Source organism: Manacus vitellinus, unplaced genomic scaffold (assembly GCF_001715985.3).
Source record: "Manacus vitellinus isolate BGI_N305 unplaced genomic scaffold, ASM171598v3 scaffold_1_pilon, whole genome shotgun sequence".
NCBI lineage: Eukaryota > Metazoa > Chordata > Aves > Passeriformes > Pipridae > Manacus > Manacus vitellinus.
In genome coordinates this window covers 54545308-54617396 of record NW_021939396.1, presented here as the reverse complement: position 1 = coordinate 54617396, position 72089 = coordinate 54545308, and the positions used below count along the sequence as shown (strand labels likewise).

At 35.0% G+C, this 72089-nt stretch overlaps 1 protein-coding gene across 1 annotated transcript; it reads left to right on the top strand.

Annotated features, from left to right (window-relative positions):
• Positions 1-16489: 16489 nt before the first annotated feature.
• Positions 16490-56134, top strand: CDH19 (cadherin 19). The gene is made up of 11 exons (XM_008925597.2): positions 16490-16713; positions 19926-20220; positions 26039-26158; positions 26796-26960; positions 27931-28115; positions 29196-29449; positions 31864-32000; positions 40304-40425; positions 48514-48631; positions 50661-50912; positions 54741-56134. Exons 1-11 carry the CDS (start codon positions 16516-16518, stop codon positions 55229-55231), a joined length of 2337 nt encoding a protein of 778 aa, XP_008923845.2. The 5' UTR covers positions 16490-16515; the 3' UTR covers positions 55232-56134.
• Positions 56135-72089: the final 15955 nt, after the last annotated feature.

Genomic DNA, 72089 nt, shown 5'->3' with positions numbered 1-72089 from the left:
TATCAGATGGATAAAGGGATTAAACTCTGAGTATTTTCTATTTTGCATTGTGATATTTATAGATCAGTTAGGATATTGTGCTAAAATATAATAAAATTATATTATCTTAAAATTATATTTTTCTTTCAGTTGTTTTCATCCCTCTGCTTCTCTCACAGAAATAAATCCTGTAGCTTTGGAGATATTGTAGAAGCATTCTAAAGAGAAATGAGCATTTGGATTTAGATGTAGTGGGGTTGGAAGTAATTCTTAGGTATTGTATTAAGTTGCTCAACATACTCAACACTATAAAAGAAAAAGCCCTGTGACATGAAGAGATTAACCGTAGGCTTCAAAAGAGACTACCTTTACTAAGGAGTTGAAACCATAAACATGCTGCAAGCATCCCAGTCACTCTCCTACCTTATCAGACATTTTCCCCCTTTCAAACCTTCTCCTCTATTGCACAAGTAGTAAATAACCTGGCAAAAAGCAAACAAACAAACAAACAAACAAACAGTTTTTTTAGTTTTGGAGTTTATTTCTGAGTGTTTTGTTTGTTTGTTTGTTTGTTTTAGTTTGTTCAACTCATAGCATACAATGTCTCCATTCAAAGAACAAGAAGGGCTGTCCGGGGCAGCAAAAGTGTCTGGTGTTAGATAGAAGAGAGGGAAAAGGCAGGCTAAAGTCACGGTGCTATTGAAAAAAGTTGTTAAATTCTAAGCGATAAATTGTAAACTATCCTTTAAGAGGATTGCAGAAGAGCAAGGTAGTCCTCTAAGGGGGTAAAAAGGGGACTCTTACAATTCATTTGCCATTAATCACAAAACTCCCCTGAATTTTCAATGCTGAACAGTGTTCTACTGAAAGCCGGTGGAAGTGCTCTTCAAGGTGAAGTGCTTTCATTACAGAGGAATTATGTGCGCTGGATATTAAATCAGTTGCTGTTTCCACAAAGATGGCGTTGTAAGACTGAACTGCAAGAATCCTGATAACAGATCATACTTTGGTTTAAGGTTGCCTTTTCAAAAACCTTGCTTGGTTTCTATTTGATCCTAGCTGCAAGTAGTTCAACATCCAGTTTGATATTAATATTTGAAAAAAAATCAAGTGCTTTGATCCACAGATAAAATTGCCTGCCATCTTTTCCTGTTTACTATGAACCAACTGGATTTGTGTGAGATAATTTCTTTCCCATTTCATTCTCTTTCACAGAGAAATATAATCCTTTTTTCTTGGAGGCTGTGTGTGAATGTTTCGTGCAATTGTTTCTTTTAGTTTTACCTAATCCTTCTTGACACTATTTCAGCAATGAGTAGAATCAACACATTAGATTTATTTGTTACTCTTCAGAGTAGAGCTTATTTTTAACATTCTACTAAAAAAACTTTAAACACTTGTATTTCTTTATTTGGAAAATGATGCTCTCTATCCAGTGGGGATTTTTTTGTTTTGTTTTCACATTGCTGTGCTAGTGTTCTTAGAATGGATAATGGCCCTGGCCCCTTCCCAGAGAAGGGGATTTCTGTGCTGTGTTTAAGATTCCATAGCACCATGCCAATACCCTATCCCTGTTTCTACTCCTTTGGTACTACACAGAGAGGGTGAAATAGTACAATAACATAATCAGCATTAGTGACTTCTATTTTGAGTCATATTTCAGTTACAGGCAAGAAGGTCACAAAAGTAATTTGAAGGAAAATGAGAGTGAAAATGTACAGAATTTACTTTCCTGGCTGACAGGTGCTGGCAATAACAGCAAGAACTCAGGACTAAAATATTTTTATTGCTCTTTTGTACATGCTTCTCTGTAGCAAAACCATGAAACCAGGGAGTAATCCCAGTTTCTCCCTTCTTGAATTTTCAACCAGTTGTCTAAGTACTTTGATTTATTTTTTTTTAAAACAAAGCACTAATGAAATTATGATGCATTATTGAATGAAGTTTCAATCCAAGTTAATAAGAACATGTCTGTATTTTGCCAATACCTTGCACAGAAAAAGGCTTTGTGAAAGCAGTTAAATATATTTCTGTAATTTAGACACTAACTTTAAGAGTGGCCTTTTAATTCTGAGTGTCCAGAGGACAGATATTTTCATTAAAATTAATGCTTATGGTTGGAGACTAAATAGACTGTAGCACACACAAAGTTCATATGCTCTATACTAGCCTTTGAGAGAAAAAAACCAAAAACACATAACCAAAAGAAAACCCAAACCCATATATATATACATATATGAATTCAGAATTGCAGGACAATCTTCTAATAAAAAAATATTTTCCATAAGAAATCTCTAAAAACTCATAGTGTGCTGAATAGCAGTGGAGGTTGGAGAAGGAAGATGAGAGGAAACCTATCATCAAGGCAACTGCCTATGTTATCTCAAAACTCATGGGAACTTCTCACACAAAGCAAAACTTATTTAAAACCACAAAAAAACCCCCAAAAAAACCCCAACCCTTCTATCATTTTATGAGACAACATAGAAATTTATGACTGTGGCATATCTGTTTCTTGTTTTCTTTCACTTTTGTTAACAATCTTTTTTTTATTTACCTGAATAGTTTACCATGTCCTGTTGCCTCTCATGCCATTTATCTACTGTTTACAAGTCCTGGACAGGAAACTATAAAAGTACCTGAACTGCCTGGAATGATCGTACATAACTGGAATGAGTCAAAACAGAAATCCAAGGATAAAATCTAATGGCATGATGAGCTCCCATCCATGGAGAAATATAGATGTCAATCTACTCCTTGAATTAAATGTGCAGGGGAAACTTACAGGTTCAATATCCTATTGAAAGCTGGAATTAGAATTAAAATACAGGAAAAGAATGAAGTAAGGCATCATAGAATAAAGCTGTAGTGGCAATTCCCATTTGAGCTGGTCTTTTCACACTTGCAGGGTTAAAATAAATAACTGATGTACTCAGGAATCTCATAAAAAAGTAATACAGAATTCATTATTTGAGGGAATTAAATGAAGTAGAATTTGTTCTCTAAGACATTTGAAGTTATAGGTAGATTTGATGATTAAAATGTCCCTATCTATTTACTAGTGCAATCTTCCCAAAGAATGTTTATTATATCTATAATATTTACCAATGCTATTTAGAGAAGCTGCACTGCAGCCTGGTTTACAATTTCAATCTGTCCAATTCCTAAATGTGGCGTAAAACAGAAGGTGTGGGGAAGGAGGGAAAAATTAAACAGAGAGAAAAAAACCTGTTACTGTTCTCAGAGTTAGTGGGTGGTCTTAAATCAATTTTAAGATTTTCAGTTTGTGATCAAGAAGCTGAGAAGCAGGGAATTGTCTGAACTAAGTAAATATATACTTATTTTTTATTACTTAATTTTTACATCCATCTTGACTCCACCCAGCAAAACTGTTGACTAGGCCATACTCTTAATCCAAAAGTATGCAGTGTTCTAAGTAAATTATGATGCCCATGACAAAATGATGTGGTTCATAACACATTGTTCCAAAGACTTCTCCTTCAGTCTTGTTGTTCCACATTTGCTTACCTCAGCACTGCTACTGCAAATTATATCTATGTAATGGGAACAATAACAATTTACTCCAGTCCCATTGTTTTCACTAGATTGTGAAAGTCTAAGTACGCCATCCTCTCTTTCTGTTAAATCCACATGGCCTTTATGGAGGTTAACAGTTAATTTGGGCATTTTTTTCAAAAAAATTCTTAATAAATTAATAACATAACTCATAACCTTTATTAGCACTACTGTTACCATACCCTGGTTTCCTGTTCCTTTTCATTCTCCTTGGCTTTTTGGGGGGTTTACTATCTAACATGCAAATACTTTTGAGACAGCTTGGGGCAATCAAAGCCCATTTTTCACTAACTAAGGAACTGACACTTATTTATTAAATATATATAATCCATCGACTTTATAGGCCTAAATAATTTAAGATCATTACTGTCTGCAGGATATGAGTTCTGGCTTATATAAACTGGTGAATTAAGTCTTTGTCCATTGAGTTACTATGGCAACTTCATGGACTTTCCAGTTTCAGTTGGCTTGCAATGAATTAAAGTCAGAAACTCAGGCAGACTCCTGAAAGAAGGGGAATTATGTGGACGAAACTGGCTTTAAAGAAGTGAGATATCCATAGAAACCTATTACAGTAATTTCTTTTGTAAAAACTTATTTGAGGGGGAAATTTAAACATTCTGATTTAGTGAATCATGGTATCTCCAAAAGTTCATGCATATGCACTGAAGTTATCCACTCGGTTGCACAGGAAGGAAAGAATGCTCTAGAGCCTGATGAAGGAAAGGAAATGTCTGTGAAGCAGGCATGTCAATGGTCAGGTCCCAGGCCAAGACGTGGTTTGAAAAGTATCCACTCCTTTCAATGAACTCTGAAGAACAATTTCTTCACTGCACATTTTCATGTGCCGCTGTGAAGGGATTAACTTTGAAAAAAGTACCCAAAGTTCTGCACATAACTTTTAGAAAATATGAAGAGGTCTCCTATACCCTACCCTGAGATTTTATTAAAACATTGCTTTCTGGAGGAAATTTGCCCCTGTCTCTCACAAACATAGTAATTAACACAGTGAAGGATGGGAATTAAAATCTGTACTTTTTTTCCTGCTCTTCTTCATGAGTTACTGGCTGAATTTGCAGAGATATATAGAAGTTACTAATATAAATTGGTTACGGTCATAGCAGAAACAGTCGTGGTCATATTTTGCCAACTAAACACCATAAATCTCTAATTTTTATAGGCAAGTTTCCAAGATCACAAATTGGTGGTTTCTATTTAAGAAAATCAATATGGATAATGATATGAAACTAGTTGTATACATTCAATTTTACCCATATTTCAAATATTTTCATATTTTCATGTATCATTTTGTTTGGTGTTACTTAGTTTCTGGACTGTGTTTTTGTTTTGTGTTTTTTTAAAGTTTGCCTTGTTATTTTGTATCTTTATTCAGAAATTTTTTCCAGGAAATTAATATTTCACCGTTACATATTCTTACTTAAAATAAACACAAACATTCTGGAGAGGTCAACTCTTTAAACATGTATCATCTGTGGATAAATTGGCTATTTGCAAAGACCTCATGTTTCTTAGATCAACTCCCAAGGAAACTTCTGTTTCCTGCTTGTCAAGAGAGTTATTCATGGATCTTTGAAATCTTCTCAGATTGCTTCTGCCTTCCATGAACTTTGCTACTTTCTTGACTGCAAAAATTCTTTTGGTATTACATGTTGGGCCACATTATCATCAAGGTCTGATAATAATAACTTCTATAGTTGTCTTAATCTTTTCTCTTACCTCTGGAGGAACTACTTTGACCATTCAACACACCACACTAATGTCACAGTATCAACACCAGCCTTTGGTGTTTTTAATATTATTTTGAAATAACTGGGAGAGTACTTCATACTTAACAGAGTGCTCAGCTACTTTCTACCAAACATGGGGCTCTTGCATTGAATTTTGGCAATTCCTACATATTTCAGATGAAAGGACACAAAACCAAGAAGAAGTAATATTTCTGAATAACAACTTTAACTGAGCTATACTGGATACATCTATAGATTTTAGTTAAGTAAGATATTAAAGCTGGGGAGAAAATTGAAACATGCAGAGGACCTGTCTGCTGGTTTCCAAAGCCCTGCTCAACATCAGTGTGCACTAACCAGAAGGCAAGTTATCCTCTGAATGCTTCCTGTGGACTGAAAGGTGCCTGGCTCAGCACAATTTGTGCCACTGTCTGATACAGGTCTGACTCCATGTACAGATTCTTCCTTTCTTTCCTAGTCACTGTGCGAAAATCAAGTCTTGCATTTGAAACATCAGACTCTTCTAGTCTCTCACTTCTTGTAACTTACTACTCACCATGATTATTACCCTATTTAAGTCATCCTAGACAGCATTTACTTTTTGTGTTAACTCCTCATGTTTCTGCCTCTTTCCTCTACTTGCTTCTTGGCTTAAGAAGCTTCTTCGATTGAAAGAAAAAGTAGGTGATGAAGCTTAAAAATGTTGAGTCTGATTGTGCATTTTAATAATTTAGTAACACATAAAAGCATTGAGGATACCTGCTCAGTTGGAGATACAAAATCTAAGGCTACAAAGTACATACGAGTTCTTGAAATAGGCAAAATTACCCTCTGAACGACTGACAGAGACTCTGGCTCAACAATATAATATAGCACAATTTATTTTTTACAATAGGCTTCTAAGAAGTAAAATATCAAAAGAAATCTGAACAGAGAGGTCTGTTTGAGAGATAACATTGAGCAGAGAAGCAAAAGAGGCTCACACAGGTAATGAGAATGACACACAAAGAGGGAAAAATCTTGTCTAAAGATGCAATAAACTGTTATTGCAGGTGACCTATAGCAGTGGGGACAGAGCTGACAGGTGAATAGGTAATTCATTAATGCTTTGTGCAAATAGGAAAAGTTTTTAAATGAAGAAAGGGAAAAAAAGTGGGGCGGGACATTCAGTGCCTCAGCTTCTCAGTGAGAAAGGTTTCAATGTAGGCTAGAAAGAGGAAGAATCATATTGTAGTAAGAGAAAAAAATGGTTGGAAAAGGAAAGAAATCAATGAAAAGTTTAAAAAATCCGAACAGAAAATATGGAGAAATAAAAAAAATATTTTGTCAGCTTCAAAGATACCTGAGCATCTGGCTTTCTTCTAGTAAGGGCATTAGTCCAGGAGATAAGTAGTCTTGATAACTATAAGAATTAACTGAATTAACATCATCTGAATTTGGGAGGTACTCTGAAGTCTTTAGCTATGTTGAATTTTTAATCCAATTTTTCCACTGCTCTCACACCTTTTTGTTTTTTCTTTTCCCCTCTAAAAGAATGTAATATACTTGAAGAATTACCAGAATGTAAGGACCCAAGATAAAAGTGTGTTGAAAGGGCAGCATGCATGGGTATTCAAGGTACCAAATAATAGCTAGGAACTTTTCAAAGGGTATTTCCTACATTGACATAATATTTTACAAAAACCACCCAACAACACAGTGCAACCTGAACTTGACTTTTAAAAAAGCAAGTTTCAACACAGATTCTAAGTGTTGTTCCTGACTTTCTTATTAATGGATTTTTAGTCAAAGTGATTTAATAATTAATAAGACTTTCCAAAGATATCTTAATTTGATTCAAGGTAAGGACTACATTGAATGATAATGAAAGTAGAAACAGTATTTTCCCCCTATTATAGGATGAAATATATTGCATGTACCAAGTAGCAAGATAAGAGAAAGCAAATTTTTTTTAACGGATAAGTATGCAAGTAATTGACAAAAATTATGCTCTGAAACATCAAAAGACAACTTGATCATGAAGAGTGTCAAGACCTAAGTCCCAGATACTATGTAATTTTGTCTTAATTTTTTTTAGCCTGATAATATTATTTTATGTTATGTTATAATACAGAAATATCAGAAAGGTCTAAAGTAACACCTATCCTTTAAAAATAGTTTTAAGTCAAGAAGGTTTAGAGAATGCAGTACCAATAGCTAGAAAAAGCATCCTATTTTAGAATTTGCTTCATTTATGACTCTTTTAAAAAATGATTCTATTAAAAAATGCAGAATTTGCAAACCTGATGGGATTTGTTGGACTATGCATGGAAAATTTTACTCCACACCTCAAAACTCAACAGAAAAGAAAAGAAACCCTTTTTGAAAATCTTTGACATGAAATTGATTATACAACACCCTTTATGTTTCCTGGATGACCTAATGCTCTGTTCCTATGCTGTTCTGGACACCTTAGTGCCTGAGAAGTGTTTACAAAATTTAATGGAATCGAATAAGAACTGCATTTTATTGATAAATTTTTTATATATGAGAGATTGAAAAAGGATATCAACCTTTAACAAAATTGATAGAATGAGTGAAGAAAAGATATGTTCCTGGTAGCATAGAACAGTGAAATATTAAAATCAGGAGTAAGGGAGAAACAAGCCTCTGATCATTGAGAAGCCTCTGAGAACTGAAACTGAGGTTATTCCATTGCACTTTTCCAACTAACTTCCACTATGGTGATGCCCATAGTACATGTATGTATGCAAGAGACTTTTTCTGTCTGTGAATTTAAATTATACCTTTAAACTGGATAACTGGATTATTTATCAGAACAGATTTTCTAGTTTATAATGAAAACTGTTATTACTGTTAAAATTAATTGTTCCCTGCTTTATTTACCTTATTGTGCTTTATGACTAAACAGAGAACAAATGGAGTTAATGAAAATTAAAAAAAAAAAGAAAAAAACTTTCCTTCCTTTTTTTTTTTTTAAGTGAAGATAGGATTTCTTTAACTGCTTTTAAGGTACTGCTTTCTTGAATATTTATTTACTTTACAAATATAAGATTCATCAAAGATAAACATTAACACTTGATTTAATGTTAATGTTTCCCATTGACATAGACTGCATGCTTTCATTTAAGGTGTTTTCTGATTTATCTGATCTTATGTGGAAAACTAATTCTAAAACCAAACCCAGCAGTTTAACAATAGGTCAAATTCTAGCAAAGAGCATCCTCTTAAATGAAATGTTGAAGCTTCCTTTTATCTCATGTTTGGAGGAATTAAATCTCCCCCAAAACCATGGCAAAGGTAAATTTGTTGCACTATTAGTTTGAATGTATGCAAAGAATAATTAAGAATGAATGCAATAAAAGGGACCTAAATCTTGAAAAGAGTTTTGTAGCATTTCATGAAGTGTCATCCTGAAAATCATTTGGCAAACAGATTCGAGTGTGAAGCACAGAATGTGGTCCTCTACATCGTTATGCTGACAAGTGGTTCTTCAGTACTGAGTGGTATCCTGCAGAGCTGAAAATGTTCCAGTAGGATTTGCCCAGTGAATCAAACACCTTGTAATTGGATTTGCTACTTTCCTATAATAAAAAGCAAATGCCAGAAGGCAAGAATTTCTGTTTTTACTGTGTACATGTGTTAGTCTTTTAATCATCAAAATATTTAACCTAAAATACAAGGGTTTAGTCATAATTTTCTGTAGTGCAAACTATCTTAAAAATAAATAATAGTCTCAGTTGAGGAAACCTACAATTAAAACTAAATGTTTGCTTATTTTTAGTGTAGAGAGTGCAGTTTACCACACCTACTGGCATAGCTGAATCTTTTAGCATCTCAGCATCTGTTTACCAAATCAATTTTTACATCAGAACATAATTCCTGAAGCTATTGAATGTCTGCAGAAAATGAACATAATTTTTCATAAAGTTAAGTCCTAAGGTAAGCATTTCAATTTTTCGTTAGCTAGGAAGCATCTGGACTGACATAGGAAACAGCTGTATGGCAAAAAGCCTGTATAAAAGGATGAAATATAATCATTAATTTACCAGTGTTTAGATAAGAGACATAGATATTTCTCCTTCATTTTTCTTCCCTACAAGAAAGTAAAGTAGGAATATCTGTGTCTAGTCTATGAAACTATTCACCAAATAACTTCATACTTTAGCTAATAACATGTGGAAAAGCTATGCTTCCAGAAGAAGAGAAGACACCACACCAATCAGGGAACAATTCCAAGGTTTAATTGTCCCTGGGGAAATCTACTGCATCTGTGTGACATTCTTGGTGATACCTGCTGGTCCCTTTGAGGGATTTCAGTAGACTCAAAAAAAAACCACAAAAAACACCTCAATTTTTCTTTATTAATTTCTGATGTTTCAGATTTAATTTTAATATTATCTGAAAAACAGTAACACAAATACTCATAGAGGAAGTTTACAAAATACCGGCTTGCCTTTGGCTCAATCCCTACACAGTATTTACCTTAGCCAGCATTTCCAAAGGTCACCTCTGCAAAGCAAAAGCTCTCTGACAGAGTCCTACCCACCAGAAGTTTATCCTTACACACACTCTGTGTTGATGCTGGGAATGGTTTGACTTTTTCTTTGTACCCAGAGACTGTTTAGGTGAGTTGGGTTGTCTTTTTCAGGTTCTGTCTGAAGTAGCAAAGAAATTACAATGAGAAGACTTAGGTCTCCTTCTGCCTTGGGCATGACTGAAATGTTTGAGGCTGCACTTTCATGTCTATATAATATGATCGATAACAGTGAGTGAAATAATGATTTCATGTTTCCATAATCATAAGAGTCTTTGTTTACAGAGTTACATCAATGGCAGCAGTCCCCTAGGGGAAATCAAACATAAGAATGCTGAACCATATACAGAAATATTGAGCTGGTCCCTGTTACATGTATCTCCAACAAACTTGAAGATCAGCAACCAATCCCTCAGTTCTAAAAATACTGGTGGAATAGGGTTGCAAAAGGCAGGAGACTGGCTACTTCATCTTGTATCCTCACAGCCATCAGGACACAGACATTGTGCAGCCAGTGTTATATGCTAAAGTTCAAATGTAATACAATAGCATCAACAGTCACTAACTTCAATTCATAAAAAGGTTTATTTCTCAGTCTTGGTTTACTCATGTGTATTGGTGATTAATATAGTTCCACTAAGGAATGAGAACTACCAATGATTGTGGAATGAGGTTGTAGAACACACAATATGCTACCATATCTTCTATACTACCTCCTTTGGGTTGTAGGCTGAACACGGAACAGATGTACTACTTGTTTTCTTTACTCACTGCAGGAAATCTCATCCTTCACCTTAGATCCTTTTCTCTTTATTTTAAAAAATCTCCTACCTTTCCCAAGAATTGCTGTATGTTTTTATTTGGAGACATAGGATTTCAAAAAATAAATATTATTATTTGATAGTGCAAAACATGTTTTGAATCTCTAGTCTGGACAGTGTTCTGTCTACCGCTTGTCATGCTTTGAAGAGTCAGGGTTTTGTCATCCAAAATGGCACCTGGGCTTCTTCTACAGGGACACAGATATTGTAGTAAAATACGGGGATCAAGATAGCATGTTAATATACTACCTAGAAATAACATCAGTAAAACACTATAAAACAATAGGAGTGACAGGATTTCTAGTTGATCTGCTCTACACTGATTAAAATCCATAGACTTAAAGGCACTAATCAACTAAAAAATTCATTTCTCTAAGCTATTTTATCCACTTGTAACTGACAGATAATTACTCTGGTAATTCTGTGTAATAGTTGGAAAACCTTCCCTAATGACACAATGGCATATTTGCAAAATGAAGAAAATAATATACCATTTACAGTGAAGTGAAATTTATCCACGTTTGTAACATCTAAGTAATTGATCTCCATGTAAGTGAAGTTCTGGGTGACTAGTGGAGACACATGCAGCCATACTGTGTTAATATGCACTACCAGTCAACATAATTTGGTCAAATGTCACATCAAGATGTGCATTACAGAAGACACTTCTCAAGGTTAAGTAGAGGCTTTTAAAATAGCTAGTTCTGCAAAAGACTAGCAAGATAATTTTTGAGTTACCTGTAATTAATCGATTGAAGACATTATTACATTTAGGTGTTAGTTCTGATGACCACAGTATAATTAAATTCAGAATACTGCAGAATTTAGCAGTCAAAATTTAAGAAAGAAAAATGTGTGAAAGACCAGAAAGTCAAAATAGACAAAATTAAAATATTTAGATTCAATAAAAATAATAGTTAAACCTAAAATAATATTAAACACTAGAAAAACCATAAAGAGAAGAAATCAGGCAGATAAGCATAAGCTGACAGGTTTGTGGTAAAGATGACCTGAGTGACAGCAGGACTGGTATCAATTTTTCCATTAAAAAAAAATTAATCAATCAGTTGATCACAAAATACTTATGTATGGCATAAGCAACTGTGATTACATTTAGTAAAAATTAAGTTCAAATAACAAAATAAATTCTTGCTAATTTTTTTCCTTTTTCTAATTGTTGCTTTTTATCAAGTTGGTCAAATATTACTGTTACAATAGTATCTTCCAGCTGGAGCTAGATATGTCATATTTATTCCATAGGAGTTTAGCATGCCTTTTTCTAGTGTCTCCAAATAAAATACTTAACATACATAAAGAATGGAAAACTTGCTTAAAAAAAAAAAACTTGGCACTGATTGCAAAAACTCAAATCACAGACAAAATCAACAAAAAAAAATGCAGAGTTTTAACACTGCAAAAATTATTACCCTAATCTATGTGAAATTCAGCAACAGTAAGAAAGAGCAAGAATAGGATTAGGTCCATTACAGTGCACACTCTGGAAGATTTTATTATTGTTCTGTACAGATTATAAAACAAATATAAACAAACAAACCTCCCCACAAAACATATGTATTAATTACATTAGTTGATATACATATTACTATATATTACTAAGTTTTTGAGAATTCCAGGAGTAATATAGCCTGGGTGTCTACCATATTGTGCAAAACCTAAACTTGTCAAAGAAAATGAGTCTACATATAGTGTTTTCTGGAAAGAAAATAGAGCAATAATACCATAATACTCTAGGATCATCAGTAATCAGCCATATAAAATGTAACCAGGACAAATAACTGGTAGCAGTACAAATGAGCAAATCTCTAGTGGAGAAATTGGAAGGTTTCTAACCATTCAAGCTTTTTATAACATGATAATTTGTAGGGGTTAGTTACAAATACCCTTTCTTCTTTATCCTATTAAGTGAAAATTAAAGATAGCAATATACAAGGGAGACAAGTTTAACTACAATCATAATAACACGGATGCATGAGACAGAACATGTAACTGAAACAACGTCATCATCTTGAGATAAGAAATGTTTCAAAAGCTGCATATTAATGAATTAGATTCGCTTACATGAATTTTTCCACTTGTTGTTTGCTTGATGTTATTAAAACAAGCAAAGACAACAACAAATTCCACAAAAGGAATATCTTTCAGTCTGGCATTTTTAGTTCTGCTGAATGCTTTCAAGGACAGAGGGACTTGTTTTCTCAGGAGTCACTGTTTCAAAATTCAGATGTAAATAGGATCAAGTACATATACAAGTTAGTCCTAATGGTCTCTAGTTAAGGAATATGTTACCACATCCCTTGTTACCATATTTCAGTGTTTTGCCACCTCCTAATTAAAAGGCTTTACTTGTATCAAATTATGAGGGGTTTGGTACAAAATTAAGTTTGGTTTTCCTATTCTTCAGCTAACAGAATTGGAACAGAATTTTTCATCGTCTTCACTGTAATCTGCTGTTTGGGGTGTTTTTAGTGCTTTAGAAAGTTGTTGTTTGTCTTCACCTTTAGTCTTTTGTTTTCTCCATCAAAAAATATTTAACATCCCTGTATCCAAGCAGCAGTATTTTTTAGATCTCTTCCTACTACTTTTCTTGTAATGCTAGGCAGTAACAGGTAATATTTCCAACGGAGAAAGGACGTCACTTGGTGGTGATTCCAGAACAAACCTAACAAAGGACTCTTCAACTTTGTGCCAAGAAAGTAAATCTTAACTCTACAAGAAACTCATTATTTTCATTGGGTATGAAAAGAAGATGCTGCTTTAAAAGTTGTTACAACTGAAATTGATACTCTCATTACTGTGTTCTAAGTATCAGTCTTTATTATTGCAATCCACTGCATGTGTGGAGTGGAGACATACTCCCTGAAGACTAGGAACAGAAAAGTGGTTTCCATTTCTCTCCCTTGGGAAATCATTATTAACAAATCATTTGCTCATCTCTGAAAATATATTTTTCCTTTTTTTTTTCAATTAGAGATTATTCTACTAAAAAATCTGTCTATTTGTGCATACCACTATAACAACCAAAATCTCAGTGCTTTTCCGAATCCTCCCTTTGATTGAATATTATAATTGAAACAGAAAGTAAAAGGACATTTCATTTACAAAGCCCTTACCAAATGAGTGTAAAACAAGAGACAACTGATGGATAGGGAAAGACAAGGAAGAACAAGGGAATAATGAGACAACACTAGTCATAGTGATTGGCAGTAGTCTCAGTAGTCTCAGTATAGAATCTTCTTAAACACTGTGAACATTTTTTTTTTTTTAAGTGCGTAACAATGAAATTTAGATTTTTAAGAAAAGACTAGAAATAGAGGAGGAAATAAGAAATTAATTGCTGGATATTTTATGAGAGCCATTTTGAGAGTTAGCTACAATCAGTGGAACAGAAAGAAGATGATTATTTCACAAGGGAGCAATTGGATTTATAAAGAATGGCAACATGTGCTGGCCAGAGGCCGGAGGCAGTGTCTCAATGCCAAATGAGTAGGAAGATGTTGGAAGTAAACATGCTTTGAAAGGTCCTGAAAGTAAAGGCAAATTGAGTATGTTTGATATAACAGAAATACATACAGCTCTCATTTCCATTACATAGCTTTATATTTTTTACAGAAATTTGCCTACTGTCTCTATTTTCAAGTCAAAGTCTTTTTATACACTAACAGTGTACAACATGTCCAAATCTAAAAATGTTTATTCATGCTCATTTTGTCTAAGATATGATGCTTGAATTCATATAACATGGGCTATTAATATAAATTAATAAAAAGGAGACACAAAAATAGACCAAAATACTAATTGTATTCTTTATGTTGTTCATCTCTAACTGCTGAGCACATTGCAAAAAGGTGGCCAACAACAGACCTGTGTAGCCATATTTTGTGCTCTTGCTATGTTGCTGTGTATACATGGTGTCTTCAGATGAATTTGATAACGACTGTTTGACATTCACTCTGCGTGAAATACTGCCCCACAAGTCTGAAATACCTTGTTGAACAATGTGGGCAATGTCACAAGAAGCATCTAAAACAACAACAAAGGGGTAGCCAGAAGTATTTTCTATGGCTCAGACTGAACACCTGCCTCTTCATACTGAATATTGAAGTAACTTTTTTTATGATTCCTCAGAAAGGTCTCTTTGACTGTTCAGTTTTCATTGTTTGATTTGTCTGTCCTTTGGTATGTGCTGCAATAAAATGAATGTTCATTTTCAAGGTTAGTTTCTGTGAAGATTACTGCTTAGCTCTAAGTACCCTCGTTGCATAGAGCCTCTCCAAGGTCTTTAGGCCTTTTAAGCCTCACTCAAGCTTTATTTCAGAGCCAAGTTGAACCTTGTTGGCCTTGTTTTCCATGTAACAAATATTATTCTTTCAGCTATAGGAAAATAGGCAGTTTTCCACGGGAAACTGAAACTAGAGAATACCCAAGTCACATTCCTTCTATTTAAGTCTCATTTTGCACTGTTACAGCTTTACAGTCCAAAACCAAAAAACATTAATAAATTGGAAGGTACACTTTAGCATCTATGGTTCTATATGACTTTATTATTAGAACTTCCTTATCTTTTCTCTCTCTCTCTCTCCACATAGAGATATATATATGCAGATTATATTTTAACAAGCTGTTGTCCAACATCATATGAAATTGTTTTCTGTATTATCTGTCTTTTTAAACAATTATGATGTTTCCCTTTGGATAAGGATTGGTATTTATAACATTATTATTTAAATCATTAGCTTAAAATACATGCATTGTATTTTATCCTGGACAACTAGACTTCTGGATTTTTCAGCCCTAAGGAAAATACATCCAAATATTTCTTTCCAGTGACTGAGGTATGATCGATTCATAAACCAGACTGTTCCTGCATAGAAAATATTATTCTTTAAGGCTAACACCTTTAAAAGAATGTCTAATGCCATTGCCAAATAGGGTTTTAAGACTTGAAATGTGTATGGTTAAGTATTTTTAAAATTTTCCTTTTTTCCTCATGTAAGATGGCTATTTTTAACCGAGTACTGCATTATACTTAAAATTCAGAGTTTCCTTTATTCTGCCAAAAATCACTGAAAAGTCAGTAACAGCTTATAATTTGTGAAAAGTCTTCATTTTCTGAAAGTATGTTTTGTGCCTATGAAACTAGCTGCAGAAATCTACATCTTTCAAGATCCATTTGCCCTTTGACTGCTTAATTATAGCCAATAATGTCAGAGGTGGTAAAATCAGTTAAGACAATTTCTATCAGCCAGGAAGGAGAGGTGTAGATTTTTGCTACTTCTTCATGATGCCCTACCAATTTTGGTATTTTTGCAGGCATTTTGTTGAGCTGGGAAAGTGGGTAAGAAGAGGTTAAACAAATATATGCACCACTCTGTTTCAGCTGCCAGACATCAGGACCACTAAGGCTAGATGTTCACCCTTCAGGCAGTTCTGTGACTGCAGCTCAAAACGAGCCCTGCCTAACAAGAAGCATACAATTATTCCAATCAAATTATTCCTGGGTTACACAATACAATTACCCAGCTTAATTTGAAAGATGATTTAATTGAAGGATGATTTTCCTTTTTTTTTTGCATACAAACTCCCTGTATAGGATATTCATAAGGGAAAGTTGAGCACTTGACTTTCATGCCAGAATATCTATTTTAAACAGAAACAGACTCTGTTTCAACTCTTTCCTTTTAGGGAGAGGAGGAGGTTTTAACACCGCAAATCAGCTCTTATATTAGCACAGAATAAATATATAAAAGTGGAAAGACAAAAGTGATGCTTTGTCAATTATTTTTAATTTTTTTCCTCTTTCACAGATTAAAATTGATTGAAAGAAGGTTTCAGCATGAATTTCTCTGCATTGATACCTCTCATGGCGATGCTGGTTCAACTTTGGCCTTACTCCCTCAGCATGCGGAACCACAGTGCTCAAAACCCAGATCTGTCTTTCACGGGAGTTCGAAGAGTGAAACGTGGCTGGCTATGGGAGCCACTTTTTGCAACTGAGGAACAGGTTTCACTGGGTCCTCTTTATATTGGACAGGTATGATAAATAATGATTCAAGGACAATACAAGGTTAGCTTTAGCATGCTGATTAGCAGCTTCTGCCTTGACTTGGAAGATCAAACATCTCCAGTGACCTGGAAATAGCAAGAAAGGTAGAAACTGGAGATCAGGAAGCTGTAATTAGGCATTACTACATCTCTCCTTTCCTGTGACCCTACTGAGGGTCAGAGAACTCCAAGAGTTGGAAGTCATGGTAGTACCAAGGACCTTCCTCCACCTAAGTTGCAGTCAAGGAAATTTCACATTCAAACTGTTACTGAAACTAGTTCTATACACAGCAGATGAAGGTATAAAGCTGAAAAGTTCCTTTTTTTTTACTTCTGAATGAAAGTTAAGGACTCATTTATCAACATCTGGCAATTTGCTTGTGCTATTTTTGGCATTGCATCAGAGCAGCCATACTGAGTGCAGTGTAGTTTACAAACAGTATTTAGCATGATTTTCTATTACACTAAGTAGCAACTGATTTACCCGTCATTAATTTTTAATGAAGCAGATTAATACTAAGTCCTTTTACCACTGAGAAACTACAGGAATCTGCATGCTTCATTAGATTAACGCAGGTTTAGCACAACAAGCAATTATTTTTCACCCTCCTTTAAAAATGTGCTTTAAGATAATTGTCTTAATGAGGCTTTATCTGCCCCTTTTCTTCTCTTTCTGCTTATCATTATTATATTTATTATTATTATTTATTTTTGTGTGATAGAAATAACTGTAATCTTGAGATCTAGTTTTCTTTTCTTTAAGGTCCTTTCTAGATGAATGAACCAAAAAAAGTTTAACTGCTAATTAACTAGCACTAAAATTTAATTGGGCCCAAAGGGTGAAGTGTTCAAAATTCATTAATTACTTTTTCCCAGTCCCTTCGAAGTAACTACTATGGAAATGTGATGTCTCACTTCTGAAAGAACAAGTTCAGATAGGCTGTATATTTTTTTTGACCGTTATTACTCTTACAATACTTCAAAAATAGTTTCCTGCAAAGAAACTTCATAAATATCATGTATTTTCATGATCTCACCTTTCTATTTCTCACAGGTAAACTGGGAATTTTATTGAAGATTATCATTAGTTTGTTGCAGTGTTACCATTGTCTAGTGAGACATATTTACTTGTGTCTTTTTATTGAGTATACTATACTCTGCTTTCAGCAAATTAAGTGGTAGTCTATGATCAACACATGAAGTTTTAGTAATTAAGGCCCTGAAGGAAACTACATCAATGAAAATACACAGGTAGAGAATCTTCGCTTTCAAGTCGCTATTCCATATAAAATTCCTTTCACAGTCAGAGCTAAATATTCAAATTTTATTTAACATAGACTCATGACTCCTTTTCTATTATCAAGCTTAAGAAAAATAAATGTTTCCATTGGCACTGCAATGACAAATATTTGAGAGCAAGTACGAAAATTCTTGTTCTCAGTTCTAATTTACAATAAGAGGACCATTTATTTTGTTGTGCTTAGCCTAAAAAAGCCAAGTAAACTGAGAAACTTTAGTATACTTTCTCAGCAAATGTCATCTGTAAGAGAGTCTCATTTTACATGTTCAAGGTCATGAAATCTTTTGTGGATAAATGATTCTGAGTGAAGTTGCTTAACACAGGTTATGTCTAAGCAGCCAGTCCAAGGTATGCTTCCAGTTTTATGCACTCTGTGGTCACATCTGAAACCTGTTAGTGTAAAGATCTAGAAATACATCACCTGTCCTGTGCCCTGCAGTTCATTACAGGGAAACCAAGTTTTATCGACAACAAAGAATGTGTGTTGTCCCTTAGCCAGATGACAATTTCGATGGTGTTAAAATGAGTTTGACTAGATCACTTTTTGCACACAACTACTTATGTTGAAAATATTTGACTTCAAGTTGTTCATATTTTAAATTATTCTAAACTCCCTAGACTTGAAAATTCTCTTTTGTACTGTCAAGGGTAATTAACTCTGCATATTTTATGTCTTAAATACTTTGAGAGAACTCAGAGCAGGAACTCAAAACTGTTCCTCATATCCCAGAGCAGTGTCCCCATCACATTGTTTTGTTCCAAAGAAAGGTTAAAATTATTTTTGCAACTTCAGAAGTCATTAGAAAATATTTGAGTAGATCCAATAGCGGAACAGACCCTTTATACCCTGTAGTTACTTCTTTCCCATTCTGTGTCCTCATATCCTACATTGACCTGTAGGGTCAATAAGCATGAAACAAAACAGTGAGATAATTGAAGTCAATGGTTAGGCATATTATTTGCATTTTAAACCTGTTGCTTCGTAAGAGAAGCAAGTTGAATAATTTTATTTTTTTTTTAGCTTTGCATTTTTCAATTATTATCCAGTCTCTTAGAGAATTTGACATTTTTTATTTTAAAACCAAAATAAATAGAGAAAAATAGAGAATTAATGTTATAATAGAAATTACTGGTTCCATAAAATTCAACTGTGGATGCTTGACATGTTAAGAAATTAAGTTACTGCTATTTAAAAGGTTCTATTATATATTACTAACATTAACAGGACATGAACAAATGTAGCTGGACCACAATTGTCTCCAAGGTTCAGCTTCATCAAAGGAATTATCATCATAAAGTTCAGCTTAGCAAGACAACAGAGGATGTAGATCATCCTGGAAGGAAATGGAAAATGTCTATCAATTTATTTCAGAATAAATAATATAGGCTTACACCGCAGAATGGCTTTTCACCTCTAATATTTCAACAGAAATAGAACATCATTGTTGCTCACATTTGCACTTAGTATTGCTGAGTACAGAGGAAAAAAAATACATAAAACTTACAAAGTACACTTGCCATTTGCAATAATAAAAATTTTAGATAATATTTAACAGTCTTTGCCTTGTTTTCAGCAGAGTTGTATGGGAGCTGATAAAGCAATGAACTAAAGTGGGTACTTACATTCATTTCCTTCATTTCAAAGTAGCTGAAGCATCTCTTTTCAGGTTTGTCATGCACTCAAGTCTGTTATATAAATACTTTAAAATTAAATACTTTAATATACTTTAAAATTAAAATGACTGGCTGAAAATGTGACAATATCTTCTTTTAAATATTAGTATCTAAGAAGGCTCATTAGTGACAGGGTTCACTGTGGAATGAAAACAAAGGCTCAAATGAATAGTTCAAAAACTTATTCCTCCTAAAGTGTGACTTATTTTTCTGTTTTGTACTTTCAGCTGAAATCAGATTTAGACAAGCAGGATGGCAACCTAGAATACATTTTGACTGGGGAGGGAGCTGGAAGCATTTTTGTCATCGATGAATATAATGGCAAAATTTATGTGACACAAAAACTGGATCGAGAAAAAAAACCTTTCTACAGCCTAAAAGCAAAAGCAATAAACAGGAGCACTCGACTTCCCGTTGAACCTGAATCAGAATTTATTATCAAGGTTAGAGATGTCAATGACCATGAACCACAGTTCTTGGATGGGCCTTATGTGGCTACTGTTCCAGAGATGTCACCTGAAGGTATTATATGGTGTGAACCAAAATCTTTATTTCTTGATTTTTACCTAGATAGTTGTGTGGATACAAAATCTTAATAACATATGTTACAGACTGCTTCTCAGTGAGATGAAAGCAAACTCTTTTACAGGTTTGGAAAAGGTTATAAATATTTCTACTTAACATCCTTGTTTTTAAATATTTGTTTTGTACTTGTTTAAAAATACAACATTACAAGTAAAAATAGGTAGAGTACTGAAGCTAGTTGCAAAGGAGATGTGATGACCACCCTCTCTGTATGTTGCCTACTTATTTACACTACCAAGCATCTTTCCTATCAGTCAACTTCTTCTTGTTTGGATTAGATTGTGTGCAATGAAGGACCAACCTTCCGTTTTCCTAAGCACATGAATTTTCCTGTCAAGAGGAACAACTTAATCCCTACACCTCTTCTTTCCGCCTTCCAAATAATCAAACGGACCTGTACTAGGATCTGTCGTGTATCTGGAAACTTATTTCAGCAAATACAAAGCAAAGTCAACATCTGACAAATATAAGTGTATATATACATCTGTGTACATACACATATGGATACATAATATATGTACACATACATTTAAAGCCTTTAGGCCCCCCAAAATGTAAATACAGCAGACATAAACAAGTATGTTATAGATGCTATCTCCAAGCAACTCTCTTCAAAATCAAAGGAAAACTAGATTCCTTAATTCTTACAGAAAGAATCCCAATAATCTCTTTAATTCATACTCCTACCTCTTTTGATTATTTTTATTTGCAATTGATATTGAAGAGAAATTACTGTGCTACTTTAAATAGTATGAATTAATGAGGTCATTAATGTAATAGCATCAGTGATCATAAAAGGTAATAAAAACTATGTTTCATTAAGTATTACCTGTTCTACTTTTAGGGCAGAATCAGTGAATCTTTCACAGTGAACCGTAAACTTAATGTTCTTTTACCAGCCAGAATAGCAGTTGCAAGAAAGAGATATTCATGCCTGGTGTTTAATCAAAAGTAGAGTTAGTATCCTAATTTCTGCCAGGAAGCAGCAGCTCAGCATCACTACCAGTAGCTGCAAAACACCTCCATTTAATCAATTTACTTGCTAGTCACACTGCTTATACCAACTTCTGCCAGGGAAATCACTTGTGATTGTTTTTTCACTGCCACTTTTTTCTGTGCAGACAGACTTACAGACTTAGTTTGCATCTGAGCTCTTGGTCAAATAACTTTTTCTAATCAGTTTCTTGTTCAGTGGGTTCTTCTAGGCTTTGTATCTTGTTCATTTACTCAAGTTTGGAGATGAGAAGACAGATGTCTTGTAAACAACCTTTTTATTTTTATGTACTCACAGTAAAAATACTTATAGTTCATTGTCTAGAATTATTTGGGATTGCACGGTTGTAGGACTTTGATGACTCCTTTTTTTTTTCCCCCTGTGGGAAAGCATTGTTTATAGGGCACAGAGTCTCTTATAAAATGTTGTAGTTTTTTTTTTTTTTTAATAGCTGGTGATTTAGTATGATTTCATTTATACTCACAGAGACTTGTAACCATTCACATAAGTGTATGAACAACTGACTTATAAATTTCTTCTATTTTATCTTTCTGTCTTAATGAGAGCTATATGGGGAAAAAAAAAGAAAAGAAAAGTAGTCAGGTAGGTCAGTGCATAAGGACAAAACAACAATGTAACCTTTTCCCATATGACTCTATTTCTCTCCAGAAACCATTAATAAGCAGTTGACAAATGAGAAGTTTTACTCTCTACTCCCTTAAATTTGCTATAAACAGATAATGTAAAAGTGAAAGGCTCAGCTGTCTTTATCCACTCTCCTGTGTCATCTATTATATATTTAAATTCCTAAAATACTATATCACTTCAGAATAAGATTAATTAAGCTGCAGAAAACTTAATCTACTTTGTGATATTCTTGTAATATTATAAATAAAAAATATTCTAGTGAAATGTAGAAATATATGAAATGAAAAAAAAAGTTAAAAAATCAGAAGTAACACCGTCTCCCATTTATCAGAATGGGTGAAAAATGAAGAACCCAGAGTGCCTCCTCTCTCAGACACAGACTGCCTGAAATAGTACACTCACAGATATGCAACCATCCGGAGTATGATATGCGAATCCAGGTCATCCTATGGATTTTGAAATGTTTTCTACATTACTTCTTCCATACCTGACCTGTTTAGCCCTAATACCATAGCTATTTCAGAGATCACTCTTTCACCTGTTTCTTCCATGTAGACACTACTGGAATTCAAATATGTATATCTGGAATATACAATGTAAGTGGAATATATACCTTGACAGTGGTCAGCTCCAACACGTGAAACAGCTGAGCTGCACAACATGAGTACTTCTATAGACTCGCTTGCCCTGCTTCTCAAAAGGTAGGGACTGCACTACTGAGGTAAAACGTGTTTCAGTGCACATCCTAAACCAACCTTAAAAGGAAATTTATAACCTCCCAGCAGACAGAAAGAGTAATCAACCAAAATTTGCAGCACTGGTACCATAACAGTTCATTGTTATCAGTGCTGTTCTCCCAGTAAACTAGAACATACTCTTGCATAATAAGGGATGAAGAACAGAATTAGTTTAAGTGATACAGTGCAACAGAGAGCCTTACCCTTTCCTCCATTTCAGAGTTCTCTAGCATTGGCTCTACTCACTGATGCTAGATCTAGTAATTTCCTCACAGAAAACACTCTAAGGAAGTGTGGTCAATATTTTGGAAAGCAGGTCATTGCTAGTGAAAATTTTGTCTGGAACTAAGAAAGAGAGGAGAGAATAATTCAAAGCTGGCCACTTGCCTCAGAGAACCACAGCAAAATTAGAAGATAGAGACAGATAATTTTGCCTGCAGTTAGTTACAAATATCACTATATATACTAATGTGCCAGCAAATTAGAATATATTTTAATCCTTTATTAGCTCTCTTTTATCTTCAGTACTAAATTTTATTAGATTTTTAAAGGCAAGTGTCACAGTAAATGAAATGCATGTCAGCAAATGGACTCTCTTCTGAGAACACAGGTCTGTGCTCTTCCCTCAGGCACTCGGTACGATTTTACTTAAAGTGTCTTCCATATAGCTGTTAAACTTGTACAAATGCAGTATATCTGATGGAGTGGTTAAGAGTCAGATGCAATAATCTATCAGTACTTAATGTCCTTACCGATTTCAAGCTCTAGTTAGAAAAATGAATAACTATTTGCCATGTGAGGGCCCCATAGCATACCTGGCTGCAGCATATAAATGGCACTGCTCTGTTTTGCCCAAGAAGGGTAAAATCAAACCTGAAGAGATAAAAATTAGTAGTTTGCCTTAAATAAAGCTAATAAAAAAGTTCAATTGTGAATTATGTCTTGTCATGCTTACAATGTTAGGAGTAAGGGTTTAGGGGGTTTCTTTTTTGGGTTTTTTTTTTGTGTGTGTGTATTTATATGTTAATTGATTGGTTTAAGATATGATTTGTAACTGTATTTTCTCATAACCGCGTACTTACAAATAATGGCTTCTGAGAGTTTTTGAGTACAGAATATTAACATTGCAATTTCTGTTTCTCAAATAATAATGGTAAACATTATTCCATTCAATAAATGGTTTGGGTTGGTTTCTGGTTGTTTCTTTGTCTGTGGGGCTTTTTTTGGGTTTTGTTTTTTTGTTTGTTTGTTTTGTTTTGTTGGGCATTTTGTTTAGGGTTTTTTTTCTTTTTTGGTTGGTTGGTTCATTTTAGTGGTTGTTTTTCTTTTCCTGACTGTTAAATGTATAAAAAAATGCAAGTTTCATGGCATAATATTTTTCTTCTGCTTACTATATATAGTCTGTAGTTAACCTAGAGGTTCATGTAGTGATCATAAAATCTCCTTTCTAAAAAAATGTGAGAAAATATAGCCTGGTCTTTACATGGTCTCCTGTCACCCCATTTTAGAAACAATCTTCCTCCTGAGAGTGCAGGATATGTTATTTCTTTCCTCCAGGTCAACTCCCTCTTTACTAGATGTCTCTTGCCTGTTCACCTTTCATCTCACTAAGCCCAACTATATAAATTCCGTGCTTCTGCCTTCTGCTATACTCTGGAAAAGTCAACAGGCAAGCAGAAAAGTGTGCTTGGGTCTTAGAGAAGCAGGAAATGTTGATTTAGATTCAAGCTTTCTCAATGATAGTTAGAAACTGTGCAGAAAATAAATCTAAATGTGTGAGATCCGCAAATGTTGTAATAATAACTTTGCATTCCTATATATGTTGGATTTTATTCCTGATTTACTAAATATGGTGCTGTAAATAAGTCCATTACTAAACAGAGTTGTGGCCAGTTGAGTTTATTTAGTAGGAAATAGCATTCATGACAGACCACATCCATTGGATTACTCATAGTTCTTGATCCCTTCCTAACTAGCACTCCATTTCTTTTTCAAAGCAATTGCATTCTAGTTATGTTAAATTGTCTTAGAGGATGAGTTTTCTCTAATAGTGACAGCAATTTCCACAGATCACAGCTGATACAAAGTTAACAGTTGTGTAGCTGAAGATTTGATTTACCCTTCAGTCTTATTATGGAATTCTGTTATTTCTGAGGCATATATGTGTCCTGACTAAATATGAATCTGTAATTTTATATTTAACATTTCTCCAGAGCAATAGGATCTGTATATATATTTAGACATCTATACACACATCTAAAGCACACATGAATGTCAGATATTCGATACTGTAGGTATGTTTTGAAGGACATATAAGTCCAAACTTGATCAACATAACTGGTGTACTCTGGTCTCAAATTGTGAGGCCTGGAGACACACCATCTATAACGCTGCTGCTTCCTTTGAGAAAGCACGCAGGATCACTCTAGAGGAGACAAGTATCAACTTTGCCTTAGTCGTAAAAAATGTGGTTCTGGTCTAGCTCCCTTGCACTCCATTGTTTCTTCTTCTTTTCTCCTCCAGCAAAACTATGCAAGCTGTATTGGTAAGCAGGTGCAACCATGTGAACATATGCCAGAAATTTTTAGAAAGTATCTTGATTTCCCACTATTCCTCATGAGAAGTGATATTTGTATTCTAATGCACAACCTAGGTGAGGAAAAAAGACAAAAATAATTATTACCTTACAAAATTATGTTACTGTGAATATTTTCTTTTAAAGGACAGTCATTAATGGTAGTGCCAGTCAATCTTCTATCAAGGATTTAAACAACTTCCCATCAGAGATGAAATCAATCTCTGAAGTTTAATTGTGCTGTGTTTTTTGTACCGGTAATTCTGTCATCGTTTTTTGCTCCGTGACAGGCTCATTAAAGAGTCAACAATAAAAAAATTTATCTGAGCCTTGTTATACTTCTTGGCTGCTTTGCTTGCTAACAATTAATTTCTTTATCACCAGTGGGCCTACTGGTGATAAAGTAACTGTGTTTTCCTTTTCCTTTGAGGAACTTCCATAAAATACTTTGAAGAACATAGAAGGGGAGGAGAAACAATTTGCCATATTCCATTCACATATCAGAAATTAGGGAAAAAGGCATGATATGTGTAGTATTTTAAGCAACATAACGTAGTGCTAAAAAATCGTACGTTATTTATTTTTATCTTTAAATTCAAATGCAACAAGAATAGTTGCTGGGAACATATTTTCCCTTTTTAAAGATAAATTTTAGAAAGTGACATTTGCTTTTGTAAATTTTTAGGACTGTTTGCTAATACATCTGGTATGTTAAAAGGTTTTAAAGAGTTTATGTTCTATAATTATGAGATAATTTATACAAGAAGAGAATAAATATAATCTATTTTATTTTTCCTTGAGGTACTTCGGTTATACAGGTAACAGCTACAGATGGTGATGATCCTTCTTATGGGAATAGTGCCCGTCTGCTTTACAGTCTCATTCAGGGACAGCCATATTTCTCTGTGGAGCCAAAAACAGGTACTACAAATGAACTTGTAACTTGAAAACATTCACGAACTAATTAAATAGATGCAAGCAAAAATGTTCTTCATTTCAGTACAAAGATACTGAAATGATACCACCCTTCACTCTTACATTTTTGCATAGTTCCTAGATCTAAAGAAAATAATTTTTTTCTTTCCCATAGGAATTTGAAATTCTTTCTCTCTAAGAAATCCAAACTTTAGTTAGCAAAATATTTGTTAAAGAAAAGAGCTGCATTACGAGTACCTCATTCAACCAATTCATCTAGGAACACTTCTCACATAACAGCTCTGTGAGTCATTATGTGACATTTCTATCTCTATGTTGGAGGAACCACAGATATGGGACATCCCTCCAAAAACCTACTTTCTGACATGGTTATGTATGGTAGAGGAAATAAATGGAGTATTCTGCTCCCCAGAACTCTAAATATGCACAATGGATCTCTCATACAGTGTATTTGAAACCATGAGTGCTAATTCACAGTATTAGGGTAGTTTTACTGTGCATGGTCTAGAATGTAAATTGATAACTAGGTCCAGTGATACATTTTATATCCATATTATACTGTCAGATGTTCAGAAAAATATGAGACTGTTATATGCTATTACATTATACTTTTCATTTTTAGGGGTCATCAGAATGGCTTCCCAAATGGATAGAGAAACAAACGATCAGTATTTGGTCGTCATCCAAGCAAAAGATATGGTTGGGCAACCAGGGGCATTTTCAGCGACAGCCACTGTTACCATCAACCTCTCTGATGTCAATGACAATCCACCTAAATTTCAGCAGCGTGAGTATAGGCTGCTTACACTAATTGAAGTCTTGAAGAAATTTCGATCCACTGTGGCTCTGCTAGGTTCGCTAGGAGATCTTTTTTAGAACAGAACTGTGCTTTGACTTCAACATATAGATTAAATAAAAGTAAAATAAAAAAAAAAAGCCCACACAAAAGCTCAAAAATCATGAGGAAAAAAATCTATCATCGCAAAAGATTTCAGGCCTGCTGTTTTTACTTACCACTAGACTTTGGAGATAAATCACTTACTAAATTGCTTTCCCTTTAGTTTGCCCTACCTAAGCACCATTTTCACTCACCTTCTCTCTTCTTCTCCTCTCTTCATTCTTTTTTGGCAGATACTGTAAACTTTTTGGTAAATGATGTGAACCTATCTGTCCAGGGAGCTTCTAGCAGATGTGAGAGCTGCTCACTGGGCTGTCAGGAAAAACTAGTGAAATGCAGCAGGGAAGTGCTGTCCTCCATTGTATTTTCACCCTGTTGGTTCATAGAATCATAGAATAGTTTGTATTGGAATGGATCTTTAAAGGTCATCTAGTCCAACTTCCCTTCAATGGTCAAAGATGTTCAGAGCCTCATCCAACCTGATCTGGAATTTTTCCAGGAACAGGGTATCCACCACCTCTCTGGACAACCTGTGCCAGTGTTTCACCACTCTCATTGTAAAAAATCTCTTCCTTATCTCTAATTCAAATCCTCCCTCCTTCATTTTAAAACAATTGCCTTTTGCCCTTTGCTCTACTTATTGCTGAAGTAGGGCTGAGAGGGGAGGATCCATAAGTGGAAAGACTGTACCCATATACCCATGTCCTGTACCCATGATCTATACAATGTTAGATTTTATCCTTTGTTCTACCAAAAGTTGGGAACTCTCCCCAGCTTTCTGAGAGCCTCACGCCATCATAGCTACAGCAGCTATTAACTATGGTAGATCACTAAACTGTGCCAGTATTTATTTCTTTAGGACTTTACCATATGAGTGTCTCTGAAGAAGCTCCTGTGGGCACCACTGTAGGCAAAGTCTTTGCAGAAGACAGCGACATAGGGGAGAATGCAGCCATGAACTACTCCATTGAAGGAGATAGCTCACATGTTTTTGACATCATTACTAACAATGAGACTCAAGAAGGAATTATCTTATTAAAAAAGGTGAGATCTCAGAAACCTTCCAAAAAATATCTAAATACTAGAGAAAATTTCCACAAGCAAGCTGGATGTTTAAAAAAGGGCTATTGCTTTGGATTCTACTATTTTCTTTCTTTCTTTAGGCTTTGCTATTTGATTGGAATATTAGGGGGATAAAAAGAAAAATGCTTTTCCTTCTGTTTACCTTTTTGTCTCATTCCTATTACTGCTGAATACAAACGTGACAGAGTATCTTAATGTCATCTCTAGCTGTGCAACAGTGTATCCCATTGTGAGAAAATGTTCTATCTCTTCTGTGCATCATCTGTAAAATTTTTATCAATTTTTATCAGTGCAAACAATATTACTTGTTTCCAACACCTTCTGTTATGTGAAGGCAGAATTTATTACAATATTAGATAGACAGGGGAGGTTTTCTTATGGCATAACTTTAAAAAGACACTAAACACACTCAAAAAATTACCAGCTTATGAATTAAGATATTTAATAGTCTTTGATACTGTGTAATCTTTTTTGGAATCACACAGAAGTATTTCTGGGGCATCTAGGACATCACCTGAAATGAAGATAGAGTTCGATAATATAGTGAAATCAAGGGCTTGGATGAACTGAAAGCTATAAGTGTGGTGGTTTTGTTTGTTTGTTTGTTTGTTGATTTGTTTTCTTTCATTTTGGTTTAAGAGTTTGGGGTTTTTTTGTTTGTTTCTTTCTTTCTTTTTCTATATGGATTTGTTACAGTTCGGAAAGCTATTTATTTAGTAAGTCTTTTTTTTTTTTTTAATTTCAATAGATAAAGACTTTCTAAAATAGTAATGTAACTATGACTTTTTTTACAGTGTTGTCTGACTGTAGCATTAAAGTCCAAATGCGAAAGCAAACAAGAACAGTTTAATTTTAAAGTGTTTCTAACATAAAAAAAGAAATCTTAGAATTAACTACTTTTAGAAATAACTATTTTTTTTTCATAAATTCCCAGTTGAAGGATAGCACTATTTTGTCTTTAATCTCACACCATTTATGGAACTATATTTAATTCAAATATGAAGAAAGAAGTATTTCAAATCTCTCTTTTATTCTTAACAGACAGTGGATTATGAGAGCAAAAGGAGATATAGTATTCAAGCAAAAGTTGTAAACAAGTACATTGATGAGCGTTTTTTGAAAGAAGGACCATTTGAAGACAAAACCATTATCAAAATCAATGTGGAAGATGCTGATGAACCTCCAGTTTTCACCTCAGAGAACTATGTGATGGAGATTGATGAAGGGGCTATGAAGGGCTCATTGGTGGGGGTCGTAACCGCTAGAGATCCAGATGATGATGACAGTCCAGTCAGGTACTTAAAATGTGAACAGGTCTCAAATATAAATGTAGTTGGGATTTCCTAAGTGTATTTCTGCTCCTTACCTTGGTTCATAATCACAGTTAATTGTGCTCTCACTGTGGCAGGCTATGTTACTCAAGATGTTATGGTTTAACCCCCTTAAGCAACTAAGGACCACACAGCTGCTCACTCACTCCCTCACCTGTTGGGATGCAAGGGAGAACTGAAAGGGTAAAATTGTGAGAACTCATGGGTTCAGATGAAGATAGTTTAAAAATAATTAAAAAAAAAAAAGGAAAAGAAAGTAACAAAGGGGAAAAAAAACAACGTACAACAAAACCGCAAGAAAACAAGTAATGCAAAAAAGACCCAAACCAATTACTCACTGCCAGCCAGCTGATACCTAGCCACTCAACCCAGCAACAGCAGATCCTGTTTTTAATAATTTTAATAATAAATAATTTTTTCTGTCTCTAAAAAAGAAAACAGGTAATTAAGCTTTAACATACGGTTTACAATTAAAATAGCTTCCTGAATTGCCTGACATCACTATGTACTATGCAATTTAGACAAGCTAGGATACAGTGAAAAATGGTTGAGACATAAAATAATTTATGGTATGTAGATTTCTAATAGCAGGAATATATATATATTATGTTATGGCTTCAGAGATTTAGGTAATGATTTCTTATGATTTTACATTCATTTACTGTTATTTATTAAGCTAGTAATATGTTACATCAAATAAGAAAGAATAAAAATATACATGCAATTTTTCATTCTCCCCTAAAAAGGGATCATTTGGTAGTTTATTTAGATGACTGCAGCATCTCCTGTGGAACAATTAAATGTTCATGCATATCTATAACTTCTTAGAAATATTTTAAAGAAATTTGCCTCAAAGTGAATATGTCTGCATAGTCCCAAAACAGTGATACATATATTGCCTCACTCAGTTTCTTTGGAGTATGTCACTCCTAATATAAAGGTATGTTTACTGGGCTAAGTGCCATGCAAATAAGAGTATAATTTTAAAACCATTGCTACCATAAATGACAGCAGTTACTTGTAATATAGAAAACAAGATGAAGCCCTGGTTTCAAACAAACAAATTAAAAAAGTTATGCAACAAAACCTTACTACGTCAGTAATAAAACATAAAAAAATATCCAACATAGATTTTTTGGCAATTGTTTATCAGGAATCAGATTACCAAAAAAAAACCAAACAAAACAAAATAAAAATATTAGAAAACCCTAAACAAGCTTTGATGTAGAGTATGAGGAATACTCACTTAAATAAAAAAACCAAAACAAATCAAACAAATAATAAAAAAAACCAACCAGAGAAAAAACAATCAAAATTACAAATACCTAAAATAGAGGTTTATAAATGTTAAAACTTCAGCTCAAATTGTAAGAACTTTCACTTACAGTGTTGCGATGGTTCCTTGATTTGTCCTTTACTGATTTTCAAAACAGAAAACACAACTATAAATAACAAGTTAGAGTTTCATTCAACTTCTGGTACATTAGTTGAGCTGGAGTCCCAAGTGTTAACAGGAAACAGAAAGACTTTGTCAAGCACAGTTGAAGGTACAATGAAAGGGAGTAGTTTCACGTGGGAATTCAAAATTAGAGTGGAAAGAACCTTGCAACTATTCAAACAGGTTTTATTTCCATGGAATAGACTCTACTAGGAATTGCATCATATGGTATTTTTCTTTGTAGGTCATTTAAAATATTAGTAAATATCCTATTTTGCACCAATATCTTTGGTGTTTTTTCTGTCCATCTCTGGTCTGTGATCAGTGGTTAAACTTTAACCATTTGAGTGTTATATATGTATATACATTCACATGTGCATGTCCGCATATGGTCATAGCATCTGGAGCCTTTTCAGGGAACATTCAGGAACACAGGACTCATTTGCAATCATCTCCTGCATTTGGATTTTGTACCCTGCCTAGACACATCATTACAGATAGTTTTCTGTCTTTATAATGCCCGTTCCCTTGACATCAGAGCTTGTCAGCAATGATAAAATAGATTTGCCATTATACCTCCACTTAGCTGTTGTGTTATTCATTTCACAAGTGGCACGTTTGCTGTTTCTTTTCAACGAAGTCATTCACCTGCTGTGAGCCTGACTTAGAAGTATGAATGAATAATGCATTTCAGATTCAGTTCACATTCATATAGATCTGAGACATATTTAGTTTTATAAAAAGAAGAGCTTTGATCTTGGCAGCAGTGAGTTTTAAATGTTTATAAGTGTACATTTTTCATGATTTCTGAGTTGTTGCAGCACACATTTATATGCATATATGCACAGCTCTGTTTTCTCAACTCACTATAGCTTTCTATGTCCTTTCCTCTGATGAAACATTTTGGTATTAGGAAATCTATTTTTTTTTTTTGGTGCAGGTACTCTATTGTCCAAAGCGTACCTTTAAAGAGACTGTTCAGCATCAATGAACACAATGGAACAATCATTACAACTAAACCTCTGGACCGAGAGATAGCTTCTTGGCACAACATAACTGTTACAGCCACAGAAACAAGTGAGTAAGAAATTTAAGGAACACTGTGTTTTATATACTGTGAACTGTAATTATCCTCTGAATATGCCTTCTTTTAAGCAGAGAATACATGCTTCTTTCTCATTATATTACTGTTGCTTGCTACATTAAAGAGCATTATTAAAATGATTTGTTAAATAGAAGCAGAATGTATTTGAGCTCCAAGGTCCTGTGCTTTTTCATAAAAGATGACCTTACCAAAAAAAGAAATTGTAATAGGATCGAGAGTGTAACACTTTCAAGTTACACTGAAGCATATGAATTGTTCCTGCAGTGCAAGATCTTAGGTTAAATTAGACCCTGGTTAATTTCACACCACATTTTTGACTAGTGTGAAATTAGCCAGGGTCTAATTTAACACCAGTCAGAAACCTGTGGCTCAAATTAATTGTGAATGTAACGCCTAAATCAGCTAGACTTCTATTCAGTAACAATTAAATCTATGGAGCAACTTTTACATAGATTTCACCTGCCAATTTTGTTTGAAAGTCAAATACAAATTACCTCTGTTTGTGCTTTTGGTGATCTAGTTGTCCTGAATCTGGGGCAACACTAGAAATTTAGTTATAAGACAGTTTAACAAAACATTATGCTATATTATTTAAAAATTAATCCCATCCATCCTCAGGAAGGAGAAAAACTATATGGAACTAGAGTCCAATCAATAAATCAGAGAGGTTTTGCCAAATACTCAACACCTTTTTTAATCCTGAATCTCAGTTAAATGCTATTTATTGCTAAGACCACTTTAAACACATACTTATAAACAGCACTATTCCCAAAAGGCAGCCTTCTCTGTATATATGTAGAACATTACTGTTGGAACTGTACTATAGGATAGTCAGTGCCCATTTTAATTGAAGTCTTTAATTTGTATTTAGGAATTGATAGTATTATCTGCCTTTTTAGCTTTTCCATGAGTTTTTAAACATAAATGTATTTTTCTTCTCATGTTGTTAGGCAGCTGGCAGGTGTTGTCAAAATTGGTCTCTGGTGTAGTTTTATCTTGTCTTGAATAGCACTATGGAAACACAGCAGGATGACTTTGGTCTGGACTTTTCTGTTTAGTTAAACAATAAAACAGGAATGAACTAAATGCTTCAAATGAATAACTGCCTCCTGCAGCAAAAGAAAGTGAGTCTTTCACAGTAATGAAAGTTGTTGTAGAGAAATGGAGACCTCATTATGTTCATATTCTCATTCTTTATTTCTTTAATGATGATACGGTCACTGTCTATAACACTCTGTTCAAAAGCACTGAAGTTAGGTCACCTTGGTCTGGCATACCTGGAATGATTTATACCATGAACTAGCAGCATTTTATTCCTTGTAATATAGTCATAACACATACTCTGGGCATGAGACATTTGGTGGATGACATTGTGGCTCCACTGAAGCCAAATCAAAACGCCATTAGAGTTCACTCAAACAAGTTATTCATTGCACCTGAAACACATTTTGAAACTGGATTACAACAGCAACCTCCCTAGGAGCCTGTTAATGCCCTGAAACTCATACGGGACATGAGACTTTTGCCTACATTGAATGGACAGAGATCAGAGATTAGTAAAAGAAGCTTTCCTCTGTTACTACAGACCTGTGGTGTGGATCATCCTATCTCTGTGCCTTTAAAAGAGCATGTTTTAACAGTATCCAGAAGTAGGTCTAAATCACTGGAACTTAAATGCAAGCAGTCAAAGCTTGTAACCTGTTGAGTCTTATTCCACTTCATGCCTAAAATATTTCTTGATTTTCAAGAGAAATCAAGTTTCCTTTGATCAGTTTTTACTTGGTTGTAATCAGCTTTCACCTAGTACAAAGCTGAAGCATAAACAATAGTATTCTAACCATATCTGAGAGCAAGAAATCCTTAAGTCACCATTATCCAGTTGGCAATTGGTCAGTAGTGCTGTTCCTCTAGGCTCAGTACTGAGGTCAGTCCTGTTTAATATACAATTATAATAACAACATTTATTGTTAGTAGCAGTGTTCTTTGTCAACCTGTTTTTCCTCCTCCCCCTCCCCCCCCAGTACTGAGGATGGATTCAAGTAATACAGACACCAACTTTAAAGAATAAGTGTATAAGTTTACCATAGAGCAAAACAATAAAGAATTACAAAAGAAATAAGAGTGGCTTATGAAACAATACACTTAGCAATGCATCTAATCATGACTACGAAGAAATTCTTATGGTGATTAAGAGAGAGATACACCATCAGTTACCCTAAATAATACATTACTACCATCCAGACCGCACTTCAGCTGGGGAGGTCCCTTATCCTAGTGAAGGCCTGGAGAACTCCCTGCTGGTAACTGGGAAATCCTATGCAGTGTGTCCACTGGTAGAGTGAAGCCTCCATCTTTGCTGTGAGAGGGTCCAGCTTATATAGTGTTGAACAAATCAGCTTACGTTGCTCGATTGGTGTGGAAAAACAATCTGGCTTTCTTCCTCCATTGGTATTCCCCTGAAGCTTGGCTAAGGCCCAGAGGGAGACCCAGGAAGTCTATTTGTCCCATGTACTATCAGGTACCCCATGGCCTTGACTAGTCACTGAATATAGAACTTACGGCTACATTGATATCTCAAATATGAACCAGATGTTACTATGTGAGGCCTATTGTTCTTCGCAATCTTGGCAGCAAAGAAAAGGCATATTTATAACACATACAGGCCTTACTAATTATTCATAATATACTGTGCTAACAAACATAAGTGTGCATTCTTCAGGCATTACTAAGTATTAAATAGCATCTTGGTTAATAAGCAGATATATCGCTAAATACAGTACTAGGCTAAATAGAATGTTTTGTTGGAGAGTTTATCTTATAGTTCAGCTTTGGCTCAGGGCCAATCCTTCAGGCCCCAACATTATACAGTGCTAGTATTATTGTTATTATTTCAAGTTTATTTTTTCTGACTGATGACAGTGTTAAGCTTTCTTTAATCCTCTGCAAGCACTGAGTCCTATTTTGTCTCTAGGGATGGTCACCGCTTTTCTTTTCAACTTAGTCATTTTGGTCCCTAGCAATTAAAGCATTATCTTCATTTTCACACTGATTCACCTTATTGCACTTGACATGCTGTTCTCTTATACCTTGTCTTTCAAGTTCTGGTCTCTCTCATAGAGGTTGTGACAAAGAATTTTTCTGCTTGTTGAAAGATATTTAGCTTAATGTAGGATATGAGTACAATTGCTGAATTCAAATTTTGACTATTTTCCCGTGCAAAGGATAAAAGGCAAAGTAAGTGTTGCCTACCTTCTTCCCCAGTGGCAACCAAAGCAGTACATCTGCTTCACCAAAACCATCATTAAATATCCACCAGATACTGATTCCAAGAGTGGCTTTGTAATATGTTGCTCCCTCCCAAAACATAATAGCTGTGATTTCAGAAATATTAAAAACTTCCACACTGTTAAAAACCTCCATACATACAGAAATTCTTTTTTTTTGTTATTTAATCATATGCTGGCGAAAAAACAAACACCAAAACAACCATGACACAACAAACCAAATATATTCAAGAATTAGAAAAAAGACTATTGAAAAAAAAAAAAATTTTTGCTTAAAGAAAACAGATGAGATTCCAAAAACAGGTCTAGATGTTTGTGCCAGCAGAACATACAAAATATAGGCTTTAAAGCCAATATAGTACCCATGAATCTTACAAAAAAAGCAAGGTAAGAATGGGCAAAGCTAGCTAGATCCTTCCTGTTCGACTTTCTATACAAATGAAACCATCAAAGGTATTCCCTACTTTCTATTAAAGGTTACAAAGTTTTCCTTTGAACGACAATGCAGTCATATCTCTGCCCTACGCATCCAATTCTGACTTCAGTAAAAGAGTTTAAGTAACCCCATACGTTTGGTATTATTTCTGAAAGGGGTGTGGGCTACTCTTTATGTTTATCTAAAAGACAAGCTGAGCATTATTTCATTTCCTATTGTATTATTATGGATGTTCGATTCAATAAGAGAAATGTCATCTCACAAAGAATTATTTCTGAGATGACTCTGACAGATCATAATGTTTGGGAAATTATCACAGCTTTAATGACTTCACAGGAGAAATAGAAATGTGAAACTGCTGACTATCTACTCCTTTATCTCTGTGGTAGTTGCTTTTGTTGCCATTTCCTTTGGCAAGAGACTCAGAGCTATCAGCATAGGTTCCATAAGATCCAAGAAAACAAATGTTTGCTCCAAGCTACTAGTGAATTATACATTAAAAAAGTAATGTAAGAATCAACCGAAGTGAGTCAGTTGGAAAAGAGGCAGAGAAGAGTATGTTTTGCTTTTCTCTTAAAGGTTTATTTAACTAATTTAAGAAAATGCCTTAAGGACCCCCAAACAGGTCAGATACAGTGACACTAGGACCAATCCTGAGACACATTTTAACTATAATGAATATTCTCACAATTGACATGCTTCTGGTTTAGATAGAGCAGATTGAGATATTGACATATTTAGGTTGATAGATATTCAGTATTCTTGGAATGTCTTAAGATTATTTTATTCACTGGAAAAAATGTTTTCATTATGGTTCTTAACCAACAATATGTCCATATTAATGTGAATGTTGCCATTGCAGAGAAATTTCTTGCCTACTAGAATAATAAGTTACATTGTGGGGAAGGCAGACATTTCTTAGAGCTACACCATGTAAGTGATGATTCAATGTGCTGACAAGCAAAAGACTTCCAAGAGATACTCAATATAGAATCAAGGAAAAAAGAGTAGTTTGGGTTGAAGGAACCTTTAAGTCATCGAGTCCAACCGTAAACCTAGCACTGCTAAATCCACGATTAAACCATACTGCCAGATCTACATGTCTTTTCAATACCTCCAAGGATGGTGACCCAACCGCTTCCCTGCACATCCCGTTCCAATGCTAGACAACCTTTTCCATTAATAAAATTTTCCTTATATCCAATCTAAACTTCCCCTGGCACACCTAGAGGTTGTTTTCTCTCATCACTTGTTACCTGTCAGAAGAGATGGACCTACACATCCCTGCAACCTCCTTTCAGGGAGCTGTAGAGAGTGATAAGGTCTCTCCTGAGCCTCCACTTCTCCAGTCTAAAGAACTCCAGCTCCCTCTGCCGCTTCTCATAACACTTGTGCTCCAACCCCCTTACTGGCTCCATTGCCTTTCTCTGGACACACTCCAGCAGCCCAATGACCTTTTTGAAGTGAGGGGCCCAGAACTGAACACAGTACTTGAGGTGCAGCCTCACCAGTGCCAAGCACATGGGGGCAACCCCTGCCCTAGTTCTGCTGGCCACACTCTTTCTGATACTGGCCAGGATGCCACTGACCTTCTTGGCCACGTGGGCACACTGCTGGCTCCTGTTCAGCCAGCTGTGTACCAGCACCCCCAGGTCCTTTTCCTCTGGGCAGCTATCCAGCCACTCTTCCCCCAGCCTGTAGCGCTTTGTGGGGTTGTTGTGATCAAAGTGCAGGACCTGGCACGTGGCCCTGTTGAACCTCATACAATTGGCCTTGACACATCAATACAATCTGTCCACGTCTCTCTGCAGAGCCTTCCTACCCTTAAGAGAACAACACTCTCACTCAACTTGATGTGAACTGTAAAGTGAGGGAAGGTGCACATGTTCCCCTCATTCAGATCATAGATAAAGGTATCAAACATGACTGCCCCCAATACGGACTGCTGGGAACACCGCTTGTGACTAGCCATCAGTTGGATTTAACTTCATTCACCACCATTCTCTGCGCCCAGCCATCCAGCATTTTACCCCAGAAAACAGTGCATTTGTCCAACCCTTGAGCCAGATGATTTCTCCATGAGAATGCTCTACCTGCAAATATTCCTTCCGTTGTTTTCAGCTGACGTATTTATAAATATCTTCATTACATAAAAAATTAGTTTTTTCAGCTTAGTCTGCACACAACTTTTGTACCATGATACTAGTATATTACATCTGGCTTTTCCTTTTCTCAGGTAGTAATAGCAATATAATCTTGTGTAAATGCAGTAAAGGCAGGGGAAAAGTACCTTATATTATCAGAGTTTATTTTCCTTTTCATACAGGAATAAGCTGTACTGACATTTCTTTTATATATAAAGTCACAGTAATAAAGTATACTTGTATAACAGAAGCAGTATGTCTCCTGGGAGTACAAAATGCCTAGGAATTAAACCTGTGGTGTAAATAACACTCAGAAAAACAGTAATACCTGGACCAATATGAAAAGCTCAGCCTGAGAAACATATTGGCAGCCATGCCTTAGATATCTATCTAGATATCATTGTCTGAGCAAAATTAGACTTTGCAAGTATGTGTTTGGACACTAGTGGATAGAAGAGCTCTGTCATTCCAAATTAAGTCTTGGGTTTTCTGTGTTGGCTAGGGTTTGGTGTCAGTGCTCACTGAAATTTCACTGTCTAGAAGTGGCAAAAATATTTTTAAAACATGTAAATATTGATGAATTTTTCTCCCAAAGCTTCAAAATTTGAAAATACTTAAGAGGAAGAGTAACAGAATTTCTTAAAAGGCCAATCATTGTGGTAGCCATGCTGTTAAGTGATGTAAGAAAGTGCAGCCAGCTCTTCCAGTCACGCCAGCTCAAGGCTCTCCTGCCACTGGACCACTGGAGCCCAGCCCGGTGCCTGGGGACCCAAAGCCTCTGCCCAGGCTCAGGGTTGTGGCTGACACTTTCCTCTTTGTGGGCTCAGCCAGTAGCACATCTGAGCACATCTCAGAAACTCACAATGAGGACACTGACATGGTCAGTCATGCAGATTGACACTGACAACACAGCTAGTGCAGACACACACACACGCACAACGCTCTCCAGATTCACAAGCACACACACACTCATGGATCCCTTCTGTACCTAATTCTGTTTGCCCAACATCCCTTCCTGTATCCTAAGTCCTCTTATCTGCTTCATGGGTCCCCAGCTCACCAGTTAGTGCACAGTTGATACTTGCTGGCAAACCCACAGACCTCACATACTTGTCCCTCATGCACCTCACATTTGCAATTTCCCCCTGAGCATGTCTGCATGGAACCTTCGAGCACCTGTCCTGGACCCAAGGACCTCTGCTCACTGTTCAGTCTAACTTAAAGTTTGCTAGCAAAAACATACATACACTCCATGCACACCAAGCCTGGGGAAGATACAGATATTTTGCCCCTGTCTCCACAGTCACCCCAGTAGCTGGTTTCATAAGACCCCATCTGACTCCAGTATCTGGCACCAGTTTTCACTCGCACACATGTAGGTCTCACCAGTAGCTGGCACTTAGTCCCTGCAGTACACGTACATACGCAATGAGAGTGAGAAAAGATTTGATAAAATGTAAAATGGTAGGACAGGCTGGTGATCAGGTGCAGGACTCAGCCAGACAAATGCACTGATTGGACCTGTTTTGTACACGACCAGCCCCTTTTATACCCCTTTCTGTCTGACTCCTCTTTGTTCCTCCCTGCATGTTCCCCATGGGTCCTTACAGCTCCACTGATTTCCCCATCCTCCCAAGTCTGGGGTCCTTCTGATGTACAGTCTTGTAAGTTACAAAGTCCAAATTGGTCTACCTGGAATTGTTGCCCTGTGGTTTCTCAGTAGCCCATCAATTATCATAAGGTTTGTTTCTTGTCTTTGTCTTCATGTTTACTTTGTCAGGTCTGTGTCTTTGTGTGTTTTGTTTCTGTTTTCCCCTTTTTCTCCATTGGTTTATCAGTTGTCAAGGTCATTGATCTGATAATTTCACAGGAATAAACATTCTCATGCTCTCAGGTGCCGCCAAAATTAGTGTATCTGACCAGGTTTGGACCTCATCATCCCCCCCCTTTATCATTTGTCCCTCAAATTTGTATTCCTGTATGTTCTTGTTTATGGATTCCTCTTTTTCTTATTAACTCCTTTTGCACTGAAAAACGGTCCTTAAGCAGATACCCTTAGAGGACCTGACATTCTTCTTATACATGACCTTACTTATGGCTAGTATAATAAATTGTTCTGTGTGAAAAAAAAACTCATTTAATTTTTCCAGATCCGGTTTTATTTTTTTACATTTAAATTAGTTTCTGATCTGGTAAATGAAATATTAACAAATCCAAAATTTTACATGAAATGTCTTATTTCATGAGTCTTATAATGGTATATTATTATAATAGTATAAAAATGTGTCTGTAGGTCTTTGTGAGTATTTTCTTCTCTGCAGAATACAGGTAAAATTTTCTAATGTTTAGATTACCTTAAAATATGCAGTAGATTATTTATAACTTTTGATTTATTTTTTTTAATCCACTAGGAAATCCTGAAAAAATTTCAGAAGCAAATGTGTATGTCCAAGTTCTTGATGTTAATGAAAATGCACCAGAATTCCCTAAATATTATGAAATATTTGTTTGTGAAAATACCATTTCTGGACAGGTAAGCATGTAGAAATTAGCCATCAGTTTTCTCATTACAATGAAGATTTGGTCTGAGATGTTATTATTCTGTTTAATATTGATTATTTCAGTTCTGTGAGTACAGGCTGCATTTTGTCTATTTCCAAAATTAGTTCTGTTGATATATCTATAGTTTGAAATTTAAATTTTAGAACACTGACGTGTATTTTTCCCCCTTTAAAACAAAATCAGGATACCTTGTTTGTCTCCAAAAACATGTAATAAGAGAAGCACAGACACAAATTTCTGCAAAGAAACATATGGTACAGATTTGTTTCATGTTAATGTCCTAGATGCAAAACCCAGGTCTAGTAATTTCAACAAAAGCACAACATAGTCTGGAAGAACCAGGCTTAGACCAGATTCAAATCAGATTCATTGCATCCTTCAATTAGAAATCATTTATTATGAACTGAATTCACATCCTGTCTAGTTCTGTGAAAGTTTGAAAATGTTTAAAACATGGCCTTTGCAACACCTTCCCCAGCTGGCAGCTTAAGCTATTAAGTAGCATTAAGCATCCTTCCCTGGAGGTTTTTCTGCATTTCGTACTCTTCCACAGGTGAATGTGGTAACATCAGTCAGCTGCCGTAATCCCCAGGCACACAAAAGACAACTATTTTGCTGTCTTTCCATTTTCCTCCTGTAAAAAAAAAAACCAAGGATGTAAAAAGTTGAGGGAGAGGGATTGGTGGGTTTTTTATTTTGGTTTGGGTTTTCTTGTTTCTGTGTTTTTTTGTTGTTTTTTTTTTTAAGAAAAGGTACAAAATAAGCAACAACGACAACAAAAAAGGAACAATAAAAGTTATAGACAGAAAAATCTATATGTTTTCCCACGACTCTGAAGCATTATTTGGACACAAAAAAAAGACCCGTGGGATATCTTTGATGATTCCATTCAAATATTTTGCTGTATTTTGGTTTCTGAATCACAGAGCCTCTCTTTTCACGACAGTTTGGTTTACTTTGACCTTTATTAGTCTGCAATTAAATAAACCTTTTTCTGTTGCTCAAGTAATTTCTTTATAGCCTTTTGCATTTACTTTGTTTGTTCTGCATTTGGTAATTTCCCAGTCTGCTAAGACTACCTCTGGTTCAGAGGTATTTGAAGCAAGCCATTTCTTTTGCTCTTTAGGTAATTTATTGACAGATCAAAGTGCAGGCATTAAATCAACTGCACTTTATGTTCTTTGACTTCAAGACACCATGAATTAAATATGGATATTTGTAATTCATGTTTTGGACTTGCCTACAATATAAAAACCCTGGTGCTTTATTTCTCAAGGTTTTTAATATTCTGTACTTGCTCATTCATAAATAGTATCTGTATGCTAACCTATCAATAGTTACTTTTCAATATCAATTAACTATATACGTTAAGTGTTTTGGGAATCACTGGATAAAATGGCACTGTAAAAAATAGCAGTGGTAACAATAATAATAAACTCTTTGGGCATAGAATAATTCATCTTTGACATTGTAATACATGAATGAGGGATGAACATGTTATTTTTCTCATTTTACATACAGGAAAAATGTTACTTTTATTTTGGGGTTCTTCTTTTTTCATTGCTATAGGCTTTTGAGAAGAACAGGTATCTTTAGCTTAGCCTGTGGAGACTGTGACAGTAATGTTAAATAATTTTCTCATCAACAAATGATCTTAGGAAGAACAACAGGAAATTGCTACTGAAGTGCATAATTATCACAGTCAGAGTTTATGATATTTTAGTCAGTGTTTATGGCTTATACAACATTCTTAGCTCATGTAACTTCTTCAGTGCTATTAATCTTTTTTTTTCTAATTTTTACTCACAAAATAAAGATCCTTTATTTTCACCTGCAAGAGAGCAAAAGGTTCAAAACTGATTTTATAGATGGCCTGGTTGTCCATTGAACAACAAAATTTACATTTCAGAAGAATCATTTTAAGCAGTTGAAGGACTTAATCAGGACATTAAATATCTTTTTATCTTAGCCATATTTCTGCAATCAATTCTAAATAGCTCAGGAATCTGCTTACACGTTGAGTTGAGATCAAAGCTTGTATAGCTACACTATCACATTTCAGTTTCTAAACCAGCCATGTCTATCCATTTAGCTGGAAATAATATGCTGAGAGATGTTCTCAGAGATGTTTTGGATTTCATTTATTTCCCTGATCTGAGCTGAGTTGTGTCTACTTTCAAACATATTTGCATCTCCAAGTTTATAGTGTTTCGGGGAAAGGAAGGAAAGACATGGCAAAGGGAAAGACACTGCCAAAAAAATGAAATGTCTTATTAAATCTAGACTTTATCTTGGTGCCTGTCTGATTTACTGTAAAAGATATGTAGAGTCATGTGGCAATTAAGTTATTTTTACATAGCCTAAGGGTATGCTGGCTTGTGATAAAGAGTATGAAATACATAATGAATAAAACTAATTGTTGTCCTAATCATCCAAACTCAGGCACAGTTAATAGTAGCTTCAGTCTAGAGAAGAGGGGTTGTTTTGACATTTTGGATTTTCTGAAAGACTATAAAAATTCTTTGTCTGCCTTTACTGCTTGAGTGCTGATCTTCAAGTCCCTGTATGGTATTTTTGTAAGAGTTACAGATGTTTGGCTTAACCTCCAAAAATGATTCAAACAAAAAGATTATATTTCAGTCTGTGGGACTATAATCTAAACTTGACAATAAAAATGGATGTAAAGAAGACAGATAGGTGGGTTTTGGCATCATACTAAATCCATTTATCATGTTTATTAGACATTTTGAATGGATTTTCCACTATCTGTTTAATGTTGTAGTTCCGTACTGTTCCATAATACAAAAGTCAGCTGTATACTAACCACAACTGAAGTTTTCTTTTGCACATTGAAAAACCACTTTCATTACACTCCCAATATTAAATACATTATTTTCAAAATGAATTGAACATTAAAATTGAACATTTCAAAATGAATTGAACATTTCAACAGGAATTGAACATGTTAAAATAAATTGAACAACAATTTATTGAACATAAATTGAACATCTATAGGATAAAACAGCCTTCTATCCTATTACAACTATAGCTATTATCAGATCAAATCGAACAACATTAATAAGGCATTCAAACCTATGATTTCTTTTTTATTGGACCTTACAAATTCATAACTGTATGTAAACATGGTAAATGATGACCACAATATGCTCATCAATATTTTTTTATATTTACTATTTATGACTGTGTAGAGTAGCTATAAACCTTTGAACTTCAGAGGAAATATTCTATACAAATAGTCAGTGGACCAAATCTGTCCCAAAGGTAACACTGGAGACATCTCAGCAAGAATGAATCTGACCCTAAAAGCTTAATTCCCAAGGCATTAATAAATTAACTCAGCTGGAAGATGCAGTTTGAAAGTTTGATGTAGACTATAGCAAAAAACTTAAATGTAAGAAACCTGACCTTCCAGAATGTACCTATTTATATGCATGGTAATTTCAACCCTTTTGTGAATGTTGGTCTTTCTTCATATCATGCAGGATACCTACATTCTGAATTAATGCTGTCATCTCTAATGCGTATTTATTCTGGCAATTCTGAGTTCCTGTAATTTGGGGATCATGTATGAAGTGACTTTGATATTGCAGCTTGCTTAGCAATTTTTATTAGATCCAGAGAAATGACTAAGTATGCAGAGCACTTTGAGCTAGAGATGAGAAAAGAACCAAATTTATTTACTCAGTACTTAGCACATAATAAAATAATAATCAGCTACAGTGAAAGTGAAAAGTACTCATTTGATATTACTTCTCTACATAATGAAATGACATAAGAAAAAAGAGGAAATCTTTAAACAACTTCTAGGAGTAAATGATTAATGTTAAAAATGCAGTTTGCTAAAACAGATCCAATCCAATAAATCGTGAGGCAAAATTATTTTTGATAGTAGAGAAATAAAAGTGATAGGTTAGTAAGACAATGTTTACTATTTCAGACTGCATGCTCTCTTCATCATTTACAAAAAGCATCTGAGCAGTGAAGATAGGAAAATAAAAAGTTTAAAAAAATAGCAATGAATGCATCCCTCAGAGTGTAAAAACATGAAGAAGCTGTGAAAGCAACATCTATTGTAGCAGACTCTTACTCTAAGCTGCACCTACAGATGCACCAAATGTAACTTGTGACATTTTGAAACAGTAGGCAAAGTGGCACATGGAAAATTCCTTTTTCTCTTTTGTATGGATCATGATTCAACAACACTATCTCTTAGCAAATGGAACAGCTGGGACAAGTTTATCAGCATATGCAAGCAAACATAAAAAAGCACCTCAGTGTTATGGCATGAACTTTGTAATTGTTAATTCTATGATGGCAAGTACAACATTTTATTTATAGCTGAGCAGAAACCTTTACAGTAGAGCCAGAGAAATCAGATCAATACTGTGCCAATTTGCTTTTCAAAACAGAAGCAGTCAACAGGAGAACATTGGTCTTGAGGTAGAAGGCCTACCTGGAACATGCAGTGTTGACCATAGTAATGAACATTTTAATCTTTTACCTGCACTAAAATCTGATGGTCAGCAAACATTGTTAAGCAATAATAAAAATGTTACTACTTATAAGACCTCTGCCAATTTGAACAAAATCAGGTCTTGACTCCCAAAAAAGAGGTTGTTAGATCTGTTACATAGTGTAAACCACAGCAGAGCTCCTATTGAAGGATGCTGCTGGAAAATAAAACAAAAAAAAATGAAGTAGAGAGAGGTGGCAAATATGTTCCTGCTTACTTCAGTGCCTCAATGGGATTGGTAAGACTAGAGCTAAGTGTAGAAGAATACACAAAGGACTCAAAATTCTACATTCAGAGTACCTAGCACCAAAATTAACAGTACTGATTGTTGTTCAGATGGACAATCTATGCCTTAAGTTGAACTTGGTTGAGAGAAAACCTGTAGAAGCAGTAAGGGCTGTAACAGAGAAGATTTGTCATTTCTTCAGGAAGTCTCTGTAAATTCAATTCAGTGAGACCCCTTGGTGTTGAAGAAATAAATTTTCAATGAATTTTCATCAAGATTATTTGGCAGTGAACTACTTCATAATCCACAATTTTTTCTTTACAAGACAAACAATCTTCTAAAATGGTTTTCTGAAAAATTATTCTGTACAAAATAATGATCGATGGGAGATCAGAGCTCTTACTGATATCTCAGACTCTCTCATGATAATAATTATTAGATGAATGTGCCCACTACTCGATTGGATGAGGAAGTTGAGTACAGCAGGCCACATCTTTTTGTGACCTTAGATCAAAGGAGACTCTGCTGTTCCCAGATGTGATCTTAGTGTGTTTGCAAAGAAATTGTAAATGAGGCACAGCCACCATGAACTTAAATCAGTTTTTCAACAAGAATCAAGTAAATTAATCCCTGTTTTAAAGAAATATCCATTTTAAATTGACTGCTGGATTATTAAAGCTTCTAGATTAATGAGACTTGAAATTAGAAATTTTAAAGCAATTAAATTTCAGCCTAGTCAATACAACTGATATAACCTTGCAGAAGCAACATATCATTCACTATATTTTCTTTGTTTACACATTAAAATGTAAGAGGTTTGTAAGCCTAGACACACAAGCAATAGCTGTAGTTTTTGAGTTCATGATGCCGGTTTCCCCAGTAAAAGGCTACAATTTCCTCTGTTAGGTGTACAAAGATCTAGAAAACTAGGGAAAAAAAGGAGCAGTTTCCTTCTCTCTGAGTGTTTTTTCCTTTGGAGTCAGCAAAATCAGAGTTACCTATTGCTTTCTAAATATTTTATAGACTAATCTGGGTTTTGCTGAATCTTAATGGAAGTGATACAACAAGAAGTAAACAAAAAGGATTTACCCTGTCCTTATGTTCCAGATTTTCCCCTGCTGCTAAGGTGAACCCTTAAAGGCATATGAATACGGCTAGAATAACCATAAGAATCTCAGGTTTGTGTAGAACAAGTCAGCACAGATCAAAGCAAGGGAAGGTGGCTTGTTTTTTTTTTAAGCTAGCCACATACTCCTCAGAATGTAATGGATTAAATCAGATATAGGCCCTATAAATTTATAGGGCCATATACATTCTGTATGTAAAATTTGGAAGTCAATAATGAAATAACAAAACAGTATCTAATTTACAACTGCAATAATTTTATGATTTTCAAACATGATATGTTCCTAAAAATGTACTTTCTAAAAACATTGCTAATACCTGGCTGAATAGAATGAATATTGGAAGTATAAACGTCACACACACTAATTTGGCTTTTTTGTTATGTAGTTAGGTAATTCTAGTCTACCAATTAACTAAACTAAAATCAAACCAAACCAAAATAAAACAAATTAGATGAGGCTAGGATGTCTTTGCAGATTACTCTATTACTCTGCATATTTAGTATACCTTGATAGACCCTGAATTATAAGGACAGATGTAAAACCATACCAAGATTTTTCTCACCTGCGACCATAAACGTGTTGCCAGCAAATTGTCAAGAAAGGCCAGCATGGTCTTTTTTTAGTTTTTTGAGGCATATGGCAGAATATTATAATGAAAATGTTTCAGTCTTCATGGTTTAGACTATATATATACTTTTGCACTCCATTGCTGTTCATATTGAGGACATTCTGGGAACTGTATTTCCTTGTAAAAATGATGCTTGTGGTAACCAAGGTAATGTTAGTGGTCAGTTACTGCTCCTCACTGATTTCTTGACCTGCATGTCTATATCTGTATTTGCATCACCTAAGTGATTTTGTTAGTTCTGAAGAAAGAAAAAAAAATACCTTAATAGTCTTCATCCTTTGTACGCTATGATATCACTGAAGAGTTACTCTTCTCATTAATGGAAATAAAAAAAACAAATCTCAACCATCCTCGCTTGTCCATAGTGTGAAAATATAGATTTAAAATAAATTTCCCATATAAAAAGGGAACAGTGTTAAGAATACAGAGCTTCTGGGGTGTAAGCCACCTTTTGCTCTCTGCTTTGATGGTTACATCAAACTTAGCTTGCTTGAAAAGAAAAAGAATGTGTGCTGAAGTCTTAGATTTTTTACTAAAAAAAAGGTTTAATCAGGAGAGTTTTCAAAGGCACAGATGGAAAGATGCAGTAGTCATTCCCATTGACTTACTGCTTTGCTTTTAGAACCTGCAGGTGCTTTCTGGCTTGAGGAAAGTCGAGGTCTCAAGTCTCTTGTGTACAAATATCTACAAGGCTTGATACGACTGATAAAAGAGAGCAAAATTTCAAATTTTTTCTGAAAATTGGTGGGCTTGCATCAGTTTGCTTTCCTCCTGATCAGTAGGGGTGCTTGCTATTATATGCTGAACATTAAATATTTGCTGATAAAAGTAATAAATATAAGTTCTTTTTAAAAAGAAATATTGCTAATTATGTTAACTGTGTGGTTGCTAATTTACAGACATGAAAGATATTCTTTTGAATGCTGTTATTTTTAGTTTTATCTTGCAATGATTATCTGGTTTGACATATTTCTAAATGTAGAGTATTTTGCTTTCTTGAGAAAAAGCAGTCAAAAATTGCCATAATCAGTTATATTATGCAGAATCAACAATTCAGCACATGAACTTGTCAACAAGTCTCACTTACTGAAGCTTCAGTACATCAATTGAATAGTGTCAATATGTTTGTGGATTGGAAGAAAATGGGTTTTGTATAGCAGGATTTCTTCAAATGTAGAATGATACACTCTTTACCTTGAGGGAAAAAAACCCCAACCCACTACATATATGACTATTTGTTTCATTTATAGAGACTTCACTTTCTCCTGATCATTTGATCTAGAAAATCTCTTACATTTTCTCAATATTTTAATGCCTGCCTGTCTCAAGTAGATGAAAAATTAAAGTAGAGTATTTGCAGAATATAAGTCTCAATAAGCCTATTTGGGTATGTGGTGAATGCTTACATAACAGGCACTCAATATGGATTCACAGATCACATCTTCAGCATCAATAGTTTCGCATGCCTGGTATATCCTTTTATTGTTTTAAAGGACAAGAAAATTCTTCTATTCTTAAACAACTCTGTTCTTCTGTCTTTCCAGCTAATTAAAACCGTAAGTGCAGTGGATCAAGATGATTCAGCAGAAGGCCACCATTTTTCCTTTTCGTTGGCTCCAGAGGCCACAAACAATTCACATTTTACTGTCAAAGACAATCAAGGTAGTGTCATTCATGTAGCTCTTTAAGACCTTCCTAATGGAAGCTGCATGCTTCTAGTGGTCCTCAATTTTGTAAAACTTTTCACTTAAATAGAAATTGTTATTATATGAACTTGTCTTGACAACAATAATAATTTGATACTATCAAAGAGTTTATTTTCCTTCTCAAATGGATAACATAAACAGCAAAAGACAGTTTTATTTCTAGGAAAGAAAAACTATTGAGATGAAAAAATACAGTGGTACTCTTCGAAACTTTTTTCTTAATGTAGAATATGGTGGGCAATTCCAGATTTCTTGTTAAAATTATTTGTCTGAGAAATAATATCACCAGAAAGAAAAGAATGATATTAATAAGTGTTACTTCATCACTTCAACAAAATTATAAAAACAGATAACAAGGAATACATTCTTATTTTTTATAATATACTTTAAGTTACTTTTACCACATGATGACACCACATGATGAAATTTATGTATTTTATTGTTATTCAGAACTAATTTGGTTGAGACTCATATTAAAAGAGTGATATTGAGAAACAGCAAGCAAAAACAGTCTGCAGTGAAAGTATAGGTGAAATATCTGATGGAATTTTAGAGAAGATGACTATTTAGAGTCAGTCTACTAAGACTATAAAAAAGACTTCTTCAGGCTCAGCTAAAGTACACATTGTTCTTATTGACTTTGTTAATTATTTGAATGTTCTGGCTAAGGGAATAAATCAATGGAAATAAGTTTTGGAAAGTTCTGGCTGTTAAACAGCAAACTACTTCTCTCAATCTTCTTCAAAGTTAGTCAATGTAACAACAAGTCTTTCACTTCCCATCTCTATTAACCTCTTACTCAGCCTTTCCCACCTTCGGTCACTACTCAAAACCCAAGCAGACCCTCACACCAGGCAACATATTCAGTTGCTTTTGGTAGCTACTAATGGGGAAAAAAAAAAAAAAAGATGCAATCAGCTCTCAATCTGTCCCTTTCTGTTGCATTCCACAGAAATAGCTGAGTGAATTGTGATAATCCTAAGGAAGAGCAAAAGTGACTACATGTCTGCAGCATTTTATCTCAGAGTTGCTTTCTGAACTATGACAGAAACCTAGAACAACTTAAATGTGAGGGACTCTAACTTCAGTAGACTGTTTGGATAGATGTATTAGACAGGTAATGGTGGAAACATGGTGTTTGGGGGTTTTTTTGTTTTGGTTTGTGGGGGGGGTTTCTGTGTATGCGTATGAACACACAGTAATTCACTCTGCCAGGACAAAAAGTCTGACATGGAAATATTTAATTTTTTTTTTATTTTATTTTCGTTACATATAGATGTAGACAGGGGTATTTTGTTCTGGTACAAGCTATGTTTCATATTTGAATTAATTGATATGCAGCAGGAGCTGAAATTAAGCTGCTTACTGTGTTTTGTACAGAACATATTTCTAAATACTAATAGTTAAATACAAAGCAAAGTCAAAGCCTCTAAAACTTTTTTGCTATTTTAGATAATATGGATCCAGCTAGCTCCAGTTTTTGAGCTAGGAAAAGAATTAAAAGACTACTTTAGTGGACTTTTTTCTCACTTTTGTCTCTTTTACTTGCCACCTGTTTTCACAATGTGCTGCTAGACATGCTTGTTTAACCCCTTTGATTGGTAAACTGTCTATATTTTATCTGTTAACTGCTGACTTAGCATCAGCTGGTTACATGAAACCATTTTCAGAACCAATTAATTAATCTGAGCAGGCATCAGATACTGAAAATAGTGCAAATTTCTTTAGCTCCCAACATTAAAAACAGAGCTCCTAGGACAAATTTTATTATTGCCCATGGAATGTACATGTCAAAAATAAATGCAATTTATTCGTGATTGACAAAATGCTCACCAAATATCAGTGCCCAGTTTTACATTTTTAAGTTTCTTAATATGTATCTTTGCACAGTACTATTGGTTTTAAATAGGTCAGATTCCACTGGAATAATTATTGTTGTTGTTAGAAAACATAAATGCATGTCATCATCATAATTTATCTTCTAGATAACACAGCCGGAATTTTCACAAGCAAAAGTGGCTTCAGGAGGCAAGAGCAGTTTTTTTTCTACTTGCCAATCTTAATTCAGGATAATGGGACGCCACGGCTGACAAGCACAAATACTCTCACTGTCACTGTCTGCAACTGTGACACTGAAGTAAACACCTTCTATTGTCGATACGGAGCTTTCTTGCATTCCTTGGGTCTCAGCACAGAAGCTTTAGTTGCTGTTTTGGCTTGTATACTAATACTCCTAGGTAAGTACAAATAAGAGAAATTACTTTGTTTCCTTTTACAGAGGGGTTAGTTAAGTGACAAAAGCAGACCGTTGACTGAAAGACTGTAAGCACTGGGCCATTGGGAAAAATTGAAATAAGGCAAATGTTTAATGTCTTTTCTGTTTTCTTAACTATAATTTCTCCCTTCCCCTCTCCATTTTTCAGTAAAATTTGAATTCTAGCACTATTTCCTAAAATTTAGGTGTAGTTGAGTCATGGACATTCTTACCCCTGAAGCATTCCAATAGTAAAGATTTCAGAGCCTAAAGTCTGTACGGAGCCCCAATAAAGCTGAAGACAGCATTACACAAAAAAATTGGCTAGTGTAAGGATATATTAAGAGGAGCAGCACTGCACTCATTCTGCCTTAGGAATGATAAATGAAGAGCTGAGATCAATAATAAAGAATAAAAGAAAAAGAGCATGACGTTATCAGAAAGCAAACCCAGGCACAGAGAGTTTCTCTATCAATTAATAAGGTTACATCTCCAGACAACATTTTCTCCAGATGCTGGACAGCTGTTTTTCCTATCAGGAGACATTGACTTAACCTCCATTACATTTGGGAGCTTGTGAATAAGTTTGGATAGATGTATTGTACAGGTAATGGCAGAAACATGGTTGTTTTTTGGTTTCATTTGGTTTGGTTTCCTATGTATAGGTATGCACATACGCAGTAATTCGTTCTACCATGACAAAAAAGTCTGACGTAAATAGTTATATAGAGTTGTGCTAGAACCTCTGCAAAAGGTCCTCACAGCTGGTAAATGATGCTCAAAACCAGACCGACAACCTGTTCCTGCACTGAATGAGGCTATGGCTGCTGCAAGACATATCAGAGTGACAGCACTCAGGCAAAGACCCGCTTCACCTGATGAAGCTCACACCTGTCACTTCAACAGTGCATTTGTCTTTTTGAGCAAAAGGATATTCCTGCAGCGTTCCATGAGTGATTTGATGACACTGACACGTTATAACAGCAAGCACGGTGCACTAATCTTTCGCTAAAGGTTAAATATCCGTCCTGAAACTCTGAACCTGTTTGAGTAACTGAGGGTAAGGTGTAGTAGATTTTGAGACTAGGAAATAAGAGGTAGAGACAGGTAGGTTTTTTTTCCAAGGCAAAACGATTAACCTTAGATCTTGGTCAGTAATAGTGGTCATGGACATCAATACCAAATTCAAGCTAATGTGAATAAACCAACACAGGAAGACTTTAAGTCTCTGTTACCTGTGTAATATGCATATGCATATGCCATATAACAGTATGTTTCATAAAAGACCATATCAAAAAATACCACAAAACAATCGATGGGTTACAAGCTTATAAATTGTGCAAACCAAGCATAAATTGATTTTCAATAATATTCTAAAAAAAAAAATTTATTAGAATCAAAAAAGAAAACTGCAGCATAATATCTAGCTACACAAATGTAATGTCCAGAAAGAAAGAAGCAATAATAACAGAAATAACATTGCCTTAAGAAACAAAAACATTCAGTAAAAATTATTCTCTCATTGTGTTTGTTAATGAGAGTAAATATAATATCAATATTTTATTTTTTTATATCACTGAAAGAAATACACACAACTATACAGTAAAAACTTTTTTTTACATATAAAGTATGTCTAAGTAAAGAAGGTTTTTTCTATGTTCATTAAGTAATCTGACCTCTACTAGTCTATAAATAACAGCATGCAATATATTTATCATCATTAACTGCAACAAAGCTGAGGCCTGAAAATGAAGGCTTGCAGCTCTATACTGATGTGTTTTGATCTGCTATAGTAGCAACAGAAGACAGAAAAGACAAGTTAAATAAAGTTAATGGAATTAATTCTGCATTCTGTCAACAAGGTTATTGCTTATTTTCCTTAACATATGGAATAGAAACCAACTCTAATAATTTCCCGTTGTACCTTTCACCTCCTGACTGAATATCTTGGGGAAAAACCATTGAAATTTCTCCTGAAATAGAAGCCCATAATTTAGTCCACACACTAAAATGAGTTGTCAAGAAGCAACACACGTACTTGTTAGCTATAACTCAGCACCTTCGTATGGCTTTGAACTCTCAAGATCTGGTGACACACAGGAAACTACAGAAGCAAAACAGCCTACCAAAAAATACATTTGGTTTTATTTATCCATATTTAGGCATTGAATAGATAGGGGAAGGGTGAAAACAATGGAAGGGAACCTCATAACTTTTATGTCTAAATGGGAGTACTCTCAACTAGACACCAGCCATTTCTTGACTCTGTAACAAAGTCCAGGGATGCACTAGTTCCCCTACATCCATCTCCTAGTTTCCAACAGAGAACACAGGAACAGGCTTGCTTGCTCTTCCAGAGTTACCTTATTTAAATCTCAGGTTAGATCTGCCTTAGGCCTTTCAGTCAGTTTAAGTTTACAAGCAGGTCATTTCAAGTTTTATTTGGTTGTTGCAGGATATCTGAACTTTGTGTTATCCACTTAAGGGACTAAGAATCAGGCAAACTGTATCATTGCATTATCCAGGCCATCAGTGGAATTGTTCATCAGAGGTTTCTTGATTGCTTGAGAGAGGTCTTCTATTCAAGTGGAATAAGCACATGGTGCCTATGTATATCACAAAATCAAAGCAGGGATATAGATAAATATATTAGGCCAAAAGAAGAACAAATTACCACCCTCTTTACAGACACAAATATTTTAAATTAATTAAATATTTGAATTTATGTTTGTGATTAATTAAAATGAAATAATAAGATGTTCTATTCATTATAGGTTTGCCACTTATCTCTGAAAAACAATTTTCCCTTATGATGTGTACCATTAGAAGAGTTCACCATGCAAATGGTTTGGAAAGTTAAAGCCATCTAGGTTTTGTAATTATATCACAACAATCATGTTTGCAGTGCTTTCAAATTTGGTGTTGGTATCTCCCAACCAAATGAAATAGTTTACTGGAAATAGGTAGAAATAAAGTACTACTTCAGTTTCATCCTATTCTTAAGTAAAATCCTGTAATTGTTGGCAGTTGTATCATTTCATGTCCTGAGGAAAAAATACAGTCCACAAACTACTTACTTATTAAATAGAACTTCAACTGCTTTCAGTTAAAAACTAAAATCATTAATCTCTTGAAAGTCATAGACTAATTCAAAGGGATCATTCATTTAAAAATCAAATTAGATAGGATTAAAAATAATACTTTAAAATAAAATTTAAGAAACTTTCACATATGAAAGAAATGAGATCATCTCATTCATAGACCTTGACAATAAAATGATACAATTTAGTGAGAGTCTGCAAATCAGCATAACAGAAATAGTTAGACTGCATTCTGCATAGTCTGTGAAACTGAATGATTCAACTAGATGAGGAGGATATCTTACTCACTGTTTCATTTTTCATTTGATCTTCCCAGGGCTTTGATCAGAGAGACAGTGAGAGATTAAGAATTTAAATTCTGAATATGAAATGGATATATTACGTAATAAAAAAGCATTTTCAAAAAACATAACCAGTGTTTCCATCAGTTCCAAACTTGCATCTATGAAAAGAACTGCTCCATTTCATTCAACTATTTTATAAGACCCTTTGTAACCATTTTCCCAACACACCCATTGCTCATCTCAAAACCATAAAATCCATAAAAATTACAGCTCTATAAATTTACTAAGGGAGCTTCGCTTTACAACAGAACTGATATTAAGAAAAGTTACCATTTAAGTCTTTACAAGCATATTCAAATTCTCTGGTTCTCTTTATCTATTTAATTTTTCCTTTTACTCTTCTCTTCTTTTTTTTTTTTTGGTCAGTGTTCTTTTTGGCAATTGTAACCATAAGGCAGCAGAAAAAGAAGTCTCCCTTTTCAGAGAAGATGGAAGAATTCAGAGAGAACATTGTCAGCTATGATGATGAAGGAGGTGGTGAGGAGGACACAGAAGCCTTTGATATTTCAGCATTGAGGACACGGACTGTCATGCGAACACACAAACCTCGTAGGAAGGTCACATCCGAAATCCACAGCCTCTACAGACAGTCTCTGCAGGTTGGCCCTGACAGCGCAATCTTCAGGCAATTCATTTCAGAAAAGCTTGAAGAAGCAAATACAGATCCTACTGTTCCTCCATATGACTCACTTCAGACCTATGCATTTGAGGGGACTGGATCCTTGGCAGGATCCCTCAGCTCGTTAGGTTCAAACATGTCAGATGCCGATCAGAGTTATGACTACCTTGCAGACTGGGGACCTCACTTTAAACAGCTCGCAGGCATGTACACCTCCCATAGAAGTGTGGGGGATTAGGTACCCTTTGGTTGGTTCTTTTATTTTCCTAAATCTCAGCAACAAAAAACTGCTGCGGATTTTTAAAAAGGAGATCATTGCCCATTTAAGCATGACAAATAAGAGCCAAAGGGTTTTAGTACAGAAAGTCTTGGATGTAGAAATCTCTTGAAAAAACACACCAGGTGTGTCATGACGTGAGGAGATGGAGCCTGCTGTTTGAAAACCTTGTGGTTATTTAAGTGCTTGAATGCAAACTGTGCTGCTTTGGATATCTAGGTCTTCTTCTGCATACTGAAAACTTGGGTCTTGCATGTACAAAAGGAGGAATAGAAGCCATAAATGGATGCTGCAAACATTCTATCATCCATAAGCTTTAAACTGTTTCCAAAGTTGACAGACTTTTGCTGTTGCAGTTGAATACATTCATTAACCAAAGTTAAACATGCATATTTGTATAATGCTTCATTATAGAAATATACTTGTGTGAAAAGGTAGACCCTAGATATTCTAATACAGTTTTCAGAAGTGCTCACAGAGTCATCTATTTATTGTTCTTAAGATGATAAAACTAAAACAAACGTCTTTTCCTATCAGTGTAAAAATAAAGACCTATTACAACATCAGCAAGTATTTGCTGCCATTTTAGATTTTAATGAAACTGTTGGAAGATGTGTAAACCAATACTTAATTCAGTAAATAAGATAGAAAAAAGAATCAATATTTAACTTAAATACTGCGATCGACCACATATTATATATTACTGTACTTAGAACAAAATGCTGTCCAAATAGAGGCATTTTTCCTTTTATTAAGAGTTTAAAGGATGAACTGATTTACCAGCACAGATTTATTTTTTTATTATGGAATATAAAATTAGCTGCAGTAGTCAGTTTTATTATAACAATATTAAGAATCTTTAAAATGCTAAACTGATGGTTATAAAATTTTATGTATGACATTAGATAATAAGATAATAAAAGTGCTTTAATGTTAATCCACTTTGAAAATGATCCTGAATTATTCTGCGAGTCCCAAGTAAGATTTCAAAATTAAATTCCCACTGTGTTTTTTCCAAACATTCCATAATGAATATAAAGCTGCCACAGAATATATCTTTACTCTTATTTTTACCACTACCCAGCAGCAATTTTGGAACTGAGGTCATCAAAAGTTTTCAAAATGGTCTGTCTAGAGAAAGCAACCCATCTGTTTTTTATTTACCTCTCATTCATCAGGTACTCATTTTACAGAAATTACGTCATGTAATCAACTGATTCAATCAGCTAAAGGCTGGCATCAGGATAAAGAAAATTATGCAACATATTTCTTTCTGCTTTCCGTTTTTTGTTGTTTTTAAGTAAGATTTTAGGTAAGTTCAACTGAATTACAGAGAGCCATGAAAGTTTATACAAGGAAAAAACAAATGAACAAACCTCAAACAAACAAACAAACAAAGGTGTGCAACATACAAGCTCTGTAATGTTTCCTACAGTTGCTCATCACTGAAGAAAACCAAGGCATGTAGGCTAAATGGAAAGGTGCCACTGCAGTTTAAATTCCTGGTAGATAAAAATAAAACATGTGGAGGAGTTTGAAAATCAGGAGAGATTTCCAGTGTGAGGTCTGGTAAGGACAGAAACATTATTCATTATATTCACAGCTAGAAAAATATGGAATGGGGAGCGGGGGGTAGAGTGGCCATCCAACCAGGTGCAGATGAAGCAGCACCTGCTTCATAAAAAAAAATGGTTCTTTCCAGTCTCATGCTGGGATGCCAATATGGATAAACAGCTACAAAACAGCTTTAAAAGCTTCACAAGTAAAAATACTGTATTAATGGCTCTAACCTTTTACTCCAATGGCCCTCAAACAGATGTGGCAAAATAACTTTTATTTAAGATTGTACATATTAGTAATTTGCTCCATGAGGAGGAATAGAGAGAGAGAGAACAACTATACATGCACTGGTTGTTGGAAATAGTGAAAACTACAGTTTTAGGATTAGGTCTATAGATTTATGTGTGTTATACTATAAACAAATCCTCATTCCACAGATGGTCCCAGTGGAATTAAGAGAATTCCTCATGCTTTCAGGTTGTATTTAGTATACAAAGGATAACAGTGTCTGATCCTTTCTCAATCCAGAGATTTTGTCCATTTGTGTGGGGAAATAGCCTCGAAGACTTAACCATATTTGCCTTTAAAATTTTCCCTTTTTCCCATAAGGTACTTTAACAACAAATAATTTTTGTAACAGGTGCTTACCACGACCACGCAATTTTTGCAACCAATGCATGGCATTGTCAGTAATTTATATATGAAAGAGAATAATGGCCTACAATGGATCTTACATGACCTTTAACCATAAAAGCTTAAAATTGTGTTTGCATAACAGAGAAAGGGCATGTTTTGCTCTGAAACAAATTTTTCCTAGCTGTTACTGGGCCACATAATATTAGATTCATGGTATTCAATCTAAGTCAAACCTGTCAATTTATTTCCACATGTGAGAAAAGAACCACTGAATTGACCTAGTAATTTCATACTTCTTTTCATTTAGTTGAACAATGTCTACAAAAAGGTTTTGTAGAATTTTCTTCTTTTTTTGAAGGAAGTAAACATTCTGAGGAAGCAAAAATTAATCACATAAAGACATCACAATAATGAATAACATGAAATTAATAAAAGATAAGTTATAAGTCAGAGTTCTTGATGATGAAATCTATTAAACTGTGCAATGGTTTTCCCAATAGAATCCTCCACTACCTTTATCTTTTAAAAAATTATTAGTAGCTGGAATTCACTATGTCAACGGCTGATATGAAGAGTGCAAGTATGGTACCAGATGGTAAATAAATATTCAACTGTTCATGATCCGCCCAAGGGAATACAAGGAAGACTTATTGACTGGTCAAAGGAAGTATGATAATACACACTGCTTTTCTGTGTTAATGCTTTGAAGAGATTTTTCTGGCTTTCTGTTTCAGCCTCACTCCAACGGAATCAGTGTTGTGTTATTGGTTTTATATATTTAAAACCCAAGGAAATTAAAACTATGCATATACTAATAAATACTCAACATTGAGATGTTTGAAGTTAAAAAAAAGCAAAAATCATTTGATAACGTATTGCAGCTTCAGACTCATTTTTCTGCTGAGGAAAATATATTTTGTTTATCAATTCGACAAAAATAAAAAGTTTCAACTTGGTTTTCATTATATATATCCTGATGCAGGTGTTTTACTGTCATAACACTGAGAAGAAATCCTCCATACCACTGAGGATAGTCTTAGTCTTTAATTCGCATAATTTTCCTACTGCATTTTCTCACAGGTATTCTCATTACACTCATAGCTTTGCTTTCAAAATTTACATTGGAAGTCTGGTTATTGTAACACTCATTCTTAGTTGTATGGGGCAACCCTATCAGATGAGAGCAAAATTTGTTCAAAAGACAGTGTGCATTCTATGTTTCAAAGTCAGATCTAATATATGCTCTCTAAGGAGCAGAAGTTGAAGAAGATTATGTGATTTTATGCTCTGGCAAAGAATACATTTTATCCTTGATCCAGGCTATGAACAAATAGAAGTTATATGTATAACAAGTCAGTATTTATTAGTAAAATCTGTAGCATTTCTCCACCAGAAAATTGGTAAACCTCTATTTTATAAAGAAAAACAGAGTAAACGGATATTTATTAAAAAAAGACACATTTTACAACAGTAATTTGAATGGTTTCATATTTGTTTGGAAAAAGAGAAATTCTTCATTTAAGGGTCTATACCAGCCTTATATACAGACTTCAAGGAACGGTGACATATAAGTGCAGTGCACAGAAGGATAAAACATGCATAGAGAGAGACTACTTAGATCAGTATGAAACATTTTACTCACAGCAAATAGATAATAGCATTAGTCAGAAACACACATAAGACTCAACAGGATATCTGCCAGTAAAGGCAGTTAGATATACGGCATTAAGAACAAATATTAATAAATAAATTAATTTTCACAAAACTCTCAAATAGCAGAAACTGGAAGAGGATATCAAAAGTTCTTGATTCCCCATACATTTTAATTGTGATTTAGCTAATCCTTTCATAATATTAAAGTTTACAATTTAGGTAATACTCCACATATGGAGGTTCAAGTAGATTTTGTTTGTAGAGAGACAATAAAATCTGCATACATATATATGAGCAAAACAATACAACAGAAGTTGTTGGATTAAATCTTAAAGGGATGCAAACCTCCCCACAGATACATGAAGCATTCCTTCTGACATTGTTATGGGTAAATTAGGTTCTGTCATCAGAAATTCCAATGAAAAGGGAGTTTACAAAGGGTATCTTGGACAAATATTTTAGTAGCTTAAGAGGTGAAAAAAGAATTTTTTATATACTGATTCTGTAAACTGGACTTACAAATGTCAAAAATATTCCCCATTATTAATAGTGAGGACACCTGAGATATGTGCAAGAACCTGGATGTCCTGGAAGAAAGAATAGAAAATGGATAAAATGTAATGACAGAAATAAAGATCATCCACTCTGGAAACAGTACTTAAAAAAAATCCGTTATTATACTGGGTACTTATCCAGAAGAGTAATTAAACAGGACAAGGATGTTCTAGCTTCTAAAATAACTATAAAATGACAACAACCTTCAATCCAGACAAAAAAAAAAAAAATCAAATATGAACCGAAGTTGTACAATGCAATAGAAAAAATAAAATGTTGACCATGAAATTAAATTAGTATTAGACTACCTAACTGTTTAATTATTTGACAGCCCATTCTCTTTCATCACTCTGACCACCCACACAAGTATTGTTTCTGAAATTTGCGCATTCACTTAAAGCAAAGTAAGCCAAAGGTACTTCCAATATTAATTATTATTAAAGCATTTTCACAGGAAAAAATCTTGTTACTAATTCATTATTTATTTCATATGTACGAATACTTTGACAAGGTCAGACAAGGTGTTCAACAGATGTAAAACAGATGATAAAAGAAGTTTATCTTTAAATATCTTATTCTATACTTTCAGAGGTCTAATTCAACATGCCTACATTTCATTTATATTCAGTGAACTTCATTTCATGGTTGCAAATGCCTATCTACTTATTTTACTTATGAATTCAAAATATTATTACAATTACTTTACAAATATTTTATGAGCATTCCTAAAGATCAATCACAGTGACTATAGGAATACATTATCCAGATTTTTCCTGTCAAAGCATCTTATTGCCACAAAAGTCTTACCCTGCTTTTCCATCACTGAAAACAAAAACATCCTAATCAGTTTCTACAGGCCCTTGCATCCACTGTGGTACATCTCACCCAACTATAGCCACCTAAAAACTGGAGTAAATTATTCAACTTCCTTGCCATCCTGTGTTGCAGCTACTTCAGACACCACAGAAATTCAGGGCAGGCTGGACTCTCCAGGGTTTCAAAATGAGAGTCATCCTTCCTTTTGGGACTGACTTAGACATGGTAGATCTTCCACAGCAAAGACCTCCTACTAATACATTTCCTTCATGTCACTGAGGGCACTAACTTCCTGATTAATCACCCCCAAAGCTTCACCTGCTTTCACCAATCTTATAGGGCTATAAGGATTCTACTTTGTCTTTCCACCTTCACATACATTTGGATTTATTTTTTAAAAAGTCAATATTTTTCTTTGGCAATAGCTCCTGTCAGTCTTGAATGATTATTATTGCTTTATAGTATTCCACTAACAGCTAAAGGTTTCCAAGTCAGCTCCTTGTGGAGATAGCTATTTTTATATCATGAATTTCAGAAAATACAGGAAAAAGACATGAAATCAAGGCCAAAAGAGGTCAAATGGTTCATGTTGCTGGTTAACTCCTGAGCTAGAAAGCAGTTGTGGGTCCTGAAATATTCAGCCCAATACCCAGCTCCTGGACTACAGTCAATTTTTTGCAGGCCTTCTTGTGTTTTCTTGGTGATTAATAAAGTTAGTAAAAATAAAAATTCTATATCCACCTGAGTTAGTCAGTTCTGGTTTTGTGTGACACTTTGAACAACTTTTTTGCATGTGACAAAAAAATTTGCTTGGGGACTTTTTTGTATGTTTGCTGACATTCTTTATTCTTTAATCTTTCTTCTCTGGCCTACAAGTCTGAATATAATTTAAATGGTTTGTTCTACATAGGCTGAATACTTCTTTCTTCTAAAGCTCGTTTTAACCAGCTCCTGATACTGCATCCCTTTGGTGATCAGAAGTTAAGCACTAGTAAGTTGTTTGCACACTGTAGCATCCTGTTCCAGTGGCAGCATCCTGGGCCAATATTTTCAAGGTCTCTTCTCATTTTGTGCTTTTATACTAAGTTGGATTTTTTTCTAAGACCATAGATTCATTCTACAGCCAATAACTCTTCCAAATAATTAAAAACAAAAATACATCTATATATGTAGTTACACCACATGTTTATATAAAGCTAAGCAAAGCTAAAACAAGTTAGATAATAGTTACCTGACAACTATGTAATTTCTTTTATGGCAAAAAAAGCCATAAAATGTATCCACTCGGGCCAAGAGAAATCCAGAGAATAGCTGAGGGGTCCTGGGGCCGGTATTATGCTGACACTAAACCACTTACAAACAGTAACATCTCCATAGTTGCTACCTACAAGTCTTCAATCTCTGCAGGATTTTCAAGGGGAAATCACAATCAGAAACTAAGAAATAACTGTTTCCTTAAATTTCAAGTGTTTCCAGAAGAGGAATTACCTCTGAAAGGAGGAGAGAATAACTCTTACCCTTCTCTTGATCTGCATTACCAGAGAAAAAGTAAACAATATTAGAACAAGTGTAATTTGTAATCATTTGTCAAAAATATGTTTTCATCCTTGCTATTTCTTCAGTGTATATTTGCAATATGAAATTCCTGATTGTCCACCACATGTTTTGATTTGCAGATGATTTGTCCACCAGAAAAGTTTTTTGGTCTTCTGCTGACTAACTGGTCCTATGTGACAGATGGTTCAGATTCACTAAAAAAACCCCAACCAACTAACAACCCACAAGCAGTCTGCAAGATATTGCAACAGGATGTCAGTAGTTATTTTCCATTGTTGCTGGAGAGTGGTAGAGACAATGAGAACCTGATGATTAGAGAACAAATCTAAAAAAGATCCACAAAGAGATTGCTTCTGCTAAAAACCTGGAAAATTTTGGAGCATCATAAATCCAAAGAAGAATCTACTTGGTGGATGCTTTTCTGTTTGCTTTTTCTGCTGCCCATGAAAGAACTTTTAATGCAAGTAATTGTGGGAACAATCTAATGCACCACATATCTGTTGTAGCAGAGGTCTCTGGAGACTTCATCTCTTAGGGATAAAGCAGAGATCTGCAGACTGTTATTAAAGTTGATATAATGAGTTAGAACTAATGGTAGTTAGAACTACCATTTACCAGCATAGATGGAAATAAATATTTCTAGACACTGAAAATTAAATCCAGTTTGTACGTCCTTTCTAATTTTCCCTTGCACTGTCCAGGACATAAATTAACTGTCCCTAACATTCTTTGTAAAATACACATTTTTTTGGTTTTCTCCAGAAATCATATAGAACAATTTTAGCTTTCCAAGTTTCTCTTCCTTATTGATTTATTGGTTTGTAGGATTCTTACGAGTGTGCATTTATTGCTCTAAGCATTTTCTTGCTGTTTCTTTTATGTACTCCTTTAAAAGAAAGAAAGAAAGAAACAAACAAACAGACAAGAGAAAAGAGCAGGAAGGAACCAAATGCAAGAAGGTAGAACTGTCACTATGGAATGCAATTCGAAAGACAATCAGGAATAAAACGTACCAGGAGTTCCACAACTTAAGCTGTAAGAAAAGAAGAATTTAGACCTTTATTTTTCCTTTGTAGGAAACAAAATACCCTTAAAAACACCTAACAGCAGTCCTACTATTGCAGAGACATGGGACATCAGAGCTGCTTTTCATTATCTTATTCTCTTAGAATGGCATCTTAGAGATATTTCACTGTAGCTCTTAAGTTTGTGATGGTGGGGTGGCAATTTTCTGATCTCATATTCTTTTGGATTTTATTATTATTATCTTTTTATATTTTAAATAATTATTTGACATTTGAAGTCTGAGAGTTTAGCAATGTCTCAGAATGGGTGTTACTTCTCTACAGGAAATATTTCAGGAAAGAAGGAAATCTTTATGTCAGTTTGCACAAAAAAAGGGAAAGAAAAAAAGGATCTCACAGTGGATCTCAACAACCCTAAAATCTGCTTGGAGAACAGCACAGTATGGTGCCAGCAACCCAAAATTTTCTGGCACATCAGGTGACAGCTGTTTGATATAGGAATCAGATGGGCCAGTTACAGGACTGATCCCACAGGCCATCTAGGAGGTACTCTAATTAAAGTAGAAAAATATCAATATGGTTGTATGGGTAGACTACAATATGGGTGAGAAATTGGTTAGTTCACCATTGTTCAGTCTAGTGGTGTTCCTTGGAGGTTGTTGAAGAAAATATTAAGCTCAGTAACAGTTTCCTGGTCACTAGTAGGGAGTGCACCTTCATTAAGTTCATGGACAACACCAAACTGAGAAGAATATTCAATGTGCTGAAGGGCAGGGATGCCCTCAAGAGGAACACAGTGAAGCTAGAGGTACAAGTGACATAAAACCTCCCAAAACTGCCATAATAACAGATGTCCAAACATCAGCCATAAACTGAAAGATATGTCGTTTGAGTGTGGTTTTTCACGTGTTAGTAGGATACTTTCTGTCATCTCTTTTGCTGAGATAACTCAGAATAAAAAGCAACATTTTGCCAGTTTAACTTTAGGAATAATTCTTGCCAAGTGTAATAGTTACATCCAGAAATATTACGGCTGGGATAAAGGAAAGGTACACAATAAGTAGCATAACCATCTGCTTATCTAGAAAGCTGTTAGCTCACAGATGAGCTCAAAGTCTAGGCTGTTTGGTTTGTTTGATGATTTAAGAGGTGCAAACAACTATATTATGCACATGTAGCTAGAGAAAGCATACAAATTCTGCTTTTTTAGATAAATAACATCATCCTAAAACCAAGAATTCCTATTTATTTCTTTGTTTGATCAAAGTTAGGAAATTCACATATGTTTTATTGCTTCTGACTTCCTGGGAATTTAATATTCCCTGTCATTTTTCAGAAGTTGGCATACCCTTAAATAAGTTAGGTTTAACCTAGGCATACCCAAAAGAGTTTTTGTATTCCTACTCACTTACTACCATCTCTCATAGCAGTTGCTGAAGGGAAGCTCTACAACCTATACCTTAGAGAAGGATAAGGGAGGACAAGAAATAAAACCAATGTCATTCATCTCAAAACCAAAGTATGAAAATTGTCATAATTCATTTTTGATAATAAAACATAAAAACAAAGAAACCAGAAAAAACTCAGAGCTTGAAAAACCATTAAAAGGTAAGCTCTAGAGATGAATCTGAGATACAAACATCAACTTTCCTTCCTTTGTGATTGCTTTAAAATGACACTATACCCTGATTCATCCTTTGAGCTCTCAAAAGTACATACGTGGCAACAGCATAAATAGAGAAAAATATAATTTTCTGACAGAACAAATATTTTCTTCAATGTTATTTGCACTTCCAGTTTTTAGGTTAATCTTTGAATGCATTCCAGGCAACAGTCCATCTCAATCTGACATTATATCTTTCAAAAACTTCCTTCTTCTGGTCTCAGATGTCTTTTTTGAGTGTCCATGCTTCCTCATCAAAAATGCTAATTATCCAATTTACAACACGTGTTCTAAATTCCTACCATCTGAAACCAATACGCTGAAGTCCCAGTGCACACTTAACCCCATCTTATGCAAAACAAGTGGAAAATAAACAGGTGCCTACTGATTTTCTTAGAAGGTGTTTTTTTCTTTTTACTGAGGCAGGATTCTCAGCTGGAGCAATTAATCATCCATACTGTGAGAAATCATATTTAAAAAGTCCTTAAAATAATGTCAATGTGGGGAAATTTATGGTGTGTTTTTTTTTTTTTTTAATATGGAGATGTTTACTGGTGGTAATGTTTCATGCAGGTTTGCTTATGCTAGTGCATGGGAAAAAAATCACTAAACAGTTGCACTGCTGGAAATGCTGAGTGTCTGTAGAAACACATGGGCTCATTAAGACTATATTCATATGCTTGAACACTGAGTAGTTTTATACAGTGTTATACTGTTGAAACAATTCTGAAAGTGTTTTCCCAACAGTTGTATATTAACGTTATTCAGAGTAAAGCGACAGGACTAAGCTCATGGTTTTTGAACCACTACTTTAATACATCTTCACTGTTGCAGTATTATATTTGTGGTGTTGAAAGCTTCCATCAACTGAATTTATTTTACAAAGTTATTGAAACAATCCTAATGAAATATAGTTAGGCCTGCTGGCTTTATATATTTATTTATTTATTTATTTTTCTGATGATTACAGAAAATAGTTTTTCATCTATTTAAGCAGTGAATTTTTATTGCTTTACAGGAGACCTAAAGAGCTAGTGCTTACTGAGAATTACTGCACAAGCAGCTTCCACTAAGTAGATGATTATATACATCCTTTCATGCTCCTATATTAACTTAAATGCTGATTATTGTGGTTCTTTTTCATTTTCTTTCTTTTTCTTTTTCTTTTTTTTTTTTAACTTAGGATGGTTCAAATGGGTTCAAGTCTTAGCGCGTAAAGCATAGATGTGCTACTGTAGGGTCTACTTTATATACTACAGAGCTTATTGGTGGGAAAATCCTGATATCCAGGATTAACTTCACACTGTGATTAACTTTTCAGTGGCAACAGGATGGGATTTCTAATTCTAGGTTTTAATAAGTTTATGTCATTTATCAGTTGAACACTTTGGTTAGAAATACACTATTCTCCCATGGAGTGTTTTTATTCTACATTCTCTTTTTCAGCTTCTCATAAACCAATTTTGTAAATAATTCTTATTCTTTCTTAAAGGATTCATTTCAAAATAGACTCACACAAGGCTTTCAAACTTTAATATTTCAGTTATTTTCCTTCCCAAGTGATTCTTCTGTCAAATGACACATAACTGTTAGTGCAGCATTCACTGTTAAACAAATCAGGCTTGTTTGTGGCTTACCTATATGAATTCAGCTGCTGGAGGAGAGGATAAAAATGGTAAATAACAGGGACTTAAAAGTAACTGAAATCTTGTAATGGTTTTTGAAAATTATTGGCTTGAAGGCTTTTTTTGAACCTGGGTCGTATGAGGAATAAGAACAATCATATCCACCTCGAGTGTTCTAAGGGTTGACCTTTGAATCCCAAGCTGACTAGCCATCACCCAAAAGCAGCCTGGGGCACTGTGTGAGCAAAAGATGACTGCTCTTTAGTTACCAGATTGTGATTTTATTTTTTATTTTTGTTGTTCCTCTGTGTATGATATGTTAAAGTATTTGATGTTTTGCAGTTATATTTTTCTAGAGATAGGTATGATTTTATTGTAGAGCATTTAAGGCACATATACTTCAGTGTAATTCCATGTAGCTATGTTATTTTGTCTCAGAAATTACCATCAATTCAATTTGATTACAGGATATCTAAAGTCCCATCCTCTTTTTTTTTTTCCCCATTTGTCCCACCGTAAGTACAACACCTCTCTTCCTCATAAATTGCTTTTATTTCCAATTTCTAAAAGAGTAGCCATAGTAAATCTAATTGTAAAAACAAATTGTTGGTCTGGATATTGATTCCCATACTTCAACAGCTGGAAATTATTTACTGCATACATAGACAATAAGGGCTTCTGTGCAAGAGATCAGGAATGCTTGATGAGTTCACCAAAAATGCTAGGAAAAGTGGTACCCAATGCAGCACAGCGAGTCAAGTAATATGCTCTGCTGTAGAAGACACCACTGGGAAAGTAGCAAAAGAAGTGTGGCAGAAGCAGGACTGCTCCTGTCGCCCTTGTTCATGTGTCTACATATATTAATTAAACAGGTACCTGGAGGGTGTCATGTGAATATTCCCACTATCCCCTGAGCTGTCCAGATGCTAGCCAGCTGTAGATATAGAAACCATATTATTGTTCAAGTACACAAATAAACCCTCATTAGAAAGAAACTATGCTAACTTGGTCTAAATGCAGCTCTACTAGTCAGGTCTGGAATCATAACAGGCTTACATGTGGTTGCCTTGACATATCTACACCTGCCTGAAATTCTCTGCAGAGAGGTGCTCCAATATTAGTCTAGCCCTGAGTTATTCTCTAAGAATTATTATACTATTAGAGGTCAAAGTCAAAAGAGAAGCTTCTCAGGGCAACAGACCAGTATTTTTAGGGTTAACTATTTTAACAGCATCCAATAACACTGCAAATTGCAGAAGTAACCTTCCATTATAAATCACTTGTCTTTTCAAGTGGTGCGATGTTTTCTAATTAATTGCTTATATAAGACTGCTAGAAATTCAGGGCCAAAGATTGCTGGAAACTATGGGAGAGTAGTTGAGACAAGAAAGGTTAAATTCTGCCTTTGAGCAGTATTCATGTAGGGCATACTACAACCTGCAAACTTCGCTTTATGAAATAAACTTCATCTATTTCTACTCTGCACAGAGCATGGAAAGCCAGATAATTTACTGCAGTTCAGCAGATGTTTGGGGTTTTTTGACATTATTATTGTTATAAATAAAAAGAATGAAGAATAAGCAATCCCAGCCAGTGGAGAAATGTTATTGCTATAAATGAAGAACTTTGAAATACTGCACAAATTGAGAAATCAGACAGAAAGAGATCATCTCTTAAAAAGATGTCTAAGAAAAAGAATAAAGGAATAAAAAAGGAAACAATAAAAAGCGTTATGGTCTGAGCTTCCTTTGTTTCTCCACCATGATACATGTCCTGCTGTTCAGGGACTGAGGTGGTTTCTGTAGGAGACAGAGGCCAGAGAAAGGGTACTGTAGATACTGTAGATGAAACAGTCAGCTTTCCCTTAAAGAAGCTAGAGCTTAGGAGAGGCAAGGAGCACCCATCTCATCCTCCTCGTTGGTAAAGAGGTCAGAGTATATACAAAACATCTCAGTCTGAGCAGTGTGGTCCCTAGGGAACACAAATGCTCATTTCCTACAGCACTAGGGGGCATGTGGCAGTAGCTTGTAACCAGATAGGCTTCATATATTAGTAATACTTGTTTGTGGGGAGGGTGGCTGAGAAGAAATCCACTTTCTGCATGATGGGGATAATTTTCTACATCTGTGTTCTATAAGAAAAGCCTTGATTGTGTTTTCTAGGGCTACAGGACCACGTTTAGAGGTATTTCTCAAAGGGAGTAAGAATTGTCCTTTTTGCATACAATGTTTTGTCCACTAAGAAATGCCAAAGAATTAAAGCAGAGATAATTTAGCCTATTGAATTCAGGGTGTCTGAAGACTGTATGGTTTTCAGAATAGCCTCACTGCCTACATAATGGTTAGCATGACTGACAATAAGTTAGGCTTGATGATTTATTTGAAATACCCAAACCTAGTGCTCAAAAAGTTAAATTGACAGCCAGAAGGAAAGCAACTCCCATGTGGTTGGCATCTTTCCCCTTAACCTGTTTTACAAAATTTTACATGAAGGGTCTATTAAGTCCATCAGGTTGCTTGGCCGGTATCCCAGGGCAGATAGTTGGCACCAAGTAGGAATGACAAATTCTGGTTGTTCAGTACGTGGCAGGATTTTTATCACTAGCTATCACAGCTGATGACACTCACTCATGCAGTTCATCGATATGACTTTTTTTTCCTGTTCCTCTTAATAGAGGTTTCTGGGCTGAGATATTTTACAACTATTTTATCAGCTTCATATATGTGCATATATATGTCTTCCTAATGAACATTTGAAGCAATGACATGACATTGATTTGACTTTGTCAGGTATGATGGCACTCCAGCATGAACCTAGAGAAAAACAAGGCAGTCTTAGTCGTTAATAACAGCTGTTTTGGTGTGTTTGTCTTCCAAACATTCTAAGCTTTTAAGCATTGGTTTCGATATTAACTTCCTCCTTAATTGTTGGCTTATCATTTCAATTGGTATAGTTTTAAAAATTCATTAGTATTTTTGTTCTGTTATATATTAACCTCCATCTCTCTGTAGCAACTGTCAAAGCAATGAAACTTGGTTTTTTTCAGTTCAGTAATAGTTTCTCTGACTTTAAGATTTTGTAGCACTTGTTTTTACATTTCACTCATAAATTTTCACTTTACTATTTCTTTGAATGACTTTTTTTCAGAAGAATTTTTACTATGTACACCACTCCTTATGCGATTTAAATAATTTATCATTGACCTGCACTGTCGTATCTAGTGTAGGTAGGGGATTCTAAATTCCCTCCCTCAGGTCTCCACAAGCCACCTTTAATGATCTTCATGAAATGCTGAAAACATTTGCATTCTCTTTCACAAAACAGATATTTAAAACTGATTTTCACGAAGTGTTATACTTCCACAGCATAACAGAATTGTTGCAGTCAGAAGAGATTACTGGAGGTCATCTGGTCCAAAACCCCTCATCTCAAGTAGGGACAGCTGAGGCTGGTTACCCAGGGCTGTGTCTAGAGGGCTTTTCAATGCCCCAACCTCTATGGGCAATCTGTACCAGTGCTCAGTCATCTCCACAATTTAAAAAATTGTTTCCTGTGTTTCACTTTGTGTCCATTGTCTCTGGTCCTGTCACTGGGCACTACTGGAAAGAGCCTGGTTCCATCTTTTTTGGATCCTCCCATCAGCTATTTTTTGACACTGATGGGATTACCCCCTGAAGCCCTCACTTCTCCAGACTAACCAGTCCTATCTCTCTCGCCTCTCTTCATACGTGAGATGCTCCAGTTCTTCATTATTTTTGTAGCCCTTTTCTGGACGCTTTCAATACGTTCATGTCTCTCCTGAACCACGGAGCCCAGAACTTCACTGATCACTCCAGGTGCAGCCTCATCAGTGCTGAGCAGAGGAGAAGGATCACCTTCCTTGACCTGCTGACAATACTTTGCCTAATACAGCTCAGGATACCACTATGTCTTTTCGTCACCATGTTCAAGTCAGTGTTTATCAGTAACTCACAAGGTCCTTTTCTGAAATATCACCTTTCCAGCTGGTTAGTCCCCAAAACATACTGGTGCTGCTAGCACCACTCCCGAGCATATACTGTGGAGGTTGTTCCATCCAGGCACAGACCTTCGTATTTCCCTATACTTTCCTGTGCTGAAATCCAAGAGATTCTTGTCAGCTTTTTTCTCTAGACTGTTGAGGTCTCTCTGGATGTCAGCACAACCCTTTGGCATATCAGCCACTCCTCCCAGGTTTGTGGCGTCCACAAACTTGCTGAGGGCACACTGTGTCCCATCAACCAGATTATCAATGAAGCTGTTGAAGAGGACTGGACCCAGCATAGATCTCTGGGATACACTGCCAATTACTGAACCTCCAACTAGACTTTAGGCCACTGACCACCATGCTCTGGGCTCAGGTGCTCAGACAGTTTTCAATCCATGTCTGTGCTTATCCAGCCCCTACTTCATCAGTTTTTCTGTGAGGATCTCACAGGAAACACAGCCAAAAGCTTTCCATAAGACAAGGCACACAATATCCACTGCTCTCCCTTCATCTACCCAGTCATTTTGTTGTAGAAAGCTATCAGACTGGTCAAGCACAGCTTCCCCTTTGTGAATCCTTGCTGACCACTCTTAATCACCTTCTTGTCCTTTGTGCCTGGAAATGGTTTCAGAATTAGTTGTTCTAAGATTTTACCTTTTGTTTATGTGCCATGTTCTACTGTATTTGAACCCCAGTCTCACAGTAAAAGCTCAATCAAGTCAACATTCAAACCTCTAGAGTATTAGTGAATTTGAGACAATTCTGATTGATTTTGCAACCTGTAAAATAGGCTAAGTAATATTTTACTGCTTTGTATGTAACACAATAAGTTTATTTTAAATTGGATCCCGAATTCAAAGTTTTCTGTAAAATACAGGTTTTTTCTCCTTTTTTTTTTTCTGAAACATCTAGGTAAAAGAAACATCTTTATCAATCTTATATCAATTTTGTATAATTGTACAATTTGATCCAAAAATAGGTTAAAATAATGCAAAATATGTAAAAGAAATCAGTACATTTACAATACGCTTTTCTGTAGCTTCTAGATTGGACAAGCATCATGTTCCAAGTTTAACAAAATCTTGGAAAATTATTTGGTATTTCAAAGACAGGAAGCAATCAGCTTGAACTTATTTATTGAAATTCCTTTCCAGTCACTTAAAAAGGCATTGATTTCATAGATTAGCTTCCAAATTCAGGTTGGCAATAAATTCTTAGCACCAAATTGTAAACATGAGAACTAAGTAGTGACATCACTAATCTACAGAGAAATTGGGAAATTTCCAGAAATTTATTTACAAATTTCAGATAATTAATTTGATGGAAGGCTTGTCAGTGTTTATTTTTCATATAAAATACTGGCTTCTATTAAAATTGTCTATTTCAGACTGCTTCATTATCTGTCTATCCACAATCATAAATGATGAGGGCAGAGAGAGGGTTTTTATTTCAGGGAGTGAGTGGGTGGTGGGTGTTATTTGTTGGTTTGTTGTTTGTTTTTTGCTTTTCTGGTTCACAATAAAACATCTGACACTTGTAAGCAGTAGCAGCTTTTACTCTAAAGATATCTTGATTGACATCACTAAAATTACCCTGTAATGGCTAATACTTTAACTGTTTGAGGAATAAACTGCCAGTATTGTTTCCTCTTTTTCCCTTAATTTTTTTTTGTAACTTTAATTGATTTTTAGGTATATATGTTATTTTCTTAAACAAAGTTATC

Bases quoted from the DNA above. Each gene is read 5' to 3' on its own strand.
- CDH19 (XM_008925597.2), top strand. From the start codon at position 16,516: ATGAATTTCTCTGCATTGATACCTCTCATGGCGATGCTGGTTCAACTT. The intron at 20,221-26,038 runs GTATTATATGGT...TTTTTCCTTGAG, and splicing joins TCCAGAGATGTCACCTGAAG to GTACTTCGGTTATACAGGTA. The intron at 32,001-40,303 runs GTGAGTAAGAAA...TTAATCCACTAG, and splicing joins TGTTACAGCCACAGAAACAA to GAAATCCTGAAAAAATTTCA.